This window comes from Pan paniscus, chromosome 2 (genome assembly GCF_029289425.2).
Source record: "Pan paniscus chromosome 2, NHGRI_mPanPan1-v2.0_pri, whole genome shotgun sequence".
In the NCBI taxonomy this organism is placed as follows: domain Eukaryota; kingdom Metazoa; phylum Chordata; class Mammalia; order Primates; family Hominidae; genus Pan; species Pan paniscus.
In genome coordinates, this window is record NC_085926.1 from 100,373,224 (window position 1) to 100,445,312 (window position 72,089).

The 72,089-nt window shown below is 36.2% G+C and overlaps 1 protein-coding gene across 1 annotated transcript; it reads left to right on the forward strand.

Moving 5' to 3' along the window:
• The first annotated feature begins 6,208 nt into the window (after positions 1 to 6,208).
• On the forward strand, positions 6,209 to 51,011 carry ZPLD1 (zona pellucida like domain containing 1). The gene is made up of 11 exons (XM_024928326.3): positions 6,209 to 6,248; positions 9,313 to 9,426; positions 23,731 to 23,951; positions 27,003 to 27,184; positions 28,587 to 28,659; positions 33,081 to 33,178; positions 34,974 to 35,054; positions 39,771 to 39,942; positions 41,201 to 41,309; positions 47,840 to 47,869; positions 48,271 to 51,011. Exons 1-11 carry the CDS (start codon positions 6,209 to 6,211, stop codon positions 48,444 to 48,446), a joined length of 1,296 nt encoding a protein of 431 aa, XP_024784094.1. The 3' UTR covers positions 48,447 to 51,011.
• Positions 51,012 to 72,089: the final 21,078 nt, after the last annotated feature.

Sequence of the window (72,089 nt, forward strand, 5' to 3'; positions counted from 1 at the left end):
ATTTACCTAATTGTTGATTATTTTAAACACGTGCTTATATATGCCTGGGCTTAAGTGATACTTATCCACTTGAAACACATTTGTCTTCTAAACTAACTGAAATTACTTATTAGTCAAAGGTTTTGGCTGGGACTATGGCTAGATTCTTATTTGCAGCCATCATGCAACATAATCCTATGTATAGTCTCTGTAAGGGCTTAATAAATTAGGGAAGTTCATGTCATTGTTGTTATAGCCCACACAACTCATCTAACTCATGTAATCTAAGTGTTTAACATCCCTTAGATGCAAATGACACATTACCCAATTCTCTCTGCAACCACGCAGCTTTTAAATTTGATTAAAACTTTGCATTTCTTGATTCTTAACATATTTGAATAACTTGTCATGCCACTTTATTTCTGATTTGACAGAATCTTGCATTTTCTCCCATTCTTCTGGTCTGGTAGGACCATGGAATTCTTACAGATTTAAAATGTTATCTGATGAGGGGGAATTTCTGTATTACAAGAGACTAATGGAATATAACAACCAAATGTAATACATCATCCTTTTCACTTAGTTGTATTATCTCCTTGGACTCTTTTTAGGGTTTACTGGATTGGGGGGGAAAGTTATGTAATAAATTTTTTGAATTGAGAAAGTTTGACTATGACTTGATATTGGATGCTCTTATGAATTAATTGTAACTTTCTTGCGATTGATAATGCCATTGCGGTTATGTGGAGAAGGCCCTTATTCTTATGAGATGTGTGCTGGAATATGGATCAAAATGTCTAAAACTAACTTCCAAATGACTCAGTATCCACCACCACCACAACAGATAGATGGATGGATAGATAGATAGATGTATATATGTTTGGATAAATACATAGATAAAAAAGATGAGAAATGCAATATCTAATTGGAATCTCCACATCTCAAGGCTGTATTAGACTCTGTTATAGTCCTAGTTTCTGAGAATGTAACTTGGGAGTCATTCTTGATTCCTTTTTCGTGCTCACTCGGCACCTAGAATGCAACAAGTCCTGTTATTTCCTTTTCAAAATAATATTTTAAATATGTTTACTTTAATGCACCCCTAGTATTATAACACTAGCACTCAATTCAAAGGTCTTCAATGATTTTCCATTCCACTTAGGAGAAAAGGTGTAGCCCGGCCCTGCTGCCTACAGGGAGACAACTTCTGGCCCTCTCCTCCTAGCTCAGGATGATGGACTTTCTTCCAAAAAAGTTTCACAAAGTATTGACTGTTTTGACATTTGAAGATCTGTGGTCATGCGATGAATGCTACCTAGTTCACCTTGCTCCAGCCTTCATCTGACTAACTTGGCTCAGTCCTTCAATACTTTTCAACTGTTGCATTTCTCAGAAAGTCTTTTCCTGACACCTGCCATCTAAATCAGGATCTACTGTGCTTTACTTTTCTTTCATAGCACTTTCCTAACACATTTTGCAAACATTTTTTAATGTGCTTGATTATTAATTTAATAACTCTCTCTGTCTATAGTCTATAAGCTCTGTGTGGGTAAAGCTTATGTTTGTTTTGCTTACTTCTGACTTCCCAAGACCTTGAGTCCAATGCTTAGAAACTGCTCACCAAAAATATGTGAAATAAATAAGTTAATTAATTAACAGAAATCTCAAAGAGAGGAGTACTATAGGAAAAAGAGCTGTTTTCTTCTTAGGAAAGGGTTGACAAAGATGTGAAATTATATTGCCATTATTCATTGTTGGTACCCATGAACATACATTTGAATATCGGGGAGTGGGTTTATATTCAGCCAAAAGATACTGGCATTGTGTCCCTTGTGATTGATTCCTGTGCTGTGCCTTCTCATAAATATTTTGCCTATCATCTCTATTGAGAAAGAAATATTTTTATTCTGATGTAATAATACCAATAGTCAAGTTTTCATTGGAGGGAAATGAGCAATTAAGATAACTAGTAAAATTATTATTTTATTATTAATTTGTTATGATTACACTTCATGAAAGGAGGAAGGAAGTCAATATGCTAGCATATCTTCAAAGCTGCTTCAGAAGAATAAAATGTGCAAATATCTTGAAAAGGAACCTGGTGAATTATTAAGGGAAAGCTTTTAAAGTGACTTAGTTCCACCTATCATTTCACTTACTCCCCCAAAACTCAGATTGTACAATAAATATTCTAAACTAAACACTGTAGATCATTTAAATGCTGTAGATTACTTGAGAAAACCCTCAACAGAAAGACAAATGGGGAAGGCAGGGAAAGGGAAATAAATGAACACTCACTTTGTGTCAGAGAAAATTGGAGTAGGTTTTTCTCTTAGGAGCAGCCTTTAGCATTCATATTTCCTTATGGTATACATCAGCATCTTAAGAGCCATAAAATTTCTGAATGTCTTCTTGATGGCTCAACATATTTCCTTCTTTGTTTGAGGCATTATTCTGAAAGTACATGGTGTGTTTTTTTCTTTATTTAGCAAGACAAGGACATTCTACATTAATGAATGTATATGTACATAATAATGAATATTTCCAATGAAGGTCATATATTTTCATTTTTCTTTTAATATATATGTTGACTCTAATGTGCAAGTGGAAGATAAAGATAAAGAATATAGAGCTTCAGTCTAGATACCCCATCAGAGAACATGTTTCTTTATTAAGGAGTTGTGATCCTTAGCACTTTAAAACTAATGATTTAGGGCCGGGCATGATGGCTCATGCCTGTAATCCCAGCACTTTGGGAGGCTGGGGTGTGTAGATCACCTGAAGTCAGGAGTTCGCAACCAGCCTGGCCAACATGGTGAAAGCCCGTCTCTATTCAAAATACAAAAATTAGCTGGACGTGGTGGCGGTTGCCTGTAATCCCAGCTACTCAGGAGGCTGAGGCAGGAGAATCACTTGAACCCAAGAGGCAGAGGCTGCAGTGAGCCCAGATTGTGCCACTGCACTCCAGCCTGGGTGACAAGAATGAAACTCTGTCTCACAAACAAACAAACAAACAAACAAACAACACTAATGATTTTGAAGGGTGAGTTAATATGTACTTTTCCTGAAGAGAAGACTGTGTAACATCATGATTCTTAGCTGGGCAATACAGTTGCCTACCTGTGTGGCTTTAGTGCCCGTTTACCGAGAATCTATTAGTTGTCCAATGCTGGAGTAGAGTTTCATCCTTTAACTTAAACTTTGATCTCTGTTAAAATACACACATTTTTTTCTCCTTTTTTCCTGAGAACTTTTAATGTTTCCAGTAATTTAAACCTGAATGAACTGTTGTGATCTTTTCTGCAGAGCAGGTTTGAGTGAGTGATGCAGAAGCACTGGGTATGAGGCCATGCCCCTGCAGGAACAGCAGCCTGTGGAGAGTAGCTGCTCAGTAAATGCAGTGGAGAGCCAAGAATTAGAGGACTGGGGCCTCACCGATGCCAAAGAACTCATTTCACATTTTTGTGAATCTGTATGATAAAAAATTAGCTTTAGTTTAGTGGGGAAAAGTGCATAAATCTCAGATTGATGTTTAACATTTGAAGAGATGATATTTAGTTTGAATTTTCTATTTTTCTTTCCAACTATAACAACAGATCAGCCTATATCAAGGCAATGAAATTAAGGAAATTTAAAAGTTTGATAAATTGTTGAGGTCATTTGTCTCTGCAAAAGTTATTTCTTGAGAGCAGATAAAGGCACTTTCGAACATGTTCACTTTTTTTTTCAGGTCACAGGGGTGCTATTTAATAAATTACTTTTCTCAGGCACTAACAGCCACCTTTATTCATCTGAAAAGGTTAATGCAGATTTTTTAAGCGTCCAAGTTATTCCCAAAGAGTAATTTGTGCACTAGGAAAGTCTATTTTATTTGAGAAGTACCTAAATGGCAAGAAAAAAAAAGCAAGTGAGGTATACATTATAGACACATAGATCTGGGTTGTTCATAATCAATATTCCCCCCAGCAAGCTTCATTTATATGGGTTAGTTATATATCTCTGACCACTTTATTTAAAACTTCAATATTTCTTCCTTCCACCTTAGAACTTCCTACTATTCTTCTTGCTTTATTCATCTCCATAGCAGTTATCACAAATACACTCTATATTTTACTTATAGATTTTGGTTCCTTCTGACTTAGAAGTTAGAATGTAAGTTCTATGCAGATATGCAATAAAAATTTTTCTGATTGCTGTATCTCAGCATCCCCCCACCCCCTGGAGAGTACCAGACACATATAAACATTCAATAATTATTTGATCAGTGTACACAAGAATAAATCAATACTGATCAAATTTACCAAGAAATTGCCAAATTTCCATTTGATTTAGAATTATATGCATCATTTTCTGGAAGGCGGTGCCACATAATAGTTGAGGGTTTTTTCTCTAGTCATTGTTCTGGGCGTGAATCCTGATTCTAACACTGGCTGTCTGCTTAGCATTGGGCAAATTACTTCAGATTACTGTGCCTTAGTTTTCTCATTCCCCAGTATAGGGAGAATAAATTGCCTGTCTCATAGTTAGAAAACACATATAAAAGTACTTAAAACACTTTGGTACACAGTCAGCTCTTAAAACTTATAAGTATTACATTAAATCAATTTTTGAAAAGAACAATATTCTTTTTCTTTTTCTTTTCTTTTTTTTTTTTTTTTTTAGATGGAGTCTCGCTCTGTCACCCAGGCTGGAGTGCAGTGGCGTGATCTCGGCTCACTGCAAGCTCTGCCTCCTGGGTTCACGGCATTCTTCTGACTCAGCCTCCCGAGTAGCTGGGACTACAGGCACCCGCCACCACGCCCAGCTAATTTTTTTGTATTTTTTTAGCAGAGACGTGGTTTCACCGTGTTAGCCAGGATGGTCTCGATCTCCTGACCTTGTGATACACCCGCCTCGGCCTCCCAAAGTGCTGAGATTATAGGCGTGAGCCACCGTGCCTGGCCAAGAACAATATTCTTTATGCACTCACTGCCTAATGAAATAGAGTCATGAAAATTATGTAGATATTAAAAAATATTGTCTCAATCATCTGAATTATTTAATTCAGAGCATATCTTAAGCATACATAATTAATATAATTTACTTTCTGAAAATTAGTAGGACATTAATTTTATTTATTTGAAAACCTCCAATCAAGTCAAACAGAGTAATGTAATAATTCCAAATGTCAAGCTCGTTTTTGAATTCTGCATTGCCATTTACTATGTCTATGACCCTGTGCGAGTCAATTAAAATATTTAAGCTTTGGTTTTCACATTTTTAACATGAGTAAAAATTAAATCTATGTAATTAGTTGAATGTTAAACATAGCACAGTGCCTGGTACATACAGTAACAGATCTCAATAAAAAGATTAAACAAAGATTATTTTATATTAAAATCTAAAGACCAATGTTTGTGACAGAACTATATCAATTGATATAAAATTGAGGAGGAATTAAAAGTGCATTATATTTTTCTGACTCCAAATTTAATTCTAAGCAAAGAAATTAGAGATTTACATGTTGGAAGAAGTCATTTTAAAAAGAAAATTTAGTATGAGAAATATTGACATATTTGACAGCAAATCACTTAGCATGACTTCCTTTTCTATTAGTAACAGTTTACGAGATGCAGGTGTCTCTTTTTTTACACCAACACTTCTGAATTTCTTAAAATTCAACATTTTACTTATAATCCTCCTTCTCCTCCCCATTCCCATCAATTTAAACTTATGAAGATTCTAAGTAAGAAACACATACAAAACTCTTTTGCACACGTATCTTCAAGGCCATTATCATCTCAGACTGTGGTATTAATATTTTGTATTATTGGATGTATTCGACAAGGCATTCTTGTAAACCACTATTAAAATCCAAGCAGAGACATTGGTTGCTGCACTTAGATGTGGTGGAGAAGGTGAAAAATGCTTCTGCTCAGATTCTCTGTCAAGAGTTTGCTGGAGCCACAGTGGGACAGCAAGCACCTTAGATTATTCCAGAGTAAACCACAGAATCAGGTTCTACATTCTGAAAAGAAACTCCATTAAACCTTTATAACCAGATCAGAGCTAAAATACACATGTCTGGAATTGCACCTGTCTAAGATCTAGGGAGCCTGAGCAGCCAGGATGATATGTTTTTGAGGAATGTAAAGGGTGTTAACATAATCCCCCAATCCCATACAATTCAATTTCAGAAAAGTATTTAGGGACTGTGCTAAAATAGCATCTCCAAGCTTGCTATGGCAAGATGATGCTCAGTTTTTCCATGTGCAGGGGAAATGATGAAGGTAAGGTTGAGGATGGGAAATTTGCAAGATAATAGTTCATCAGTTTGTTTTAACTTACAGTTGAACTATAAAGAAGGCTTGAAAATGTCGTAAGCCCTACCAAGAGTATAGAGATTCAAAATAGGGATACTGCCTTTATAAGAGATATGGGTGTCCTTTTAAAATTCCTTGCCTAATGTGCCTTAATATTAAAACACAGATCAGCACAAATATCATTGTAACTCAAATAGAGATTCAACCAGTTAGGGATGTCACTAGCCCATGAGACACTTTGTATTGTAGCTTAGCTCTAGAGTACATGGCTAGTCCAAAGAAGTTCAGACCTAGACATTGTTTTCCTGCATTAGATGCCCTTGTGGAGGGTATGACCTGCACATCAATATGTGGTGGCCTTGAAACTAAGTTTTCAATGCCTTCTGTATGTCCAAACTATACTATTCTTTATGCACTTATACTTTGTAAAGTCTATGATCATCATCTTGATTTTTTTTTTTTTTTTTTTCTGAGACAGAGTCTTGCTCTGTAGCCCAGGCTGGAGTGCAGTGGCGAGATCTCAGCTCACTGTAAGCTCCGCCTCCTGGGTTCACCCCATTCTCCTGCCTCAGCCTCCCGAGTAGCTGGGACTACAGGCTCCCGCCACCATGCCCGGCTAATTTTTTGTATTTTTACTAGAGACGGTGTTTCACCATATTAGCCAGGATGATCTCGATCTCCTGACCTCATGATCCGCCCGCCTCGGCCTCCCAGAGTGCTGGGATTACGGGCGTGAGCCACCACGCCTGGCCATTATCTTGATTTTTAAATGACAAATCTACAGAATGGCTGAGAAGGGATTTATCTGAATCTATACCTGCTGACATAAAAATCAATATATTTTCTGTTAAAGAAAGCTGCCTTCTACTTCCACCTCTTATTCATTAAAAAATGGTTAGGGTATTAATCACTATGAAAGTGCTGTAGGTTTTGTTAAAGAGAGTAGGACAGTGTCATGCCTTTTTGGGACAACCTGAGATGTGATTTAAAGCTTTAAGGCTAAGAGTTTACTACTTGTTCTCAGTGAGCTGTTTCAATTAACATGAGTTTTTCATTTATTTTTGGCCAACACAAATGTGTCTAGTTTAGTCAATAATAATTTTTTTGCTGTTTTCACAATGAGAAATAAACAATTCTCTGTCTCTTTTTTAAAAATAATTTTATTTCTCATAATGCCCCATTACAAAATATATCTATAAAGAAAATTGTATTAATTACATCAAAATTGTTTACTCATTATAAATGAACAGATCTATTAAAAGATACACAAAGTAAAAAGCTAAAGAAAACAGCTGATGGTAAATGGCAATAAAGAAAATCTTAAATTTAATAACAGATGAAATTTAGGTAGCTTGTTCAACAAACTTTACTATCAGAAAGACTTAGGGTTGAATTCTAGTTCCTCCACTTCATTTTCACGTCATTTAAACCTTCTGAGACTCATTCTTTTCTCTGTACATGCAGTAATAATTGTAACCTCACCCATCATTATAAAAAATATAAATGAGCAGCTATAGGAAAGTTATCTGGCACAAAGTGCCTTCTTTGTGCAAAGTGTACATTCAGTAAATGTTATTTTCTCCTGTGAAAAAAATATGTTAGCTAGAAAGCATTTCAGAACCACAAAATAACTCACCAAATGATGGCGCAGGTATGGCCAAGAGCTCCTAGGGTCTGGGTCAGCCACTGGTGTGAGCCTTTTGCTTATGGACTGTCACAGGCAATCAGAACTAACTAGGCATATGGCTGTTCTCTCCAAAGTCTTTAGATCTGTGCCTGAGTACTGTGTGATAGTGCCAAAGGAAGGAAGTTCCTGCTGAATTAATATTTTTTTCAGTCTATTTTTGAGAGTGAGCATGACTTTCTTTCCCACATCCTCACCAAAGTGACTTTATTCACTGTAAACTTGTTATTCTGAAATGATGATTCAAAAGCAAGATGTGTTTCCTTCCTTTTCCTAAAGACTTGATTAATTATCTAATGGTAGATCTTTAAGGACAGCTAAAACACCATTTTCCCTCCAAAACCCAAGCTTTTAAAATCCACTAAATTATTTGAGTAAACCACTTGCAATTTTATTTTCTTTTTGCTTTTTATGCGTAGACCAAGACCACCAACCCAAAAGATTCTTTTCAGTGTACAAACTATGCTCTGAGAATAAGTTAGGTATTCCTGAAAGATGTTTTAACTCTATCAGGCCAATGAATGGGCATCCAGGAAAAAGAATTATTAAACGCAAAACTGACCGGTGTTTAAGTAAAAGTCCATTTCTATTTAACTGTTCAACCCACACTGATACATTTAAAAAAATCTTCCATTACTTTATCCTAAGAATTCAACGTTTTCTTATGTCTGTATCAGTCCTTACTACCCACCAAGGAGCAGTTGTGGGAGGAACTGCAATGTTGTTCACACACAGAGTATTTTCCTGTTCTTCCTTTTGCTTTATCACTATGTTTCCTAAGAAAATGACACACAAACCATTGATTTTGAAAAGTTGCAGTAGTCTGGAATTCTTCTGTTGGGGGAGACTTTTTTCTGTTTTCTGTTAAGGGAAAGTTGTTATTTGGTCATTAAGATTATTGAGATTCCTCTTAGAATCAAGTATTCAACATTTAAATTCCTCTGACTTTATACTTGTTGGTATTGTAAAAAGTAGACTCATCTCCAAATTAGTTAGTCTGCCTAGTTATGCTATTCCAATCTGCTAGATACTTGGTTTGAGTTCTTCCTATGCATAATAAAGAATTTTCCTTTTGTAAACTTTATGATTTATACCTTAGCTCTTCTACTATGAAAATCTAGCTTTGTCACCCTTAGCCAACAGAAGGCAATGATGAAAACAATATTGAAATGTTGTAACCCAAATATCTGCCTTTACTACCGATAATCCTCAGTTATTTCGTGAGCTTTGGCTGCATGGATGTAAACTGCTTATCCAACAGTGAGCTGAGATCAGCCTCAGTTTTTCCAGTAAGTAGGAGTGAAGGAGTAAGTGGGAGTGCCCACATGATAGATATCTCTTTTCCAGGTTTTGCAATGGAACAAATATTGTTGCTGCTGCTTCTAACAATTAGAGTGCTTCCGGGGTCTGCTCAGTTCAACGGCTACAACTGTGATGCCAACCTCCACAGTAGATTTCCTGGTAAGTGTAAGCCTAATCTATTCTCTAATTGTTTCTGGAAGAGTGATTATATTTGAAGAGCAAGTCATTTAAATATATATGGAGAACGGGGGGCTATCTCTTTACATTAAGTGGATATTAACAAATGGCAAATGACAAGACATTTTTCTGGAGCTGTAATTTATATCCATATTAACATACAAAGTGTTCATCATAGTTAATATTATTATAATGGCTGCTCACAGATATGAAAAATATTGCCTACTGTGTAAAAAATTGGGAGAGACTAATTTCATTCAAAATTGTGTCTTTTTTTTCCCATAAATTAATTTAGACTTTAAAGAACTGCTCTTAAATGCTAATATATTTATTTAGGAATAATCTTAAGAAAATGATTGTGAAATATTGTACAATACAAAAAATGCTATTTCAATGAAATGATGATTACCACCAAAGTACACAGGTGAGCTTCAGAATGAATTTCACAGAAACCCATCAACGTTGTGACAAATACGAGATTTGGCAACATTGATGGGCATGTCCCACAGGTTTCTAAAACCTGCACCCAATGAGAAGTTACTCAAGGTTTTACCTAGGTATTCATCATTTTATATTAGCTAAAGTAATGGAACCACAGTTCAACATTTACAAAATAAATATTAGGTAATTGGAAACAATTTTCCAAGTCTGCCATGCAAATGGAATCTCTTTGGCCGTGGTTTACATTCTCAAAACCTGCCAGTCCTCCTGTGTTTGGAGCATGCTGTGAAACAGCAAACCTGCATAGAGCAATCAGTAGGTAGTTACATAGATAAAGTGCGATTTCTACAACAGAGCTCACATCAGAAATTGTCTGAATATCTTCATGAACTTAGACCTAGGATGTAAGTGCTTGGTTTGTTAGTAAAATATGAAGGTCGCGGTGGGAATGACCAAAGGAATTCAAGAAAAATTTGCTAAGGCAGAGTTGTTAATGGCTTTGAATATCAAAAATGAGCTTTTTTTACATTTATTATTATGGAAAACTTCAAACGTACAAAAGTAGAGGTTAGTAGAAAGAGCACTCATATTGATTATCTAGCGTTATCAACTATCAACATTTATAAATTTTGTTTGATCTTTGTCCTTACCACTCCCATCTCTGGCATATTTAAAATAAATGCATTATTCATGCTTTGGTGTTTATATGTGATGGAAAAGAACTTAAAAATCATTATCCTTTACGTATACGTCTAATAAGCCCAACAGTAATTTCTTAATATCATTAAATTCAGCCAAGTTGCTTCTAAAATCTTCACATAGAGTATTTGTTGATATATCTTTTATTTCATTTTGTTTTATAACAGTTCTCTTCTGTCCTTTGCTTTTACAAAATGCTGTTTATCTCTTTGAGCAGTTTGGTCATTTGTCTTGTAGAGTTCTGACACCGGATTTGGCCAACTGCAACTCTGAGGTGTCATTGAACAGGCTCCTCTTTCCTGTCTATCCTGTAAACCAATGAGAGCTAGAAGTTTAAGTAAATTCAAGTCAATTATTTTGGTGAGAACATGTGTTATGTAGTGTAATAAAAGTGTTTTCTCTTAATTTTGAATGCAATCAAGAGTCACTGAGTCTTTTTAAACATATCTTTTAAGAGGTTTGATGTGGTCACATTTTGTTTTAGGAAGAGACATTAGGACAAGTGTGTAAGATAGAATCAAGTTAGAATAGACTAGAGGCAGAGAGAAATATCCTGAAGGCAGTGGCAGTGGAAGCATTACAAGGGGACAGTTATTAAGAGATATTTTTGTGGTAGACTCAGCAGAAATGGAGAATTGATTTGGTTTGGGAGGTGAGAGAAAGAGAAGATTAAAGGATGTTTTTAACTGGAACAACTGGATGTTGATGCTGTTAACTGACAAAAAAAAAACATAGGACACTTGCATGTTTTAGAAAGGAAGTTCAAGTTTGGAAATGATGGGCTTGAGGCATTTTTAGAATATATAGTGGCAGTTTCTTTCTATTCAGTAGTAGGAAATACAGAGCTGGGTCTGAGAAGAAAGATCAAAACTGAAGATTGCTGTATGAGAGTTTATTCCCTGTGCAATGGATAAGCAATGAGTAGGGAGTAGGAAAATAAAAAGTATGAAAATAGACTACTATTTAGATAACTTTTGTGGTTGGGGAAAAAAAAAAAAAAGAAAGAAAGGAGCAACCTGAGCCAGGAATTGAAAGAAAAGAAAGGAGCAACCTGAGGCAGGAGTTGAAATCAATTCCTGGGGACTATAGAGGCCTGAGCATACATGAGTAAAGGGAGAGTATTAAAAAAATGGAAATTCAAATAAAGAATAATTGATGAAATGAGAAAAGAAAATACCGAAGCAATCAATAGTACAGATGAAGGAGTTAACCCTGGAAAAGTGTAGTTGTTTGTTTGATTTAAGTGAGAAGGAGAGATAAAGCCACAGTTGGAGAAGGTGAGAGATGCTAATTGTGTTCAGTCCCTCAGTGTAGTGGGAGGCAGTGGCTCTCATCAGAGTCACTGGCGGCCTGGGAAGGGTGATCAAGCCATGACCCTGTTATGGATGGATAAGAAGGCCAAGTAATAAAATGATTGCTCAACAGAGAAGATCTGACTGGTGTGGTAGTTATATACTTGTAAAGGTGAATAAGACATGTTAAAGAGCCATGAAATAACTATGACAGGAAAACGAAGTATTTATCATATGGTGAATTTTTAAAAAATCATGTTAAAAAGTCTGTTTACAATGGCATCTACTGACCACCTGTATCAAAATCATATGGGCTAGTTGTTAAAAGTGGGGACTCAACTTGTTTCACCTCAAATAAGTGATGTTAGAATCTCTGAATGTGGTCTTGGGAATCTGTATCTTAAACCCTGCAGATGAATCTAATGTACATTTATGGTTAAGAACAACTGATAGTGTATTCTATCATTTTCTTGAGCCAATTATTCCAATTAAAAGCACAATTATTTGTTGTGGAAATATAACTAAAAACAAAATCTTCTCCCAACCTAGAAATCCCCTCTGCCTAGGTAGTAGAGAAATAAAAACACTTTTATCATTAAATAAGCATTAAACCAGAATGTGATGCACATCACAGGTAATCAGTAAGAGGTTACAAAAACAGAAAGAAACCTCGCCCTTATATATAGCCAAGCAGAGACAACTCATTACATATGTTTTCAATATAGACAATAACTAGTCCTCAAGTAAGAGGACTTGACAGGACCATTTGTCACACATATGAATCCTCACTTTACCTGGTAAGTAGGGTGACCATCTGTGTTAGCTGATTTGTTTTATCCAGAGGAAAAAGTAACTTCTCATATCTTTATGACAGGAGGTAATATTGCAATTTGGAGCAAGGCTCACATCAAAATTAGGCTCCTACCCTAAGCGCAGAAACAGGGACATAAGGCTACCATCTCCCTTGATGTTTACATTTCAAAGAGATGGCTCTCAGATCCTTGAGAAAGACATTCCTGGGTCATAAAGCTTACAAGAATCCTATTTAGTTTTCAAAAGGATTAATACACACTTCAAAGAGAGGAGAAAGTACTTCTAATTACAAGTTTTCTAAAGTAAATGCTGTCAGAAAAAGAGAGGGAGAAGTCTCTTCCTCTATTTTCAATTATACTTGTGTTTTGTTTGTAATTTTTCTTACACACATTAGCACTTTAGGTACTATCTGGCTTAGGCAACAAACACCCAAACTTTCCAGACGTATATTCATAAACACATACACCCATAAACACACACACACACACACACACACACACACACACACAGTTACAATTTTAAAATTTGTATTTAAAAAACACTAAATTTGTATTTTAATAACACAAATGTTAATAAAATCCAAGTAACGCTGAAGTCCCAGGAGAGACTTTATATTTAGATGGGTATTATTTAACCCATTTTTTTGGAGGTTGTTTGCATAAAGAAGATCAGAGTGAGCAAATAAAGCCTAAAGATTAATTGCTTACTGCCCTCTTGACTCTCAGTATCTCTTCCACATCACGATCACCCTTGATGTCATCAGGAGCTCCACAAGCTGCTCAGAGGCTAAGCAATGGGATGGAATGAGAATGAGTCTGGCAAAGGAAAGGGGCTATCTAAATGCAAAGCAATGTTAATAATGATGAGAGTAATCATCTCACCCTATGTGACCTTTGCTGTTTCGTGACATTAGAACTATTTTCTTTAATTTCCATGGCATTTATCCTGGGGCCAAGAGACGCACCATGGTCTAATTCATTTAAATTTAAAGTAATGCCATTTAATTTTAGAGGTGGGTAACTCTTGGTTATCCAAGCTAATAGCAAAAAGCAGACTCATGAACCACTAAAATTACAGTTGTGATGATTCTAGAATAAAACTCAAAGTATAGTTGAATTTAGAGTACCAAGGAATTATTTGGTTAAAGTAAAACATACAGATGAATGTACTTGGCCTTTGTGACTAGTGTATATTTTCCGAAGCCAGGCCCGCTTCTTTGGAAGTATATGAGGATTAGGCTAAACTTTCTGGCCTCTAAAGAAATCTTTAATGATAAAGGCACATCCAAGGAGAAAAATGGCCTTATAGCACAATAAATTTTCTGGCTTGACACTGTCTTATGGTGAACTAAGTAGTCATGGGAAACTGAATATGAGTCAGTGTTTCATAACATGTGATTTCGTATTATGCTGTAAATAATACTAATAAGGAAACAAGCAATAAGTTCCATGTTTTGAGTACCAGGCACCTCACAGAATTCTTTCATTTCTTACAATAAACTTACAAAATCTTTTTAAATACCCCCTTTACAGTAGGAAAACTGAGGATATAAATTTGTTAAATATTGCAAATCTGCAAATTAATAGAGATTCTTTCCATCAAACAATGATGTCTAAAAATGAAATTTGAATAGTAAGTTTTAAAAATGATGTATGTATGGAGATTCTCAATGCAAATTGCCATGTCTAAGGATCTGAAAAGTCATGTGTTGGGGGAATTTGTTTAGTCTTTTCAAGACCTGCTTGACTAAGGAAATCTTTTATTCGGTAATATTTTTAATATTTTAATATTCAATGAACACAAGTGTTCCACAGGAGGTAAAATTGAGAATCAATTATTTAATCAATAGAATTCATGAGTGAGTTCAGTAAAATGAACTGTCTAATTTTGTGTTAGGCTTTGCTTAACCATGGCATTTTTCTGTGCCCAAAGACAAAGTAAGAGAGGTTAGTAGAATAGTTATCCCAGGGAATATGTTCTGGTTCTCTGTGTAGAAAGGAAAGGCCAATTCTCCTTTATTCCTACTTTTCAGTGGTAGTGCTTTGGTCTCCAAGTTGTCAAGAGGATGCCTGCTTTCCACTTTGCACCTGTGAAAGCAATTACTACAACAGATGAGGCAGAAGAACAGATCCAGGCAGCTATTGCTGATCACATTCTGATTAATTTACAGTGATAAAGTGCAGTGGAGAAGATAGCAATTAGCAAATTCAATGAGTAATTCAGGGTCCATATTCTCCCATATTTTAATAACAGTATTCTTTATTGCATGAATTTTCACTTTTTTTTTTTTTTTATAAATAAAACCCATTTGCTTTTTTTTCTGCCTGAAAAAGATGACCAAACTTTTCTGGTTCCAAAGAATGTGGAGCAGCAAGTGTGATTATAAGTCTGCAAAGTTTGCCTCAGACTGCTTATGAATTTCCTAGAGCACTGGAAACAACAGCTTGCATTTGCTAACGAGAAACAGATGTTGTGATGAAAGACTGAGGTGGCACAAAACCTGTTCAATATACAGAGGAAACTTGAATTCCTAATCCACTTTAAGTTCTTCATCAGCTGTTGGTATTTCTTGTAGATGAAATATCAATACCCCTTTAGGACTTCTAGCTCTTTTAGCACCAAAACCTCAATCTTATATAAAAACTTGGTAAGAGCAAATTTTAACTTTCAAAAATGAATTAAAACAACATATGTAGCATCTGTTCTCTAGGCAATTTGTAAGCCCATGTAGTGCCAAATATCACCACTCTTGTTTTAGAGATAAAAGCAGAACTGATATATAAATTATTATTATGGTTTACAAAGATGGTATAAATTAGTATTGGAATATTTATCGGAGCCCAGGAGGTAAATTATTTTCAGGTGAGATTTTCTACCATGCCACAAAGCACTCTGCAGCATACAGAAAAGTTTTCTCCCACTATATTGAACAGATTGCTGTTTATACTATCAGTTTTAAACCAATACTACTTTTAAGTATATGCAAACCAGTACATCAATACTAATGTGATGATATTCACAGGAATCTCTGCATCTGAACCGTACAGAGCCTCCTGCCTGCTCACTGTGGACTAGCCACTCTACCCCCGTCCTCTCCAGTTGCTTCTGATTCCCCAAGACTGCATGTCACACATGCTCAGGAAAGGTCCACTTAGGTTCTTTGCTCTGGACTCCTTGACCACAGTGCTACAGGCACCACCACTGCCTGAAATGCTTTTTTATGAAAACACTGCCCCGCTTGGTGTAGCTGCCTTTTGATGTAGACTGCTCTGCTTCCTCCGGGTATTAAACTGCTATGGTTTACAGAATGAGACAGAGATGGGGGTAAGAGAAGAGGCTGATCCTCTTCCCAATTTTGTTTCACACATTGCCACTGGAGCACTAAAGGAGGCTTACTTAGACTTAGCCTTACAGAGCATTTTATGAGCCTTCTTTCATTGAGATTCAAAACCAGTCAGTTCTTCAGATGAGAGAGGAAGTCAGATGCAGTTCTAACCCCTTCATGATTCTTGTCTCTCTCCCTCCCGTCCCTTTTACAAACTTTTCTCTCTTGTAAGCATATAAATCAGACAAATAGATATTTGGTAAGAGGCTTAAACTCACCAGGTGAAATCCACCTATGAGCTATCTTCTGTCCAGTCAAAATACAAAGCTGTGACTTAGCACCTGAATTGACTGAGAAGTTGTAACATCAGCATCACCTGGAGGCTTGTAAGAAATGCAGAAACTCAGGCCCCAGCTCAGATCCACTGAATCAGAATCTGTATTTTCATAAGATTCTTTGGTGATTCATCTGCACAGTAAAGTATAAGAAGTGCTGGTTAGAACATGGTACCCATGATGGTCTGCTAGCTTTATGTTGTTACAAAACCACATGGTATTTACACTAGCCCCAGCTGGCCATCATGCACTTGCTTGCTGTTAATAGTAATAGGTATCAACAAACCTATCACTGTTAAAAATTCATTTTTAATGGGGTAAGATAACTAGTCACCAAGGCTAATACACTTAAAGAGATAAAATACAAATAAACAAATTGCAATAATCTATTAATTTTATATTATTTAATGAGTTGCATTTTCTCAATTTGAACTTAGACATTAAGGATTTTGATGTTCATTGAAAACTCTGAAAACAGAGGCATCATCTCAGGCAGTTGGCAGAATACAGACAGATGAACATTCAAGATGAACCCATATCAACTGTATACATATTTTGTTTGTAAATGTTGGAACTTGATATTAAAGACTTACACACCATTGAAATAAATGTATTTTAATAAATATTTGCTGAGTATTTGTTATATACTCTAGGAAAACCCAGAACACTCTATTAGTTTATAATTTAACAGGAAAGTAAATATCCACTCTCCGATATAATGTAAGTGAGACAGTAGACCCACAGTTAAAGTGAGATAGGATAGAACATGAGGGGATGATTACACTCCATTGGGAAAATTACAGAAAGGCTCATCAAAGGTCAGCTTTGAAATTATTTTTCTGTTTTAAGTTTATTTCTCTTCTTATCTGAATACTCTCATTGGTAATTTCAGCTATTACTATTATTATTGATATACCGAGTATTTGGTGATTCTCAAATTTGTATTTCTTGTTTTCTGTCCCCAAATATTAGACTCATATTTCCAACTATCTGCTGTACATTTCTGCTTGAATGTCTCATATGTAACTCAGCCTCTCAAAGACTGAGCTTATCATCTTTCTCCCTGAATTTTTTTATCTTAGGGCATAATCCACCCACTCATCAAAGCTACAAACCTACACATCAGTGACACCCCTTTTTCTTCATGCAGTCTTCTAATCACTTCCTTATAGAATCTAACCAGTTGGAACTATTTTATTTCTTCCTAACAATTCCTTTCAAACACCTCTTTGCTACCAAGACAAAGTTGTTTATAATGTTGTTTACAAATCTCTAGTATATCATTACCAGGCTGTATTGTAATTGCTTACTTTTCTTCTGTCTTCTTTATTCAGTAAGCTCCTTGAAGAAACAGGGTCTTTTGTTAATGTTGTTATCTCAAAGTCTAGCACAGAGACTGGCACGTGATATGTACACAATAAATGCTTTCCTGAAACACGTTGTTGATATGAAGTAGCATGTAGTTTAGATCTTGAAAATAAATAAAACCAATTGCCTCTAGACTAGTAGAAAATTTATGGTACTGATTTTTCATGTTTGATTCTTGTGCATCTCATCTTTTTTTTTCCTTTGAGACAGAGTCTCACTCTGTCACCAGGCTGGAGTGAAGTGGCACACTCTCGGCTCACTGCAACCTCTGCCTCCTGGGTTCAAGCCATTCTCGTGCCTCAGCCTCCCAAGTAGCTGGGATTACAGACATGCGTGACCACACCCGGCTAATTTTTGTATTTTTAGTAGAAATGAGGTTTCACCATGTTGGCCAGGATGGTCTCGATCTCTTGACCTCGTGATCCACCCACTTCGGCCTTCCTAAGTGCTGGGATTACAAGCGTGAGCCACCACACCTGGCCTCCCCATCCTTTTTCTTTTACACTATACACTGACCTCCAGAATTTCGTTTCATACAGATGTTTACTTTTTCAGATCAATGATGAAGAAATATCTTGAGTCATTGCACTACAGTGCTGAGTACCAGCCTACAGCCAAATTTTGGAGTGTTGCCATCTTTGTATTGCAGAATACATATGTGCAAATTCTTTGAATAATTTATTAATCTGTACTCATTATTCTATAAAATAACTGGAAAATATTAAGCATTCTGATGCTGGTGAAGGGAAATGAAGGCTCCAACAGTACTGAGATGATCTGAAAATGATGCAGTCTATCAAAAGCCTCACCATGAGCCTCAATTGAATGCTGTTAGATTTAAGTAAGTTCAGTATAAAATTGTTAAAACAAGAACAAAGTTAGATGTATTATTAGATATGTAAATAATACAATGCAAATATATTTTCAGTAATTGTGTGTAAAGGAAAAGGTGTAATTAAATGTTCTAGGAATAGAACTTTATTGGGGGTAAAGAAGTTGAATGAATCCTTATTTATATATATAGAACTGGATCCATACCTTCTTTACTTCCATTTATATAGTAACCACATTCTATGAACCTCAAATCAGGACACATTTTATACACGGAGAGACAGATGGCTGACAATGTGACAGGATATTTAAAATTTGCAAAATTTTAGAAAATCTGAGATACATAAAACCATTTCCCGATAGATGGATGACAGGGTACAGAACATTATTTTTACCCTATTCAGTTCAATATTCAATTATTGTTAATTTCTATGAAAAGCTTAGCTTGATTAATATCAGGGGAAAAACATTGCTGTTTTGGCAATGTAACTGCACATAAACTCTGTCTGCAGGCCTGCCATTTGACATACTTGGTATCTTTAAACATAAAACTTTAAAAATCAAACCCCTAAAGATATCTACTCATTAGGTTGTTTAGTAGTCTTGAACATCATAGTTCAGGCCAGGGATTGGACAGTAAAAGGCTTAAAAAATGTAGCTGTTGAGAGCAACTGTTATTCAGTGACTGAAAAAAAACTCTCTCTCCTTTTGGCAGAAATTGCCCTTTGGCAACTTGAGGTATCCTTCTTTTTTCCTTCTCAAAGCCTCACAAATGGTAAAGTTGTGCTGAATGGATGTCTTTAGTACCTACAACCAGGAAAAGAATGTGTTTCTCTGAACACTAGTGAAAAGTCCTTAGAAAACTGGGTTAGGAAAGATTTGGACAGATCTCTTTTCTTACACTGCAGAAACCTTTAGTTTGTCATCATATCTTAAAGTGGGATAAGCCTGTAGCAAATTCAGTTTCATTGCAGGAGTTACAAATTGGTTATAGGAAAACAGAAAAGAGCACTACATCTGGTCACAGTAATCATTTGCCATTTGTTGAGATATTCTAAGCATTAATTAATCCCCTTAAACAGAGCTGAGGAAACTGGTCTTTAGTTGGTTTATGTTAAGAAGAATGGTACCTCTCTTTTGTGACATATTCATTAATAGGTATTCACTTTGGTATATTTATGGTATATCAAGGAGTGCAATGATACTTGTTCTATTTCACCAAGCATAAAGTGAAGTTGTAGTGAACTCTCTAACAGCTGAGGATTTGATTTGACATCCAGGTAGATGGTATCTTTGGCCATTTTATGTATAAAGGTTCCCTGCAATCTCACCTGTGCCTAACACATGTCCTCATTGCCTGCTATTTCCTCTTTTGCATTTTAATTACAAATGGATGGGAACTACCTGGCTCCCAGCCAGCCTGAGCATATTTCATTATTCACATTTGTCCCCTCTGTGTTATAAAATTTCCACTCCTCTATCTAGCTAACTCCTACTGATACTTCAAGACTGAGCTAATGCCATCTTCTCCAGGAAGCCATTCCTAACTAGCTGGTCTGGGCAAAGCCGGCCTTCTACGCTACTCCATAGCTCTCCCCACAATCTTTCTGTCAATGTGGGTCACGCTAATGTGTCTGTCTCCTCTAATGGACTGTAATACACAGGAGTTCCCTTTATCTGCAGTTTCATTTTCATAGTTTCAGTTAACTGCAATCAACTGTGTTCAGAAAATACTAAGTGGAAAATTCCATAAATAAACAATTCACACATTTTAAAGTGTATGCCATTATGAGTAGTGTAAAGAAATCTCACGCGATTCAGCTCCATCCTGCCCAGGATGTGAGTCATCCCTTTGTCCAGCTTATCCATGGTCCATTATCTACTAGTCACTTGGAGCCATCTTGGTTATCAGATTGACTGTCTCAGCATTGCATTGCTGTGTTCAAGTAATCCTGATTTTACTTAATAATACTTTACTCATAATAATTATTAGCATTATTGTTAATTTCTTACTGTGCCTAATTTAAAAAATCAACTTTATCATAGGCATGTATATATAGGAAAGAACATACTATATATGTTTCATTATAATCTGTGGTTTCAGGCACCCACTGGGAGTCCTGGAATGTATCCCTAGAAGACAAGAGAGGACTCCTGTGCTTGGGAATATGACCACTATGTTTTGAATCCTCAGTGCACTCTGTTGCTCCAGTACCTTATATGATTAATTAGCTAGTTACTCACTGGAGTACATTGGTTAATATAAAACCTTTCCTGCCTATGGGACTTATAGTTTATTAAGAAAAATATACAAATACATATATGATTCTAAGGCAATACAACAGCATAAAACAGAGTGGCATACCTTAGACTTGGGATCAGGTCAAGTATTTGGGTAAATAAAATTTGAAACCTGAAGAATGAGTAGGAGTTACTTAGGCAAAGCTTTGGGGTAGGCGGAGCATTCCAAACAGAAGAAAGAGCACTGATACATGTACTTTGTGTGTGTTCCTGTATTATGTTTTTAAAAATGCCGTACTGAGGAATAATTTACATATAATAAGATGTGCCAATCTTCAGGGTACTGCTTGAAATGTTAACACATGTACATACTTATATACCCTCCACCCAAATCAAGATAGAGAACATTTTTATCTTTCCCCCAATTGTTCTCGTGCTCCTATTGTAGGCAATTCCACCCCAGGAGGTAACTACTTTTCTGGTTTCTATCACTCAAGGTGATGCATTTAAAGACATGAAAAATGTTCAGATTCAAATTTAGGAAGCAAGATTCATAGAAGAGAGAGAGAGGGAGGAGCATGCAGAGGTAGGCAGGTAACAGATTATGGAGAGACTTGAGCACCTAGTTCAAGATTTGGTCTTTTGGCCTATGTCAAAAAGTAGCTGTTGAAAATCTGAGCATGAGGATGACACGACTGGATTAATATATTAACAGCTGTACTAATTGAAGGACATTAAGACTGGAAATAAAGGAACAAGTTAGGTTCCTGGACTAGTACAATAGTCCAGGGGAGAGATAATGATGGCATGAGCAAAGGAATAGCATGTAGATAGAGAAAAATCAGTAGATTTAAGATATAGTTCATAGATACTCATAAACATTTATTAAAATAAACTGTATTATTTTAGAAAAAAGTATCATTTAGAAATTATCTTTGCATTTAAATAGTTAATGTTGCCGAAGGCTATGAAGATAGCCCCTTGATTTTAAGTAGTGTTTATTATTTTCTAGGTTGGCAAAGTATACTTCATAATTAATTCATTATTTTTCCACCAACAAAGGAAATATTGCGTCGAATTTCCTATAACACCTAGCCATTTGCCTTTTGGCCATGAAAAAGATTTTTCATCTTTCTTTATAGGTAATTTTAATGAGTTTAAACTTATTACAAAACATAGACATTTCCATATTGCTTATTCACATTCCCCAAATATGACTCACTTTGCTAGGAAAAAAACCCAGTATGTATATAGAATAAACACTCTAAAGAGATAATGCTATTGAACATTTCTACTGTTAAATTAGGACTGAATTATTTAAGCAAATTAATTCTATGCTAAAAAACTTGAATGAAATTTACATACTACTTAGGTGAACATGCCATCATTCACCAAAAATATGTGTTATTTTGTTTGGTTTTCCTCTTTTGAACAATCAAGGTCATTTCCCCATTGAAAAGCATAATCAGTTTTTGTTTGTTTCTACATGTTGAAAACTTGAGTCTTGTTTCAGGCTTTTTATCTAATTGGTATAATAAGGTAATAAAAAATGGTAAAGTCACTCTCTTAGTTTTCTAGGGCTGCTGTAACAAAGTATCACAAATGATGTGATTTGAGACAACAGAAACTTGTGTCCTGGGGTGATTTAAAACACAGAAATTCATTGCCTCTCAGTTCTGGATGCCAGAAGTTCAAAATCCAGGCAGGGCCATGCTCCCTCTGAAAGTCTGGGAAGAATCCTTTCTTGTCTCTTCCTAGCTTCCAGTGGTTTGCCAGCAACCTTGGGTGTGCCTGGGCTTGTAGATGCATCACTCCAATCCTCTGCCTTCTCATGGTCTCTCCCTGTGTCTCTGTCTCTTCATTGGATGTTTCTTTTATAAGGACACCAGTCATATTGAATTACAGGTTCATTTTACCCCAGTATTACCTCATCTTACCTAATTTAATCTGCAACAACCTATTTCCAAATAAAGCCTAAGGTACTGAGGGTTAGGGCTTCAGCATATCTTTTTTTGGGGGGACATAATTCAACCTATAGCAATTACCAAAACTGATGAATGTAAAATAATCTACCACTAGGGAATTACCTACCAGCCACTCTCCCCATTTCCTTTATACATTTTCTACATTACATGTAGAAAAATAACTAAATAGAGATATGAAGACCGTGTGTGTGTGTGTGTGTGTGTGTGGTCACTTCTATAGACATGGACTAGACCCCGTCACAGTAACCCATGGAGTCATAGAGAACCATGCAAATTGTGTTTTACATTTCCATGTTTAGGTCATTTTTTTTTTTTTACTGAGGCATGCATAGTCATTGGCAAAATTTTCCTACAGTGAGCTGTGCATTTTTGTTCATAATATCAACACTATTTTTATTCCCTTTCTCTCTAGTGTTATTTAATTTAGGCAAAATAAAATTGAAATCTGATGGATGGCTTTTATTTATACAACCCATAAGATGGGTTACCAAATGCCAAAGTACTTGACAATTTGGTTTAGGGTGGATTTCAACTGCTTTCTCCTTATACTTGGGAAAATGCATCATTTGTAGTGATTTTCACTACTCTTGACAGGTGATCTGAATAATCCAGTTGCTCTAGGTCTGAATTTCCTCAGTAACCTGATTGGTTTCCATTCAATTCTCCAGTCATTTGGCAATACTTGATCAACACTTAATGTACATCCACTGGACATCAAGCACAAGGAAACAGAGGTGAACTGTAATCTCTACACTCAAAGATCTCTCCTTAAATAACTAAATAAAAGGCTATTTTTCTTGTCTACTTAATAGCTGGCACATTGGATTATGGTGTATCAAATATAAAAATGAGTTAAACAGACAAAGGAGATGAATAAATATATCAGTAGGATGTTAATGTTATTTATCTTTCTGCTTTTCTGACTTATGTTTGTTTTTTATATATTTTTATTTCAGCTGAAAGAGACATCAGTGTCTATTGTGGAGTGCAGGCCATTACAATGAAGATTAATTTTTGCACGGTACTTTTCTCGGGTTATTCGGAAACAGATCTGGCACTGAATGGAAGGCATGGGGACTCCCACTGCAGAGGGTTCATCAATAACAACACCTTTCCAGCAGTGGTCATTTTTATCATCAATCTCAGCACCTTGGAGGGCTGTGGAAACAACCTGGTGGTAAGATTAGTGTGACATTGTGTGCTAGGTCTGGGGTCATAAATAAAAATCTCCCCATTTCATGAAAGAATACGAAGCCCAATCTATCTCTTGGGAAAAAAAATAAAATTGAACAAATCACTTTCCTTTGCCTGTTTGAGGCATGCACTCCCAAATATACAATTCTATCTTCCAATAATGGTTATGTTTATAGTAGTGGGGCAGTCAAAGGGCCTGAGGTCAGCTGTGCCCCTCTAAGCAGCATTATTTTGTGTGAGTGACACTGACAGATCTGTCTCTACAGTTTAGCATTAGCCATATTCCTCAGGCTTTATAAGAAATATCTGACCATTCAAACAATATTTGTTCCAGTGAGTCTGGCAGTGAACCGCTTGGCCTGTTCTTTCAGTGACCTCATTTGGAAAGAAAGACGAAAGATAGAATGGGAAGCTTGTAATCTTCTTTCATGCTTACCATTGAATGATCAACACTAGTGCTTTGTAAAAAGGGGCTGTCAGTATTTCTGGTATAATATTCTTAAATGTGTGGGACTGTCCTTTGAATTTCAAAATGTTTGTCATATCCAGTCTTACCATGAAATCCCAGTAGCACACTCTCTCTAGTCATTGTGAAAATTGAAACATCTCTTCAAACATTTCCACCCTGAATTAGAAATACTAGTTTGTAGCATTCATTTGTTTATTAATGCATTGAACACCAAAAATAGAGTTGAATAAGGAATTGACTCTCCAGTGAATTAAAATTAATAGAAGTGAATATATTGTGATTTGACGGGAGTATTAGTTAAATAGTTATACTGAAATTCACTTAGTGCTATTTTTTATTTTGCTTATTTAAATATAATCTTATTGGTAAATTTGCAAATATAAAAAGGAAGTGCAATAAACATAACCACTTAGCCCAGGGAAGGAGATATTGACTTTTACTCTTCACAAATTATTATTTTGTATTAAGGAGAAAGGATTGATTATTCCAAGGCCAGGGTTTCTGAGACTTAGTGGGAGATGGAAGACAGAGAAAATAGATTTCTTTGAATCTTGTTCTTTATCTTTTCCCAGAGGGCAGTTAGAATATTGTGCCCGTGACCATTTCCAAGCCTGCAGCTTGAGTATTGTTGACTCTTTTTATTAAAAACGTTTATTCAACTCTCTGAGTTGTGTGTGGAGAGGTTATGAAGTGGACCTAAGGGAGAGTGATGCAGGTTGATTATTACAAGTCCCTGTTCTGTGTGGAAGGAAAGAGCCTATGTGGAGATGAGCAGCATTTCCCTGTCTCCCACCATGCCCTGAAGCCTTTCTTTCCCTTTCTTGTCTGGATGTGTCACCTTGCCCTGCTGCCTAGAAAATGATTCAGGAGAAAAGCCAGGAAAAGTGTGCAATGTGTGTGCTGTTTACCTTTTTAAAAAGCTGAATAAGTCCGCTATAAAAATTGCTAGGCTGGGCACAGTGGCTAACTCCTGTAATCCCAGCACTTTGTGGGGCCAAGGTGGGCAGATCACCTGAGGTCAGGAGTTCGAGACCAGCCTGGCCAACACGGTGAAACCCCACCTCTGCTAAAAATACAAAAATTAGCTGGGCATGGTGGCGTGTGCCTCTAATCCCAGCTACTTGGGAGGCTGAGGCAGGAGAATCATTTGAACTTAAGAGGTGGAGGTTGCAGTGAGCCGAGATTACACAACTGTACTCCAGCCTGGGTGACAGAGTGAGACTTTGTCTCAGAAAAAAAAAAAATTGCTATATATATGTATGTATGTATTTTATTTTCATAGACAGAATTGGTTGGTTTAGCTATCAAATCAAGCAAGTAGTGGGAGGAGGGGAAGATTTGCTTATCTTTCATTTTTGCCTTAGGTGCTATCAGATTTGGCAACTGCTCTAAGATCATTCCTTCATGGGAAAAAAATTAAGTTGGCTACTAAGTCTCTGGATTGGAATAATGATGTTTTAATTCATAAAGATTCTTGTCCCATTTATAAATTAACTAGATAATTGCCACAGCTTTGCCCATGTGCTGTTAGGTTCATGCATAAAGTTTACTCTATTGTTGAAAATTATCACAGGTCTTAGTAATATAGTGGTATCTGCTCAAATATTTATTGAGTGCCCTCCTGTATTTGACAAGGTCGAAGAAGCTAGAAGAACTCTCTGGTATTATGAAGGTCAAAAAATTATTGATTATTCCTAAAGTGGTGGATCTTAAATTTTAGTAAGACTGGAGAATTCAAGGAAAGCTAAGCAGACACTAGAAAATACACATGGACAACATTTTTACATAACTTCTGAAAGTTCTTGAACCCCCAAAACCCATCTATAAGCTATTGTCCTAGAAGTAGATAAGTATCTTTATGAACTAGAGAGGAAGACCCTGAGAAGATTAATCCTCAGAAAATTTATGATCTTCATTCATTTGTTTGAAAATCCTTTCTGGAGCCCAAGATGCTGATCGCTGTGCTATGCTGAGTTTGCAAAGGTGGACAAGATGGTCCCTGCCCACAGAGGGTGTTGATGATGGCTGAGGGAACTGCCCAGCGAGCAGGCTGCTCTTGCTCTGCCTACTAATATGATGGAGATAAACATTGCATATGGGGAGTCAGGGGAATTTCTTAGGGAAGGTGAGATCCTGGGGAGGAGTAGGATACATCATGGGAAAGTGGGGAGAGTGACAGCATTATCATCAAGAGTTGGAGCCTGGAGATATGAAGCTAAAGGGAAAAGGATCATATTAACAGGGTTTTTTTCAGCCATGCCAGAGAATTTTGGCTTCATCCATGAGTGTTTTCAAATTACTTGTTGTAACCCTTCGAACCTATAATCTCCTTTCTTTTTTATAAATTATGAGTAAAGTGTCTTTGGTAAATACGAAGTTTCATTTACTTACATGTCACTTATAAATTGCATTTCTCACTTATAAACTTGCAATTTCAAAACCTGCTCATTTTATAGTTGAACTAGACTCTAGAATAGATCTTGCTTAATGTTTTATTTTGCATATGAAGTGCCTAGATGTATATATAGCCATTTAATCATTAAACTGTATCTAACATTCTGACAGGTATCCACAATTCCTGGAGTCAGTGCTTATGGAAATGCAACTTCAGTGCAAATAGGAAATATTTCAGGATATATTGATACTCCAGACCCACCAACAATCATCAGCTATCTACCTGGGCTTCTTTACAAATTTAGTTGTAGTTATCCATTGGAATACCTGGTTAATAATACCCAGCTTGCTTCGTAAGTTTGCATTTTATTCCTGCTTTCTCATATTGCATTTTTGCTTCAGCCATTTCGTATCTTTCAGGGACTTAGAAAGATAGCAGGATTTATTAAAAATAGTTAAATTCAAACAATGTAATGGGAAGCATATTATGTCTAATATATTTACCTCTATCTGTTTATCTATTATATCTATCTATCTATCTATCTATCTATCTATCTATCTATCTATCTCTAATTGTTATGATCCATAACAGACCCAAACCAATTTTTCCCCCAAATTAAGCTGACTCAAACTAGCCAGTTGTCTGCCTTGGGTTCTCTTCACTCCCTTTGCCCAAGAGCCTTGGGTGTTTCATGGCCCTGAAGGCCCTGTGGTGTCTCCAGTGTGTATGACATTTGGTAACTACATTGCTGAATTTTGCTTGGCTTCCCTCTTGGCCATATGCTTTCACTGCTGGGCTGTGCTACCCCAGATTCCAGGATCTCCATTCCTCTGTTGAGCTGTCACCTGGAAGGGTGCTCATGATTCTCCCAGAAACATGGCATGGCCTTTAGGCAAGGAGCTCCAAATACGGACTGAGGGTGTAGCCTTCTGTTTATATTCATGTATGCATTATTTCCAAAGCACGTACTCCAGGAGAGGGCTATGCCCACATTAAAATATAATCACCTGGATTTGTTGAATATTTTTGACAAAATGGGATGATTAAGCGAACGCTTTCTCCAATTTTAGGATTTGCTATTATTAAGTCTTAGTTATTGCTTAATCGTAGTTATGAGGAAATGTGGAGGCCACATTCTACTTCATTGAAAAAATATTCATAGCTGGTTTTAATAGCACAGTAATGATAAGCACCTTGGTCAGAAGCAAGACGTTGACATGGAAAATGAGAAAGGAAAGGCCTCAAGTCAAAACAATATGGGTGTACAGGGAAGCATCTCTCACTCTGCCCCCAGTCCACACACTGAACACATTCTTGCGTTTCAATTCCATGGAAATTCATTGATTATTCAATTTATCACTTACCTACTATTTACCATCCAATGTTCTAGCAATGAACAAAGTAAACCAGATTCCCTGATCTCATGAAACTTCTATTCTAATGGAATTGATGAAAGTGTATTTGCATTAGATTCAAGCCCTTATCTGCCAAAAGTCTGTTAAAAGTAATGCAAAACAAACAAAAAAGATTGTTTTAAAAATAAAATGATCATAAAGAATAGCTTGTCTTTACTTGTTCCCTCTTGCTTTTTTAGTATTTTATCTGTTCAGAGATTTAAACAGTATAGCAACTCCAGGTATAATTAACAGTATGTCAGAATTATTCAGGAGTTTTAGTGCTTTAAGTCTAACACCTAGGTATCACTTTTACTTTAAAATCTCATCAGTGCTTTCCTTTTTCTAAATGTGTTTTAGGTCCTCAGCTGCTATTTCTGTGAGAGAGAACAATGGCACATTTGTCAGCACTTTGAACCTGCTCCTTTATAACGTAAGTTGATGGGTGAAGGATGTTATTTTCTCTTTCACTGTTGTGAGGAGTCATTTATGTGAATGGCTTTTATATAAAAATCTACTGAAAGCCACATTAACCCTGTTATGCCTTGGTAACATTTATCTATTTTTGCTACCATTTTCATATATCTTAGTGATAAAGGTATAATAATATCTCCATTAAATTTTCTAAAAGTTGATAAAAGATTTAAATTTTATATCATAAGTGTGATTTTAAATAATTACTTCAAATGTCTACCTACATTTACATGTATTTATTTGTTTATTTAGGTAGGGGTGTGTGAGTAGCTACAGTTAGCTTCAAGATTTAGGAAATTTTTTTTTTATGTGTGATACAAAGATTTTAACAGTACAAATGGTGTTTCCCTTAGAGGCATCCTTGGTGATGAATGTGTTAATATTTTCAATATGGGTTTTGGCTGATGACAATTCTGTCACATCTGAAATAATTTGGATTGACTACATAGCATTATCTAAATTTTTGTCATGTAAATATCGACATTGGCAGCAAAACGTGAAAAATACATGGATTTCTATTTATAACTCTAACATTAATCCTCCAAATGATATTTTGATGTTGATTAAAAATTTTTATTCATACATTTTAAATGCCTGATTTAAATATCAGTTTTTCAATCTATCAACCAACATTTCTGTAAATTATGAATCGGATTTTTGCATTATTATTCATGTCATCATGGCACTGAGTTATAATTCATGCAACTGATTTAAAAGTCAGTGCTTTATACTTTGAATATAATGAGCTATAAATATTGTAGTAGGACATTTTCCAAAGGCATTTAAAAAAATCATGTTTATAAGTTTGTAGTCTGACACCACAGAGTTCTAAACAACAAATTAAAATGTGTTAGAATCAAGATTGCCTTTCTGTCGTTTCTAAACTTTCTTCTGCAAAGAGAAGCTGTCGGCCGGGTGCTGCGGCTCACGCCTGTAATCCCAGCACTGTGGGAGTCCGAGGCGGGTGGATCACGAGGTCAGGAGATCGAGACCATCCTGGCTAACACGGTGAAACCCTGTCTCTACTAAAAAATACAAAAAATTAGCCGGGCGTGGTGGCGGGCACCTGTAGTCCCAGCTACTCGGGAGGCTGAGGCAGGAGAATGGCGTGAACCCGGGAGGCGGAGGTTGCAGTGAGCCGACATAGCGCCACTGCACTCCAGCCTGGGAGACAGAGCAAGACTCCGTCTCAAAAAAAAAAAAAAAAAAAAAAAAGGAAGCTGCCAAGATACTTGGTTCTACAATACTCAGCAAGCGTGTGCCAGTATTCACTTTTGATATGGTCAGATATTTACTATTGTTGTTAACAATATTTATATAACTTTAAACTGGAAAATTCCCATCTGTTAATTTATATGCATAAGCTCTTTGAGGTTGAGTTGAGATTACTAGTTGGATTTAATATTATTTGTTATAACTGAATGAGACAAAGATGAGAATTCCTGATTCTAAAAAACTGAAAAATATGATCCATATGACATGTAATGATACTATTATTTTCTGTGAAATTAAACTATTCTCTCACTGAAATAGCAGAAAATCAAAATTTAGAAGTGTGGATTTCAGGAAGGCTTTGTTATTAAGGTTTTTCTTTTATCATTAAGAGATGGTACTGTAGTTCTGTTGCTAATAAGGTATAATCCTTAAAAGAATCTCTGAAATTATAATGCTTAAAAAAGCCTATAATTAGATGATAACCTTAATATTTTAATTATACGATAACCAATTTTTTGATATTAGACTACAAGTGAAATAGATGGTGCCAAAATACTTCTCCTTTTAAATCAGTTATAGAGCAGTTTTAGTTTGACAGAAAAGTTGATTAGAAAGTACAGAGTTCCCACACATACCCCCTCCCCTTGCACATATTTTTTTCTATTATTTACATCTTGTGTTAGTGTGAAACATTTGTTACAATTAATAAACCAATATTGATACATTATTAACCAAAGTCCATAGTTGACATTTCTTTTATGTTTAGGTTACTCTTCCTCTTGTACATTCTATGGGTTTTGACAAATATAAAGTGGCATTTGCTCATCATTGCTGTATAATACAGAAGAGTTTCAATGCCTCAAACTAAAAATTTTTTAACACAGTGTCATCATAGTATTTTGCCATTTTACAGGATTTTTAAAAATTAGTAATTTACACTAGAAAAATTTTTGATATACTTTCATTAGTTGATCCAAAATCATACTTATTATTTTTTGAAATATTAACATGTAGCTAGCCAGATGTAATTTTATTGTAGCATTCCAAATAAAATATTATAATCTTTTGAAGCCATTAATTCCTATTTCACATGGAATGTTTTTTATTTCTAACCCTTGAGGATAATGAAATTTTATGTTACATCCCGACTACTTTCATTTTCTGATTTGTTATTTGGAGAGGAAAAGTTGTACTCAGTTCGATGTAGCACAATAGTTTATTTTTATGTGCTCTGGGATTCAGTAAGTATACTGAGGGGAAATTATATTTAGAAAACCAATGACTTCTATCAGCTATGTGATTTTCATATATGCAGATTACTAGTTGAACTGTGGCTTTATTTTGTGCAATATAAATATGTCAGTTTTTTTCATTGTGGAAATGGAAAGTAAGGATGCCTTTGTGTATTGGAATTCTACCTAAATGTTAGATTCTTCTGAGAGGGTGGAGAGTCAGCAAATATTAAATAAGGTTATTATAATTATGAACATTTTTTAAATGTTGGAGAAAAATTAAAATGGATATAATTGATTTTAGGGACAATATATTACTAATGAGTAAAAGCCACTATACAAATTAAAGTCAGAAAATTACCTCTTAGAAGCAATTTCAGTAGGAAAAAATTGATGATTCATAATTAAATCACAGCTGGATCATATGTCATTTGCAAAATGACTCAGCAATATAATGTTGTAAAGAAAGTAAGCATTCTTCTGCACAATATTGATGCAAATATAAGATGAAAGGGCTGTATAGTTAATGAAGTGTAGATTATTTGGAGAAGTTGGAAAAGGGAGCCTGAAAGATAATCACATAAAAATACTACCTATCAGACATGGTTAGAGGAGCTAATCATTTATCACCAAAATATAGAAAACAAAAGACTGAAGAGTATCAGTTTTTAAGTATATCTCTTATATATTTGGCTTTATTTGGCAACAAAATGTTTCGTATTAACATTTTTTTCAAAAATGAAGCATCCCAACTATTACTGTCTTAAATTATAAAGTTCAAAATATTTTGCTTTCTCCCAAGCCTTCTAAAGATATTACGGTTGATATGTTGTCTTTCCCAATGATTGTAAGATTTTATAATGAACATTAAAAACTTTTCTGCCAAACAGCAATGTATTCAGAATTACTAAGTTTAGGGAAACAATTGGCCTCTATGTTAAATGATGTGACTGCTTAAATTTGGAGGGTTTTTTTGGTTTGTTTTTTGCACTCTATTTTTTCTGGTTTTCCTCATTATCAAATTATACCGGCTACTTCTTAATTTCTAATCCAATGCTTTAATCTACTGTGGATTTGAGAATGATACAAATAAGCTCTCTAGAACTGGTCTAAAATAAGGGTAGAAAAGTAAAAATGAAGTCCTGAGATATCCTTCTATAAGTGACCTCTAAGGAATTTGTGCAGGAACCATATGGCATGTATTTTAGCAGCTTGGAGTCTGTGTTTGTCTCAAAAGCTGAATCTTGCCCTATAAAAAATGTAATGAGTAAATGTCTCATTTTGGTTTTCTGTGTATTATTATTTAAAGCTTGCATCTTGAAGATATTGATACATTCTAGAAATTTGGTTCTCCTGTAGTTTCTCCTATTCTCCCTAGAAGAAAATTTCTATTCTTCTGTGACTTTAAAATGATCTTACTTTGGTTTTCAATTAAACTTTAACAATTTCAATTTGCCAGGTAAGTGATTTTTGGTAAATAAAATATTATCAGAAGTATAAGAACTACAGTGCCTACAGTAAAGGGCTTAAATTTAAACAGATGTAATTTAAATAAACTCAATATTAGTCTCTAATATAATCAAATAAATGGAACATTAATTTAAGTAAACTAAATATTGACCATTGAATATTAACCAAACTGAATATCAACTAGTGACCACTGAATATAATTTAGATACAGTGAACATTAGCCACCATATATGGTAAACTATGGAAACAAAAAGATTCACACATGGAATCAATTTGTTACATGGATATGGCTTAATAACAGTTCTGCCAAGAAACCAGAGGGTCACGTAAATCCTTTTTGGATTGATTCTGTAGGTTTATGTTGATTTACTTTCTTTTTTCTCTCTCTAATATTGTTGTTTTAAGTAGTAAGTGTGCTGTTGTTGGGGAGGTAATAATAGATTTTTTATTGTTTCGTCATTAGGATTCAACCTACAACCAGCAGTTAATTATCCCCAGTATAGGATTACCTTTGAAAACCAAAGTATTTGCAGCTGTCCAAGCCACTAATCTGGATGGCAGGTAATTTCAAACTCTTGTCTTTTTTAGGTTAAAACTCTTTGACTGCCTAAACCCTCATGAGTCATAAAGTTGGGCCATTCATTTTTAAATTCAGTTTGAAAATATTATCATTGCCACACCATTTAGGCATGCTACTAAAAAGAAATAACAAATTACAAAGTTTAAGAGGTTACACTCATGTTCTGTCATTAATTGGAGAATAACAAGTCTTCCCATAAAGAAGGGGGGTGGTTCTTGGAACGGGGCATGGGAAGATCTGGGATGCCGAAATGTTGTATCTCTTCATCGGAAAGATGATTAACCAAATGTAGTCATTCTGTGAACACTTGATTTGCTTGCTTTTCCATATGTATGTTACTCTTCAATATGAATTTATTAAAGAATGAAAGGACTCTGCATAAGAGTGTGTCAAAATTACATAAAATGATCTCCAGAAACATCTCTATAAAAAAACTATTAAATTTCAGATGATACTTAAAAAAATTCAGAGCAATCAAACTGAAATGGAGCTCAAAAGCTGAAGCTCTAACCGTGCCCTATAAAAAAATGTAATGTGAAAATGGCCTGTTTTGGGTTGCTCAAGTATTATTATTTAAACTTTGCATCCTGAAGAGATTGGTATACTCTAGAAATTTAGTTCTTCTTTACCTTCTCCCTTCCTGTCCTGAAGAATATTTCTATTCTTATATGGGTCTTTAAAATTGTCCTTTAATAATGCAGGAGTTTTTTCCATTTCATTGGCATTCGCTTCCCATGGATTAGTATTTTTTTTATAACATCGGAGTTGGAATGGACTAATGTATAAATGTGAGCAAAATCTAACCTTGTGGAGGAAGGCTGTGGATATGTATGTGCCTCATGGCTTTCTTCACCCTAACACAGTGTCTATTGTGGACTCCACAATCGCCACTGATTCTGATATACAATTTATGCTCTAAACTCCTTTGCTGTATTTGGTATTATAACATTCTCTGATTCTGTTAGAGACAGTAATATCTAGAAACAAAAAGCTATTGTTTATAGTGAACATATAAGCATCTATGTAGCTCATTTTAAAGTTTACTTCTCAGACTTTGACCATTCAGTTGTCTTGTACACAATTATTTTATGGCATTAGACTTGACTCCCCTTAATGTGAAATTGACAATTTGGTGCAGATTTTTAAACACTTTGAGTTCAGGAGAAAGTTCTTACTTTTTAAAAACTTGTATGGGCACATAGTAGGTGTATATATTTATGGGGTACTTGAGATGTTTTGATACAGGCATGCATGTGAAATAAGCAGGATGGAATAAGAGAAAGTTTTAATGAACAATAAACTTCCACAAATAACAAGTAATAAACAATTATATTCCATGAGATAAGAAGTTTGTCAGGCAAGCGCGGTGGCTCACGCCTGTAATCCCAGCACTTTGGGAGGCCGAGGAGGGTGGATCACGAGGTCAAGAGATTGAGACCATCCTGGTTAACCCGGTGAAACCCCGTCTCTATTAAAAATACAAAAAATAAAAATAAATAAAAAAAAATAGCCGGGCTTGGTGGCGGGCGCCTGTAGTCCCAGCTACTTGGGAGGCTGAGGCAGGAGAATGTCGTGAACCTGGGAGGCGGAGCTTGCAGTGAGCCGAGATGGCGCCACTGCACTCCAGTCTGGGCAACGGAACAAGACTCCGTCTCAAAAAAAGAAAAGAAAGAAAGAAGGAAAAAGAAGTTTCTCAATATTTACTTCCCTTGTATTAGTAACTAATATCCAAAAGGAAATTCTGACTCTAGATTATGTTTGCTTACATTCTTTCAGATGGAATGTTTTAATGGATTATTGCTATACTACCCCATCAGGAAACCCAAATGATGACATTCGATATGATCTTTTCCTCAGGTAAGACTTAGCTGTCTAAGTATTATATTGATACCAATGACCCAGTTGTAGATAATTGAAATGGAATATCTAAGTCAGATAAATTATAAAGCACTATTATAGCTTTTGAATTTCAAGTTTTACATTTTGAACTTTGAGTCCTTATAAAGCTGAAAGTATAAAATTTGAGAGCAGTTTTCAACACAAAATGCCGATAAGGCTATTGTTGAATCAGAGTTGTAAGTAAGTTATGTCCACCAAAGATGTTTTATTCATGTTTAGGAGATATGGGAATATTTCACTGTCTTAGGAAACGCATAGTTAGGATATTATTCGCAGGAAAAGAAATGCAATAGAGGTTACTATTTATCTGCAACTAGACTGTCTCATATGTCAAAAGGAGAGTAAAATTAAAGTAATGGTCTGGATAATTTAGACCCCAAAATACTTTTGTTCATTTATCAGTATTTAGTATAAAACTATAATGTAACCTACCACTCCTTTTCTTATTAGAGCCAATAACTTCATCCTCCTTCCCCAATAGACAGTGATATAGAGTGAATGTAATATATATCTGGGAAAAAAGGACATTGATCATAAAACCATTCAATCATCTCAGTTCCTTTTCAGCATTTTTTTTATCTGACAGCTGAACAGACTTGAGAGTCAAGCAATGTCTTCTAATCATGCTTATAAATTGCAATTGGCTCAGCTCACTGCAGCTAATTGACACATGATGGAAGTAATATAATGGGAAACCAAAAGAATACACTTTATTGGCCAATCAAGGGCAAGATGATGTTCAGAGGGTATGGTCAAACTGTTATTCTTACATATCCTATTTCTGGAAATGTTAATTTGAGCAACATTTTTGGGAAAAATTGTCAGTATATATCAAAAGACTTAAAAATTTCATATTCTTTGATTCTAGCTTTACAAATTGGGAAATATAGTTTAAAATATTTATGATATTCTGGTCTATCAGTGATATTTAAAATAGTAAAACATGGGAACAAATTATACATTCAGCAATAAGGAAATAGCTAGGTGAATTATGGACAACCAGTAAGTTGAGAGTCCATACAGGCACTACAATCATATAAAGTTATGTATTAGATAGAAAAAAATGGTTGGCTTTCTCCTACCTTCTCCCTTTCTGTCCTATTGGTATTACTATCTTTGAAAATAATTGATTCTTTAACATTTAAAGGTATTAAAATATCAAGGAAAAGGATCATAATATATAATTGTGTATATAATGAACTTCATTTATATAACAGAAAAGACTGTAAAGAGAAACAGCAAAAGGCTCACAGTGGTTTTTTATGCTTGGTAAGGTTATGGATTTTTTTTGACATTTCTCTTATTTTCCCAAACTTCTATAATCCTCATATATTGATAATCTGGAATATGATAATCAGACTTCTAGTGTGAATATAGAAGCAGCTTAGTTCTGAATCTTTTCAGTTTTCGTATTGGAAACCATTCAGAGTGAAATGCATAACAAAGAAAAAAAATTTCCCAAATGTCCTTTTTTGTGAATCTAGGAGGAAAAGAAAACCTAGAAATTCTAAAGTAAACGCTAGTGTTGGTGAAAACAGTTAAGATCAAGAGAAAATGTTGTAAAAAGCAGTGTAGAAGAGGTGGTAAGGAAGGCAAGGAAGAAAAGTGGGTGCTGAGGGGTCTTAAGGGAGTCAGCTCCCAGAAGCAGCTGGAGAAATACACACCTAGAAGGAAAGGGCACTACTTTGAATGGAAACTGCTATCCCCAGGGCTGGGGAATCTGAAGAAAAAACAGTAGAGAATGCTCAGAGCCTCAGAAGTGGCAGATCTCATAAAGTACCAGGAAAAGTATACCTTCTAAAGGTAAAGGAATCACCTGGGAAGGCAGGGGCTCTGTCCTTGGTGACAAGGCTGGTGAATAAACCTCAGGAACCCAGGGCTGATGGTAGAACCCTGTGAATATCTTTTAAGTTCAGTCAGCTGCACAGTTCTGCTATATTCAAAGAAAATTGTTATTGAAAAACAGAGGAGGGAGCCCTTGAGTTGGGGAAACCCTTAAGGAAGGTATTTACCATTCCACATTGCCTTAGGGGTCCTAAAAATTTTAGGTTTAGGGAAATCCAACTCTTTCAAACTTGAATGATAAACAGATGCAGGTATTTCTTGCAGTGTTCCAATATTCTACAGGAAAAATATCGAAAATGGCAGAAAAGAAAATTTAAAGGTGAATTAAACTCACCAGAATAATGCTGCCATGGAATATATAATATATACATCCCCACATTAATTTTTAAACAGCAAAAAGCATCATGGTTATGAAGATAGAATTATGAGAACTTAGGTAAGTAAGGATAGGACAGTAAAAGCCATGGCTATGGAAATGTGTAAAGGAAATGGGATAAGTGAAAATAAATAGAAATACAAAAAAATGTGTGAGAGGAAGGGACATGTAATTAGAAGGCATTCAAAGGAGTGCAGATCACAGCAGAAACAGTGTGGGACATGGAAGATAAGTATAAGAAATACAAATAAAAATAAACAAATATGAAGGAAAATAAAAAGAGGATTAAGTAAGAAAGATAGAAATAAAAAGGTGAGAAAGGGAATTCGATATATGTATAATATGCATAATTAGAATTGTCCCCCAAAAGCCAAAATAATAGAACACATTGTTTAAAAATATAATCCAGGAACACTTTCCTAAATTAAAAAAAAAAATCTTACATTGATATAATGAAATGATGCCCTGGATGAAATTGAAGATTTCATTAAGTGGAAACCAGGGGAAATATAAAAAGACATAGAAATAAAATTAAAAAATTGGAATTTTACCTCTTACAAAACTTACTTCTGGTGGCCAACAAGTAAGTAAGGAAGTAAGGATACAGAAAATCTAAACGACGTAAGCAATAAGCTATATACAGAGAGACAGCAATTTATAACTATATCAAAAACCAGAAAGTCCTCACCACTTGGAAGTTGTAAAACCCATGAATAAGACTTGTATAAAAAATGAAAATATGAACCAGTGTTTTGGAAGAAGTTAAGAAAAAGTCGGTTCCTTGAAAAAATACATTAATAGAGAATCACAAGCTAATCACATCAAGAAAAAGAGGGATAAATGACAAATACAAAAAGATAAGCCGGGAATCAACATGGAAATGAGCAGAGTATGGTTCTATCAGATATCACAATCAATAAAATGTCTACAATTATTAAAGGAATGTGATATTATGCAAAGCTAGACACATAGACAAAAGTCACAGAACAGTAAACTGAGAAATAGATCCCCAAACATATGGGAATTTAGTGTAAGATAGAGTGTGGTACCACAAATCAGTGGGATAAGTAGATTTTTTAAAACAGTGTTGGACATGGATAACAGTAAGATAAAAAATAGTATTGGACCTGTACTTCACTCAATATACCATAATAAAACCTAAATAGATTATTAATTTAAAGGTAAAAGCTACAACTTTAAAACTGGTAGAATAAAACAAGAGAAATACCTTTAAAACTTTGGAGTAAGGAAACTGGCTTCAGCCTAAATACTAGAAGCCACAAAATAACATATTGAAAATTTAACTATGTAAGAATAAAACTGTACACACACACACACACACACACACACACACAAACACACACACGGAATGTCCAAAGCCAAATAACAAAGGGAAACAATTTGCAACTTATATAACAACCAGTAACCACTTTTCTTAATACATAAAACAACTCATAAGAATCAGAAAGAAAATGGCCAAGAACACAACAGAATTGATCAAAAGACACAAACCATTTTCAGATAAAGAAATGCAAATGACTATAAGGTATGTGAAGATACACAAACTCATTAATTATAAGAAAATACAAGTTAAAATTATAGGGTGATAGTTCATTTTTACTCTCAAATAGGGAATAATAAAAAATTTGATCCATACATTTCGCTGATGTAGCTCTGGAGAAGTAAGCATTGTTTTCATATATTGCTTGTGAAGTCCAAAATTGAACAATATTTATATAGGGCAATGTGACAATATCTATTAAATGATTATATGGATGCATTCTGTAGATAATCCTGTACATGTTCAACATGATATATTGTAAAGTTATTCATTATTAGTTTTTAAAAAGCAAAAGATTCAAAAACAATGCATGTACATAAATAGGAAACTGATTAAATAAACTCTGAAACATGTCCATGATGAAATACTATACAGCTGTGGAAAAAAATGAGGAAGCTCTCTAAATATTGATACGGAAAGATCTCTATCACTGCTAAATCTTTAAAAGGCGAGGTACCACATAGTGTAGACAATACGCTATCATTTGTTTAAGGAGGGAGGACAATAAGAATACATTGCTTCTGTTTCTATTTTCATATATCCTGGGAATGTTGTGAAAATAAATGAAAATAAATGAGAATGAAAATAAGTGAGATCACCTCTGGCAGATTTCTATATATTTTAAATTATTTGGATTTTTGAACTACATGAAAGTATAATTCTTCTAACTATTAATGCAATCAGAAACTGATCTGTTTAAATTTTGTGATCCAGGTTTTATTGTCATATCTGTTGAATTAGCTTATGCTATGATTAAATATCTGTAACGTGGCATGGTTCTGTTAGCTCTTAATGTAATGGCGGAGCCTTAATACGGTAGAAATTAATTTACAAGTCCCAGTAGGTTGGTATTTTCCAGTGATGTCCTGTTTTCACGTTCCCTAAAATTTAGCTGTGACAAGGACCCTCAGACCACCGTCATTGAGAATGGCCGAAGCCAGCGGGGCCGGTTTTCTTTTGAAGTGTTCCGATTTGTGAAACACAAGAATCAGAAAATGTCCACTGTCTTCTTGCACTGCGTTACCAAGCTCTGCAGAGCAGATGACTGCCCCTTCCTTATGCCGGTATGTTTTTAAGGAACTTCATTTTAAGTTGTTGAATTGATCTAAGCTGAAAGGTTATCAAATGTCAGAAACTAAGTTCTGCATAGAAAGTGGATATGTGTTAGATCAAATAGTTTGAAGTAGGATTTATTCATTTGTCTAGTAAAGATCTGCTAAATATCCTACTTTGTGCCAAACATTATACTGAGGATACAGAGATGAGGTGTGCACAAATTCTGAATTTAATTAGATTATTCTTTAGGATCATTAGCTAGTCACAGAAGAAATCAAGACAAAAATCTTATGGTGCAAAGGCAGACAAATATATGGGTTGTAGTAACAGGCAGTATTCACCATTGTGAGAGAGATGAAGCAGGAGAGGTTGACAGGATTGTTAGAGATGAACTCCCACTGTTACTTCGAAGAGGACTGAACCCCAGAGAACCAAAATCAAGAGTGTGAGAGACATTGCTGGCCAAACGATGGTCAAAGACAGAGACACATAAATTAGTGTGATCAGAGAGCTTCTAGTTCTTCAGTAGGGTTGTAGAGCAGAGTAGATATGATTGGAAAACCCAGGGAGCGGACTGGGCTGGTGCTGGAAAGGTAGATTGTGGCCAGATGGTCGGGAAATCACTGAGCTTAAAAGTTAAAAGCAATGAAAGGTGTGCATCTGAATTGCATACAGCCACCATTAAAATAAAGATCTATTTAAAGTAGTGAATAAAAAAAATTCTATTCTGACCGGCTCTCTAGGGCCACATCATTATTAACCTGAGAAAAATGCATGCCCTTTTTAAATTTGAAATACCATTAATATGTTTATATTTATGTTCAATTTATGCATAAATGGGAAGCTATTTCTTCATACTCATTGATCCCTTTGGACTAATAAGCTATGACAGATGGGGGTAAATGGAGAGTCCACATTACCTGGAGTCCATGCTGACCAACATTTCCGGGAAGGATTTATTAAAGGCTTGAGAGAAATAAAAGTAGAAAAGTTTGATAAACACAGCACTTTTTCAAGAGAGCTATTGAGCTATGTAAATTAATGAGGCAGTGCACAATTACAGCGGGAGGAAATAAGAAATGTGGCCCAAGCCAGGGTAAGAAACACTGTAGCAGTTACATGTAAAGTAATTAAATAAATGCACGGAAGGAAATGAATAAAATTAAACATGTGGTATCTCTTCCAAAAGAATCTGCTTTCCAAATGGCCATAAAGAAACAATTCTCCGCCGGTGTGGAATTTCATTTGTTTTCATTAACACCTCAGATTTGCAGCCACAGAGAAAGGAGAGATGCTGGGAGGAGGACGACTTGGAGACCCCAGAGCTCTTCTGGCAGCACGGTGCTCTCTGCTGGTCCCATCATTACTCGGAGTGGTAAGTGTGCTCCTCCTTCTGTATGTAGTAATAGACGGTTCCAAAATGCCTCGTTACTTGGCTTCTAACGAGAACTCAAAGTGGTTCCTAAACAGCACTAATTAACTGTGAGACAAGATAAACTACTAAGCAACTTTAATTTCACAGTAGTTTCCCTGTTTACTCAACTTTCACACAAAGGGCAATATTGTCTTTACTACGTTTCCTGTTTTCTCACACACACACACACACACACACACACACGCACACACAAGTATGCCATGCTGGACCTGTTTTTATTTATTTATTTATTTATTTATTTATTTGAGATGGAGTATCTCTCTGTTGTCCAGGCTGGGGTGCAGTGGTGTGATCTCGGCTCACTGCAACCTCCGCCTCCCGGGTTCAAGAGATTCTCCTGCCTCAGCCTCCAGGGTAGCTGAGATTACAGGCGCCTGCCACCACACCTGGCTAATTTTTGTATTTTTAGTAGAGATGGGGTTTCACCATGTTGCTTAGGCTGGTCTCGAACTCCTGACCTCGTAATCCGCCCACCTTGGCCTCCCAAAGTGCTGGGATTACAGGTGTGAGCCCAGCCCATGCTGGACGTGTGTATCCACTTGGATACCCTGTGGATCCGCTTCACTGTCATCTGCCCTGCTGTCGCCCATGACTACTAATTTGAGTGAGCTGCAGCCTCTAGCTCCTTTGCCCTCTAGTTTCTGGTTGGGCTTGACCAATAGGTGGTGCTGTAAGCAGATGGGAGGGCACAGAAATTGTGGAGTCCACACGGCTCCTCCCAGACAATTCTCTCCCTAGAACTACTCTGAAAACTCTCTCCTTATCCCTTAACTCTACTCTCTCTTGTGAATTCTCTACATCTTTATAAATAGCCTATTAAACACTCTGTACATGGCCCAGTTTGAGTACCATTTGTTTCCTTTCAGAATTCTGTATATTACATACTCTCATCTACTGCATTCATTTGTGCTCATGAATTCATATAATCTAATGGACACAACTATTTATAACTCTTTATAAACATATCCTCATGTATACAAATATATGTGCATACATGTACCTACACACATACACACACACACACACACATACACAACACACACAATGTAAAGGGATATAGATTTTGTAGATTTAAGTCAGTGTGAACCCAGAGACTTTCAGAGTCCATTGGATAAAACAGAGATGTGGCATAAAAAACTCTGAAACTAAAGCCGAAAAAACTGGTTCTAGGTTTAGCTTTTGTTCTAACATGCTATGCGACTAGAGGCTTTATTTCATTTCTTTGGGAAAATGTTTCTTCATTTTTAAAGTAAAAGTTTTTAACAAGTTTATAAAGTTTTAAAATATTTCTTCATTTTTAAAATAAAAGTTTTAAGATTTTTTCTAACACTGTAGTTCTAAATTTCCCCCCAAAAAAGACAATAATTCTGATTTGGACTATGTGCTAATAATGTTTTCTTCATTTTATATTAGCCTTAATGCTGTTATTATGTTTCAGTTTCATTTTCGGTACCTTTTCTCCATGCTGCCCATCCCACAGTCAAAAGAAAGTTTTGCCTGAAATAGGCAAATCAGCAAAAAGTGGTTTTGGCCCAAAAAGTTCAGACAATTGCTTTAATTACTTTCCTCCCTGTGTTTGTGTAGACCTAACATTATTTAAAAACAAACTAATAGGCCCTTTCAATAATGCAGAAATATATTAAATGTGAAATTTCAAACTTAGCCCATACTCCCTGAAGATTTTTGGTATGTGCTTTGACCGGTTTAAAAATGACTGGTTTGGCTGGGTGCGGTGGCTCACGCCTGTAATCCCAGCACTTTGGGAGGCTGAGGGGGGTGGATAACCTGAGGTCAGGAGTTCGAGACCAGCCTGGCCAACATGGTGAAAACCTGTCTCTACTAAAAATACAGAAATTAGCCAGGCGTGGTGGCATATGCCTGTAATCACAGCTACTTGGGAGGTTGAGGCAGGAGAATTGCTTGAGCCAGGGAGGCAGAGGTTGCAGTGAGCTGAGATTGTGCCACTGCACTCCAGAGCCTGGCTGACAGAGTGAGACTCTGTCTCAAAAAAAAAAAAAAAAAAAAAAAGACTGGTTTGTGGCTTGTAAAAGTTCCATTTTTGATCTCTATTTAGCTTTCAGAAATGGCTCATAGAATTACATTGAATGGAAACTCAGTTCTTGTTGCCAAATAATTAGGATTGCTTTTGGGTAGGCACAATAAAAGAGATTTTTATTTCCATGGAGCATATCTAGAGTCAGTTTGCTATAAGAAAAGAACTTTTAAAGTGACATTTCTTCTGTTCATCTTGGGTAGATGGCTTTTCCTCCTTAATTACCTTCTTACTTCCTTCTTGCCTACGCAAAACTAAGTATTACAAATTTTAAATAATTTGTTAGCTGTATTCCTCCATTCTAATGCTGCTAATAAAGACACACCTGAGACTGTGTAATTTATAAAGAAAAAGAGATTTAATGGACTCACAGTTTCACATGGGTAGGGAGGCCTCACAATCATGGCAGAAGGCAAAGGAAGAGCAAAGTCATATCTTAAATGGTGGCAGGCAAGAGGGCATGTGCAGAGGAATCACCCTTTATAAAACCATGAGATCTTGTGAGACTTATTCACTATTATGAGAACAGCATGGGAAAAACCCATCCCCATGATTCAATTACCTCCCACAACATGTGGGTATTATGGAAGCTATAATTCAAGATGAGATTTGGGTGGGGACACAAACCATATCATTAGTGTAAAATAATTTTTAAATATACAAAAAAAAATTCTAAGACCCCCGAAATCCCAGTAAAGATAAATAAGTAGAAGTCTAATTCTAACATAAGTAACCAGCTCTCCAGGTTTATAGGTTTCATCCATCCCACATCCAGTTGCCCAGAATATCTATGTTAACACCACAAAGAGCTATCACAATGCTTCTGATGTCATGCCTGGATTTCTTTCCAATTTTCAACCAGTTTCCACCTTAAGAATGTCACTTATTGCCCAACATGCTAGAGTTGTCTCAGGGTCACCTCAGGTTTCTCCACCAGCAGAGCCCCCAGAGGAGCACACTCATGCTTTCAGGGTCCCCTTGAATCCTCTCTTATTCTCTCTCGAATTATTTTTAAATAATTTTGATAAATAAAATTTTGGCGTGGTCTTCTTTGATCATCATGGTGGTCTCACTGCCTAAAGGAACATATATAAAGATGTTTACATTGTAATACTATGATATCCATGAAAAAATATATTTTTAAAAATTCCACATGAACACAGAACTCAGAATTCAAGCCATATCCATCCACATGCAAATCCAAACTTCATGTTCAACTTCATGACCAGAACTACCTTTTTTCCTTAGTTTCACTTTATTTTTACCTTAGGTCAGCTAGAATTTATCTCTTCAGGTCCTGTGGCCAATTTTATATAGACAAGTCCAATTTCAGGCTTGATTTGCTCTCTTCAAAGCTCTCTGATGCTTGGAAGTTTTGCTCTATTTGCTCATTGAACCACTCCTTTTCCCTAGACATCTAGCTTAGGTAGAGTTCAGTAAGTTGTTAAACCTGAGAACTCCTGTTTTGTTTTGCTTTTTAATGAAATCAAATCCATTCTGGATATTTTTTACCCAACATAGTTAATAGTTTTGTTACTTGACTTAGGAAAATCTTCACACCCTCATAATGCAACCCCTCAAGAAAAATTTCCTGAAGTGTTCTTATTTAAAACTTCAAAATGCTGAAAGTGCTTGGATAGGGAAATGCTTATCAAAGAGTACAGTTCTGGAAATCTAAAGGCACCAACACCAGAAAACAATACCTAATTGTTTTGTTTACTTAAATTCCTGTGGAGAAACCCAAGTCGTATTCTTGTTCAATTAGAATTGTTGAGTTTTATGAGTAGTTAATAATTCATTTGAGCATACTTGTTTGTCCCTTCATGGGACTGGCACTCTTCTAGGAACTGGGAGTATAATAGAGAACAGGCCACAGACTTTGTCCTCAGGGATCTTGGAGTTCAGAGGTAGAAACAGACTATTAACGAACGTAACACTGTGAAAAGTAAAAAGGTCGGTGCTTATTGAGATGTGTGGTCCATTTTACTACATAGGTTATTAAAGTTTAAAAAAAAAAAACTTTTCTAGTACTAAGAGAAAAAAATTATTCTGTATATATCTTTGGTGGTCATTTTTAAAATTATTATTTCAACTACTTACATGAGAAAGCAGAGAATGACAATTTGTCTGCCACTTCTGGCTTTCAAATGGCTGTGGCATTGCTGCTATCACCTTTCTCCTATAGGCTTTCAAATAGATAAATATACTCTTGGAGAGCCCCAAAAGTTTGGTATTCCAATCAGTTCTAATTCCAGAAGGCTTCAGGTGTTTCTTTTAGCATATATGTACATGTCAAGACCAAATGGGTTCAAGGGAAAAAAAAGTGTGGTGGGATAAAAGTCTCCTGAAAAAATGTCTACCTTCCCTTTCAAGGCTATACAGTGCTTTGATTTTTTGTTTGTTTGTTTTCTTTGCAATAATACAAAAATTAGAGGCTACCAGAAATAGCAACTAGATAAAGCAATTCTCTCTACCTTTATTCACTGTCAAATAGAATTCCAAATAGTATTCGAATATCACAGATTTCGATTTCAACCACCTGCCAAAGGTAGTTGCTTTCATTTTTTCAGAGTCCTGGAAACTGGATTTTGTCGTTCCAGTCTTATTTGGAAAAGGGTGTGTCTTTTCCCCACACACGGAGATTTTTGTCCACAGCAAAGTCCTCGTTAATCACAACTGAGATACTGTTTCTATGGAAGTGTTGGTGGTAATATGGGGAGTGCAGGGGACAGTCTGACTTTTGTTAACCTTAGGATGCAGAAAATAGCAGAAAGGGCATCTAGTCATAGCACTCTTGTCTTATTTGAAACGCTTATTAGAAAGGAACTTTCTATTTTTTAGTTGAAATATTTTAAAGCAATTAAGTGTGATTTCTAAAAAAAAGAATAGCTTTCAAAAATAAATTTTTAGCATTATGTATTCTCCTCCTATGTTCCAGTGAGGCAGCTCATCTTGGGAAAAGAGCACATGGATATTTTGGAAGAATTGATCATAGTCCATTCATCCCACCTGTTTCCATGAGAAGGGAGTGTTATTATAAAGTAGTGTTGGTTAGAGGTTAGGATTTTTCTGAATGTTGTATAATAAAAATGTGTGTTATTTTTCTTTTTGTCCTATAGCGATGCATTGCACCACTCTAAAGAATCCTATGAATGAGTGCTGTATTAATTTTGAGCATTGTACTTCAGAATCAGACAGCAGAACCATCGTTTCTGCCAAGATTCATGTGTCTGAAAAAAAATGGTGTCAGATATTTTATAAATATCTCACCAGGTTCTCCCATTACTTGCTTAAAATACTAATCCTAGAGATTCATAGCTTGAGATATTCATCTTCATAACCAGAAATATTTTTCATACTTGGTTAGTTTATATTATTTTAGAAAAAGGCCTCTGAAACTGAGCTTTGTTTTAAGCACATGTTTACTCTGTCATAAAGGCTGTGACAGATGGAAATTTCTTTATCTGTAAAATGGGGGTAGCAATAATATCCAAACCATATGGCTTCTGTGAGAATGAAATGTGATAATATATGAAACAGCAGTTTATGAACTATGTGGTTTTATACACATATTGATTGTAATAATATTTATATTCCAGAAATAAACAGTGAATTGCACGCATTATATGGTTCAAATAACAAACACAAATATTAAAACACAAATATGAAATTACTCTTATTTCAAATATGAAATATGAGCTCGTACAAGCTCCAGGGTTGATAGCAACATGATGACAAATTGGACAACAAAAATTGGGAAATCAAGTAATATGTTTATCGTATCTATTATTGTCTTTGGCAGGGAAAAGTCAAAAATCAACAGCTTCAATCTTTTACTTAACAGATGCAAATAAAACTACAACTCAGGCTCAGGAGTCATGTTTTCCTTTCATATAGTTATTAAGTGTAAATTTGTCTTCTTGGAACTTAAAATGATGTGTTTGCAGATTATGTTGGGCAAACTGGCAATACTTAAAATAGAGTGGCACTAAATAATGAATATTCCATATAACAGAATAACAAATAGCAGGTTATAGGGCCATAAAAAATGTAATAGCTGTTAACAATTACTGCCCCCACCAGCCTGACTGGAGAGCTAATGATGAAACAAAGTTGTCAGGCAAGAAAACAGCACACTGTATATTTTTTTCTATTACATTTGTATACCTAGGGCAGGGGTAGGATGTGGGCTTGGGGAATAGAAAGATGATGAAATCCAGGACATATGAAACAGGGCATGGAAAAGCAGAATGGTTTAGGAGGACTTTCGTTTTTGCCTTACTCAAGGAGATTATGGGTGGACGTAAGAGGAGATACAGGTAAAAATGTAGGTACAATGTAATTATTAATCAGAATAAACAAAGGTAAATATTTGGAGAGATGATGTCACTTCTCTTTTTCTGTTTTTTCCCCTCAGATGAGACTCCAACCAACAATTCGCAACTTGGTAAGATAATTAACATATTTTGCAATGTTTTTTACATTTTTGGTGATCAGTTACAAAGCTGTAATCATCTAAGTGTAATGAGCTTGAGTTTTCCAAGTTTGGTCCATTTTAGATAACAGTTCACTGAGGGTTTTCAAACTCATATGTGATCTATTGGTCAATTTTTATAGCATTTGATAGCTTTTTGGTATTTTTGATTTTGGCTGCCCATGGGCAGCCTCTAAACCATACAATCCTTTGGTATTGGGTTGAATTATAGTCAAATAGATTGTAACACAATTCAGTGCCATGCTGCTATTCTATGAGATGCTGATGAAAGATGTTTTGCAGGTAAAATTGGGTCAAGGTGAGATAAATATTATATGGGGCCTTTACAACCGGGTGTGTTTCATTATTTGCAGGTTCCCCAAGTGTGCCTCCCTTCCAGCTGAACGCCATCACCAGTGCACTGATATCAGGAATGGTCATTCTGGGAGTTACGAGCTTTTCTCTTCTTCTGTACTCACTGGCCCTTCTGCACAGGAAGGGACCCACCAGTTTAGTGTTGAATGGCATAAGAAACCCAGTCTTTGACTGACTATAACAGCTTCCTGCTCTCTGGAGAAGGCTTCACTGACTAAACTATGTGTGACTGCAGTCAGTGTTCCGTCTGAATTTCATGTCAGTCCACATTCAATATTTGTAGGTTTGATAAATTTCACAGCATAGCTTGTCAGCATAATGATAGTGAAAGAAGTTTATTATATTGCTATTGTCACTTATGTACGTGGCGAGCCGTATTTTTATGCCACCAGTGAATATATTGACAATAAGTGAAAAATATTCAGGACTTAGGGCTTACAGGATCAGTAATATTTCATTTTATTTCAGTTTTCTTTTGATTGTTGGTTAAAAGATAAAAGGTGGGAGTAGACAAAAAATGAAATGTGTTGCATTTCCCCCTTAAGCATTAATGGCATTTAGATTTGCACACGTGGTCCTAGAATAAATGTTGCTTTTTGTTTTAATCCAGATATTCCCAGCTTCAGGATGTGTTTTAATAGGACTGGCCAATTTGGATACCTGAGATTTAACTACTCATTCTATGACCTCCTGTGTTTTTGGCCGATTTTCATGTCTGACCATATTCATTTTAAAAGAAACTCTTGGGACATATCTCTTAACCTGGGGCACCCTTTTGTGTAGAAGATAGTGAAAATAGTTGTTAGCTTCCATGGCTAATACTAAGTGGCCCTAGATCATTATTCATTAGAATAGGAATGGCTGCGATCAGTTTTCTTCTTCTGGTTCAGGTGAGAACACCAGCACATGTTAACTCTCCTCCCAGGTAAACAGTTCAGCTGCTGTTGCAGCTGTGCTTCCAGCAGTGAGGTAACTATGCAAAGATTATTTTTAATTCAAGAATCATCACATGTGAAAACAAGCTGTAGTTGTGAAAAGAGAACATTATCATCAGCTCATAAGCATACTGTTCCTAGAAGGGTTTTTAACAATTTAGATTCCCTTTTTCCTAAAACAAAAAGGAAACTTAGGTTAAGTGTAGTTTGCAGAACATTGTTGGAATCTACATAAAAAGATATTCCTTCCCCCCATATTTTTGATGCCAGGCAATAATCAGGAGAGGGTTTCTTTTTAAGGTATCTTCTTGTAGGTGTCATAATTGCCATGAATAAACAATATTTTCCTGTAACAGTAAACTGCAAGAAGCTTTTGATCCTTTATCAGTTTTGCAAAAAAGCAAGTTTTAAGCAGCCCATGTTCTTACAAAAAAATCAACATTCTCTTTGTTTAAGCTACCTATGCGCTGAACAAACAAAACAATTTAATAGCCAACACCAAAACCCAGCATGTGAAGTTACTAGAAGTGCCATGTTAACTATAAGCAATTGCTGTAATCACTAATTTCTATTCAACATTTGTGACCCATTAGTCGGGACTTAATTTACTATACTGCATGCAAATCATCAAGCAATTGCTTCAAATGAAATGTCTACAATGTGAGTTAATAATTAAATCAATCCTCAAGTTGAAAAGCACTTTTTCTCCAATTTGCCTGAATATTTCAGGAGGAAGTGTTTCTATTATAATAATTAGCTATATAATTGCATCAACTTTTTATTTCAAGGTATAGTTGCCAAGTAAAGTGGGATCTGGAAAGTCTCTGGATAATTTCTTTACAAAAAAAGTTTAAATCCCATAAAAAGCCAATCTACTCTTCCCTGTGTTACTTCAAAATAACTTTGAAGTGACTATTCTGAGCTTTATCTGTGTTAACATGATTAACTGACCATACTACTAATGTGACCCTGTATGTACATGGATAGTATTGAAATATGCTGGTAAATCTATTTCAGATACTTTAAGTGAATTGCCATTGATTCTACGATTAAGTTCTGTGAATAGGACATTATATCATTTAAGCTGTCTTGTCAATTTGATTTTTATGCTTTTGGAACGGCCGCTGTTTCAGCTGTTGGCCTTTTCAATTCTATACTCCATTTTATAGAATTGAATAATGGACACATGTCACTTGGGAAGCAACTTAAGTATCACATTATTTTTTGCCACCCTTTCATCATAAATGGAAGAATCAGTTATAATGAGATAAACCAGGTCTGTTTTTTACAACTTTGTTCTTATAAATCTGCAGTTATATGGAGTATTTAGTTATACTGAATTTTACAGTTATTATAGTATGAAAAACCTTACAAAATATGTGCAAATGTTTCTTCAGTTTTAATACCTCAAACTGTTTTTTGCACTTCAGGGGTAAGGTCTGATGACATGTAAAAGATGATCATTTAATAAAATAATTGTTTAAAATGTTTACCTGTTTTGTTTTGTTTTTTAATTTTCTCCTTCTTGCTCTCAACATCCTATTCCTATTTTCACAAATACAGAGGGTCTCCAACTTATGATGGTTATATTTACAATTTTTGACTTTAAGATGGGTTTATCAGGCCATTAAATGCATTGTTGACCTGTGATTTTTTTTAATTTATGATGAGTTTTTTAAGACATAACACCATTGGAAATTGAGGAGCATCTGTATTGAGAAAGATTTAGTCTAAAATAAGCTGCCTAATGCAACAGGGAAGGTCAGTGATCTCTGTAAGTAGATGAAGTCTGCCCTCTCGATACTGAGCCCTGTGTTGGGAGACACATTCTTGATATCAGCTAAAGGTAAGGAAGTACATTTTTCTTTGAGCTTGAGCTCTAACTAAAATGGAACTTACAATTTTAAAAACTTTGGTAGGGACAGAAAAAAACTGGAAAGACAAGGAACTTGGCTTCTGCCCGGAATTTCACAGTCTCTCTTAAGTGCCAGCAGGATCTGGCTGTCCTCCTTTGTCTTGGGGGAGGGTTGGTAGGAAAGTGACACAGTGTTGAGGCAAAATCCTTTTCCTGACCCAGAGATAATCCAATCTCACAAAACTGGGCACTACCCTGAACCCTAAGTATTGACAATTAGCTTTGGGGGCATCACAAGACATGATGGTTCATGAGGGACATTGTCAGCTGTGGAAAATGTAAGGCCACTTTATGAAGCCTCACAGACAGTAAAGTTCCAGAAGTTAGAATAGAGCAGAATTTCATGGGAGACCCTTTTTTTTGTGAACACAGGTCATGAACATAGTATGAAGAATAGTTTGAAGAATAGTTTGAAGAATTGCAACAGGCTGGAGGGCCAGCACACATTTATTTTGATTTAATATTTATAAGAAAAAGAGAAAGCTGATTATAGAACAACTGCCTTTGGGAATGAGGTTCTTCAATTATTTACAAGTGGGGAAACATTTAAAATAAAATAATCTAAAGTCATAATTTAGAAAAAAAATTTAGAAAATACTTGGATAGTAAACAAAACAAATATCAGAGTGAGCTGGAGTTGGTGTCAGTCAGGGTTCCCCAGAGAAAAAGAATGCCACGTTTTGCTGAGATAGCCAGAAGAGGATTCATTTGGGGACTTCTGCTCACGTGGACTAGACATAATCTTTAGAAATCTCTGCTCAGTAATCTTCATTTATAAAATGCTTTATATTCTTGGCAAAGTGAAATTGAGAACTCAGATTGTTATCTGCTTGGTTTAAATCTCCAATTCCCCTTTGCCTCAAGTATCTGGATATTTCCTTTTTTACCTAAATTGCCAACGTAATTACTTCAATTTTCTCTTTCATTTTCAGCGTAAAAAGGAGCAGTGCTAATCATCACATGGAGCTTTAGTCAAAGGCAATGCGGCCCAGATTTCTAGGTTAGTTTTCATCAGGAGCATAGCTGTGTTAGCATTGCCCAGAGCAAAATCCATTACTGAATAATCCTGCTGGTTTGACTAATCAACTAACACTAGAAGATCTTGGGAGAGCTGTGGTTTGACAATTTCATGCAACCCTGACTCAAAGTTATATGGGTCCTGAAGCTATTTCTTCTCCTATATGTAGTTCTGTAACTTATTTATTTATTTTTCTAGTAGTGAACAATTGGCTAAACTGAAAAATTACTCTAGAGGAAATATGGTTGTGTTTAGCAATTATTTACAACTTGGAAATTAGAACTCATTTATTTAAAAGCTATTGTTTTGCTAATGTATATTTTGTGGCTGATAAAATAAGATGGCAGAAAATGATGTAGGGTTCTCATTGTAAAGAAAATGGAGCCCAATGATTTCTTTTGAATCCTGTAAAGATAAGACATGGGTGCTTCTTCGGTATCTCATCTCACTCTATAAATACAATGTGGAACAAAGGCAATTCACTAATGCTCACTAAAAACTTTAATGCAGGCTGGGTATGGTGGCTCATGCCTGTAATCCCAGCACTTTGGGAGGCCAAGGTGGGCAGATTGCTTGAGCCCAGGAGTTCAAGATCAGCCTGGGCAGCATAGTGAGACCCTGTGTCTATTTAAAAATTAAAAAAATTTAAAAATTAAGAAAAACTGTAATTCTTTCTACCTTGTCAATGGATATATACTGAGAGTTTCTCTTATTTCACAAATTAATCATCAACATGGATGATTCATGCCTCTAAGACTTGATCAGAAACTCTTTTGAAAGTTACCATGAATATTGTGATTAAACCAGTAGGAGCTATGGTAATTTTTACAAAGATATGCCAGGCTGAAGAAGTGTGCACACATTTGGCCTTGGATTCACAGCTGGATGTGTAAAGAACTTTGCCTGGTTACCATCGCAGTGGTTTCCAAATCCATGTGGCCTACTCCCCAAGGATGGTATTTCCACAGACCTATAGGAATTCTCCTCAAACTTGTCTTCCCTAATTTCCATAATTTTCTTCTTTTTTTGATTCCTGAAACTTTCAAACTTATAGAAAACTGCAGACAGCAATGTAACAACCACAGAAGTTTTACCATCTTGGATTGACACATATGCATTTTTTAAATTGTTTCAGATCTATAAAAAAATTTGCATGTAAGTTGAAGTCCATTTTGTCCTCCTCTCTACTCTAATTCTTTTAACTATGTGACCAGAGGAATCACTGTCAGTAAGTTGCATGCTTTCTTTCCATCCATTTAAAAAATAATTACTCCATGTGGATATTTTTCAAACAATAGAGTTTTAATGTTATCATATTTTATACTTCCTTATCACACTATATGTTTTCTTTTGCATGCTGATTTTTGAAGTCAACAGCATGTTACTGAAATCTCTTTATCTGGAGACAGATCAGTTTCATGACATCTTTACATTCCTGCCTTAATAACTTCTGGCTTGAATTATGCTCCAATAATTATTACTTTGTGTGTCTTATAAGAAAGTCCTTTTCTCTTCCTCTCTCCTCTTTGGCCTTCAAAATTGCCTTGGCTCTTTTTGCATCTTACTTTTATTCAAAGCTGATATCATGAGAAAAATTATGTTACATACTTTGATTGGATTTCATTGAAGTTGTAGATTAATGGGGAAAAATTGCCACATTTTTGATACTGAGGGATTTTTCCATCATCAATCTTGCTTTATTAATCCATTTATTCAAGTCTTCCTGTAATACCTTCAATCGAGTCTAGTACTTTCTCTATAAAAGTTCATAATATACAACTTTTGTTAAAGTTATTTGCAGGTATCATAGGTTTTGGCAGCTATGGTAAATGAAATCTTTTCTAGAAACTAAACTTTCTAATGACATATTGCCGTTGGATACAAATGTTAGTGATTTTGTTTTTATATTTTATTTACCACTATTGACAGAGTGTCAGGTTTGTATTATAACCCTTTGGCTGTGGATCCCCTCAGATCTGTTCAGGGCACCCAAAAGCCACAACGAGGCCCTGGAACCAAATGCTTTCATTCAAAGTACCCTTTATTTTTCTCAGCAACATCCTTGGAATTTTTTTTTTTTAACAGATTCTTGCTCTGTCACCCAGGCTGGAATGCAGTGGCATGATCTCAGCTCACTGCAACCTACACCTCCTGGGTTCAAGTGATTCTCATGCCTCAGCCTCCTGAATAGGTAGGATTACAGGCATGTGCCACCATGCCCAGCTAACTTTTTATTTTTAGTAGAGATGGGGTTTCACCATGTTGGTTAGGCTGGTCCCGAACTCCTGACTCAGGCAATCCACCCATCTCGGCCTCCCAAAGTGTGGGATTACAGGCCTGAGCCACTGCACCCAGCCCGAATTTTTTATTTAATCACATTTTATTATCTTTATCTCTTACATGAAGGTTTCTCCAAAGGGCTTTTTGGAGTGCTACTAAATAGTGTTGGTCACTCAGGAAAGTACTTTGTGTCATGGGGAACTTCTGGAAGTGTTATTAGCCCAAGGCTAGTTCTGAAAGTCAAACTCTGCCTGGCAGAAGTAGGTGAATGACAGCGATCAGAGGACATTGATTTTTGCCAGCTCTTACATGAGTCATAAATGTGATGATATTTGTGGATGCATTTGGTAAATACATATATGTTGATTGTTATTATGTTTTTCATCAAACTTATGTTTTAAAATTTGCTTTCAGAGGTGGGTATTAATATACCATGAGCCAATGAGGATGAGTTACATGCTGCAAATGTTGTCCCTTAGCACCCATCCCAAGCCAAGTGATGTTGACAGGGATGAGGAGTTCCATAGGGAAACAGTCCATGCACTTGGGTCACTTAAGGTACTAAGATTAGCCATCTGTCTCTTCTAACGGGGAAAGCAATGTTGGAATAGAGGGCAAGCACATATGGCCAGGGTCGGACTTCTCAGCCCACATTTGCTGAGGGAACAGATGAAGCAACAAAGCTGGGAAGCAACAGACTGGGCCTCTAGGTGCCCAGTAGTGATGCTGGTGAGTGCTTGACTCAGTGTGTAATGTTTTATTTGATGCCTACATGATGGTGACTCTTGTTCCCTCATTTTAATTTCTTCAGGTTGATAGGACATGGGCAAATACTAAAAGGCTGGTTGTCTTTATATACTTTTATCTAGAGGTAGTCACTTACAAATCACCCATTTTTTTCAGTTTGTAAGATAAATTTTACAAGTTGTTAAAACTGACATTGCCTTTCCCACAGATAGTCAAAGAACAGTTACGGTTACATTAAAGTTCCGAATTTCCTGACCTCCTTGAGAGATAAAGGAACTGTAAATAAATTACACCGAATTTCTCTTAAAAGCCTTATCTTAGGGGATTAGTAACAATATCACATTTTTCAGAAGCCTCGGGGCAATAAAATCTCCTTAGTGTAATTGAAATCTAAGTACTTATCTACTAGAGAATTATATATTTCAACAGCTTTTAAAAAATTATGTTCCGCTCTTAAAAGAAATCTGAATTTTAAAATTTACATTAAATCTTTTTATTCTAAGGCAAAGACAAAAGGCAAAATCTACATACAGTTTAATTTGATCTCATAATTTTTTTGCAAATTAGATTTTTTAAGAAAAATTATGAATTATAATTGAATCATCTAGCTTTTCCTATTATATAAGTGATATTTTAATCTATATGTAATAGGGGAAAACTAAGAAGAAGGGAATACTTACCATTGGTAGATACTTTTTATATCTAGTACGTATTGTAATAACCTCACAAAGTAGATGATATTTTCCTAATTTACTTAGAAAAATTTGAGTCATATTTTATTTGAATATATTGGAGGTGTAATATGCCTTCCAAGTTTTATTAATTAGTTAGTTAACATTTTGGAGTCATCGTTCTTTTAATGTTTTAATTGTTTCCCTTGACTAAGTTCTCATTAACCACTTGGGACGTGAGAGAAATGGAGGGAATAAAGAACTCTAGTTTACAGAGTTGATCAAAGTTCCTTGTATATTAATAGGTGTGGGTTAGTGTGTGTGAGTGAGAGATAAAAGTTGAAGAGCTGAACATTGATTACAGGGAAATTCATTAGCATTAATAGAGTTTTATAGATATTGTACCATTAATAGACAGCTGAGTAAACTAATAACAACTTGATTTAGCTGTTTAGTAAAATTTTAATTATTATAGATAAGATTAATTTGTGTTAGGTTACTTGATTGTTAGTTTCATGTCATTTTAAAGTACACATTTTTATATTGGTTAGAATTACAGTCCATTGCAAGTAAAAGAGATGCAAAGTAGCAATAACTTAAATAAAATAGAAGTTCCATGTAAATGTCTCAGGCAGACATGCATTTCTGCCCCATGAAGCCCTCAGTGACAAATGTTCCTTTAGGCTCATTGCTCTACCATCTCTGGCCTGTAGCCCTTGTGTTATGGTTCAAAATGTAGAAAGATCCACAACGAGTCAAAGGGTATATACCATTAATTGTTCAAGGAAGGTTCCTGGAAGCTGCCACAGGACATTTTCATATTGCACTTAGTGATATAGTCACCTTACTGGCAAGGATGTTTGGGAAATGTAGTCTTTATTGTGAGTGTCCTTGTGCCCAGATACCAACAAAGGCGCTGTTTTACACCTATGTTACTCACATAGTGTCATCATTTACTCACGGCTGTAAAATGTTATGCACATTGATTCAGGTACAAGGATGTTTATCGCTGTATGGTTTTTAATAACAAAGTATTAGATAACACATGTTCCCAAATATGGAATTCGTAGATAGATCAGGATTTTTTCTGTGATATAGTAATATGTAGACATTGAAAAATCAGTTATAAAAACTTTTAGCAAATAAGAAAATGTTTATGCTATAGTATGAAAAGAAAAAAGCAGGATAAACAACTTGATATGGTTTTGCTCTCTGTCCTCACATAAATCTCATCTTGAATTGTAATCCCCAGGTATTGAGGGAGGGACCTGGTGGGAGGTGATTGGATCATGGGGACAGTTTCCCCAGGCTGTTGTCATGATAGTGAGTGAGTTCTCATGAGAGCTGATGGCTTCAAAAGTATTTGGCAGTTGCCCCTTCTCTCTCTCTCTCTCTCTCTCTGTCCTGCCTCCTCGTGAAGAAGGTGTTTGATTCTCCTTCACCTTCCGGCATGATTGTAAGTTTCCTGAGGCCTCCCCAGCCATGCAGTGCTGTGAGTCAATTAAATCTCTTTTTTAAATAAATTACCCAGTCTCAGGTAGTATCTTTATAGCAGTATGAAAATGGACTAAGACAGAGAATTGGTACTGGGGATAGGGCACTGCTATAAAGAAAACCTGAAAATGTGGAAGCTACTTTGGAACTGGGTAACAGGCAGAGGTTGGAACAGTTTGGGGGGCTCAGAAGAAGATGTGGAAAAGCTCGGAACACTCTAGAAACTTGTTGAATGGTTTTGATCAAAATGCTGATAGTGACATGGACAATGAAGTCCAGGCTGAGGTTATCTCAGGTGGAGATGGGGAACTTATTGGGAACTAGAGTAAAGGTCACTTGTGCAATGCTTCAGCAAAGAGACTGGTAGCATTTTGCCCCTGTCCTAGAGATCTGTGGAACTTTGAAATTAAGAGAGATGATTTAGTGTATTTGAACATAAGAGATGATTTAGTGTATCTGGCAGCAGAAATTTCTAAGCAGCAAAGCATTCAAGAGGTAGCCTGGCTTATTCTGAAAGTGTCCAGTTATATGTGTTCACAAAGATGTGGTTTGAAATTGAAACTTATGTTTGAAAGGGAGGTAGATCATAAAGGTTTGGAAAATTTGCAGCCTGACTGTGGTAGAAAAAAAAACAATTTTTCGGAAAGGAATTCAAACTGACTGCATAAATTTGCATAAATGATCAGGAGTTGAATGTTAATAACCAAGACAATGGGGAAACTGTCTCCAGGGCATATCAGAGAACTTCGAGGCAGCCCCTCCCATCACAGGCCTGGAGGCCTAAGAGGGTAAAATGGCTTCTGGGCACAGACCAGGGCCCAGCTTCTCTGTGCAGTTTTGGGATTTGATGCCCTGCATCCCAGGTGCTCCAGCGCCAGTCGTGGCTAAAATGGGACAAGGCATATCTTCGGACCTTGCCTCAGAGGGTGAAAGCCTCAAGCCTTTGTGGATTCCATGTGGTGTCGGGCCTTTGGGAGTGCAGAAGACAAGAGTTGAGTTTTGGGGACCTCCACCTAGATTTCAGAGAATGTATGGAAACACCTGGATGTCCAAGCAGAAGACTGCTGCCATAGTGGAGCTGTGAGAGGAGGGCCACCATCCTCCAGACCTCATAATGGTAGCACTGTGCACCTCAGAATGGTAGCACCGTGCACCTCAGAATGGGAGCATCACCATCCTCCAGATCTCAGAATGGTAGCCACAGACACTCAATGCCAGCCTGTGAAAGCACTTATGGGGGCTGTACCCTGCAGAGATACAGGGGAAGAGATGCCCAAGGCCTTGGGAGCCCACCTCTTGCATTGGTGTGACCTGGATGTCAGACATGAAGTAAAAGGAGATTATTTTGGAGCTTTAAGATTTAATGACTGCCCTGCTGGGTTTTGGACTTGCATTGGGCCCGTGGTCCCTCTGTTTTGGCCAATTTCTCCCATTTGGAAGGGGAACACTTATCCAAAGCCTGTTCTCCCATTGTGTCTTGGAAGTAACTAACTTGCTTTTGATTTTACAGGTTCATAGGTGAAAGGATCTTACCTTGTCTCAGATGAGACTTTGGACTTGGATGTTTGGGTTAATACTAGAATAAGTTAAGACTTTGGAGGACTGTTGGGAAGGCATGATTGGTTTTGAAATGTGAGAAGGACATGAGATTTGGGAGGGGCCAGTGGCAGTATGTTATGGCTTGGCTTTGTATCCCCACCCGAATTTCATCTGGAATTGTAATCCCCAGGTATTGAGGGAGGGACCTGGTGGGAGGTGATTGGATCATGTGGACAGTTTCCCTATGCTGTTGTCATGATGGTGAGTGAGTTCTCATGAGAGCTGCTGGTTTTTAAAGTGTTTGGCAGTTCCCCTTTCTCTCTCTCTGTCTCTCCTGCCACCTTGTGAAGAAAGCGTTTGCTTCTCCTTCACCTTCCTCCATGATTGTAAGTTTCTTGAGGCATCCCCAGCCTTGTGGAACTGTGAGTCAATTAAACCCCTTTTGTTTCTTAAATTATCCAGTCTCAGGTAGTATCTTTAGAGCAGTGTGAAAGTTGACTAATACATAACTATATGTATAATATGAGTACACACAGAAAAAAGACAGGAAGGAAGTTGATAAAAATACAGACTATGAACAGTAAGGAAAAAGAACTGGTTTTAATACTAGTCCTCTTATGATACTATCTATAATGCTATCTTTTTATGAGAAAATATTTAGGTAATTTAAATCAGAACAGTTTTAGTTGTCTGATAATTGATAAGCAGAATAAAGTGTTTTATCTATACTGTTGAGATAATTACATCAATTTTCAACTTCATTTAGTTTTGCCTACTGAAAAAAATTATTTTTACCTAATCTAATGAGCACATACAGCAAGAAAATAAATTTCCAAATCTCTTTTGAGGTATAGTGAAAACACAATGGCTTTGTTTATTCCTAACCAGTTCTAACATTTTACTCAATGTGAAAATGGTCTGCAACAAGCTTCAGATTATACAATAGCAGCATATTAAGCAGATTTGGGGAGCTGTGGCTCCTACTGACAGCAATGAATGAGCTATCTGACTCATTGTTTTTCATTTGTGCATTTGTTTTTCCCACATCACTAGCATTTGTTATGGTCACACTGCCAAGCTCACACAGAAAATGAGTTTATGCTTTGGGAAATGGTTGAAAAGCAGCATCATCTTCATTATGTCAACAATGAAAATTATGTTTGTCCATGCTTTCTGGAGCTGATGGCTAGAATGTTTGAAAACAACATCCAGGCATTTTCTCACTCATCCAGAAAAAAAAATCCATGCCAGTGTTATTGTTTTTTATTTTACAAATAATTTGTTTTCCCCTTGCCCTTTAGAGCTGAGAAAAGCTGCATGTAATGAATGCTATTTGTACATAAAGGCAATTTCCAGAATGAGTACAACACCACTGCCTGACGATTTTTGAGAGAAATGGCATGTGGAAAAGATATAGCAACTCTTCAGATTGTCCCCTTCAGTTGAACACTACCCATTTTTTGGAAGTAAACGACGAACTCTTTTTTATGCATTTCCACCTTACCCCATCTCCCCATGAGAACAGTGATAATTGCTTTGTCGACTCTCAGATGTTTCCTTCATTACCTATTAAATATCTTAGAATGGGTGGCCATGACTCCATTATGAAAATATCTATAATATAACTGCATTGTAATATAACTGTAATTCCTGCATGTCGGGAGAAAGGCTACAGCAGCTTTCCTTCATTGACTCTATTCATGTCAGGGTTTTTCCTCAAAATGGCAACCAGTAAAAGTAATTTTATACATACCCAGGGGATTTAAAATAGTGCTTTGAAGACTGTGTGGTTTTCTGATGTCAACTCTACAGTTCAAAAGGGATCACATTTTTTTCTCAGCTTAAAATCAACATTATTTTTCTTCAGATGGGATTAACGAGTAACAGAGCCAAGGATAGCACATTAATGTGTTTATCCTTTGCTCTTTAATCAAAATCACTTCTCCCAATATGTAAACTCTGGGCTAACTCTAGATGGAAGGCAGGAAGCGCAGGATAATGCGCTGTTTTAAATGTAAATGGAAGATAAGATGTTTAGACTAAATTTTAAAAGCCACACCAAGCTATATTCATTCTACCCTCACATTTAAATAATTGTCACATTAAATAATTGTTCCAAAGGAACTGTCAGAATGAAACAGTCAGTCATAGCTTTTCCTAGCTGAATGTTGACAACTCTAAACATCCAAGGCTTGCTGTGAAGCTATGAAAACTATTTTTTAAAAATTTGCAAAACATGAGCAAAGTCTTATTTCTTTTTGATTATTGGCAGAAAAATCAACAAATTCTACAATATTGATTAGGTGAAGCTTTCTATATTATGTTTATTTTGCAGGGTTACCTCAAATAATCTAAAAATTATAGGACCTATGCACACACTGCATTTGTATGCATTATTATTTTTAACTTTTAGTTATCATCTATATCCATGCTTTTTAGCTTAGGGAAAATGTGGAACTCACTATGAAATGCATAAGCTCTGCAAATCAGTACTTCATCTCCTAGAGGCCTTGTTATACTTGAAGTCAAGGAATTCAGCACTTCGCTCAAAGAACATATTGCTCATTCCTAAAAGCTAATATTGTGTCATGGTGAATATGGGTCTGGGGTAAAGAGGAATAAATTGGAAACTTGTAATAACTCTAGAACCATAGTCTTCAGAGCATTGTCCCCTGACCAGTACAAGAAGTATTACTTGGGAACTTGCTGGAAATGCACTTCCTCAGGACCAAGTTCAGACCTTCTCAATCAGAAACGGGGGGTAGAACCCCATATTTTCTGTTTAACAAGCCCTCCACTTGATCCTAAAGTTTGAGAACCACTGTCCTAGAATAAAGTTGAAGTCAATTCCAGAAAGCTAAAAAGAGATCATCATAGATATGTGGCAGCATTTGTATATCCTCAAATACAAAGAAGTATACACACCATGCAATGTCTACAACTGTGTTTTTTCCTCATAGCTCCTTGTTCATTCTTGGGAGGCATTAATATATATGTTCCATTAAAAGGGGTGAACTTTTCAAACTGAGAAAGACTGTTCTTTGGTGAAAAATACACTTACCTGAATTCCTCTGCATATTACTTCCATAGATTATTATATATAATGAAAAAAACATGATCTGGTGTTGAATTGGACCTGATATGAACCACAATTCTGTCATTTGTTAGTTGAATGACCTTGAGGAAGTCATTTAGCCTCTGAGCTTCAGCTTCCTTATCTATGAAGTAAGATTCTCATAACAATTTTTAGGGTTAACTTGAGAACTAGGGATAATCTATGTAAAGCAGCTAGCTGAAGGCCAGGCACATGGTAGATATTAGACCTCCCGACTTGCCGGGCTTCCCCTTGCTATTCCAATGGCTGCTCTTTGCCATCGTTGTGACTTCTGACTTTTAAATTTGATTCTACCTGGAGTAGTGGGAGCTAAGAGCATGGGCTGTGGTGTCAGCCTATCTGAGTGTATTCCAGCTCTAAAACACAACCTGTGGTTTCCTCATGTGTATAATGTAAAAAATACTACTACCCACTTTCCTAAGTTCTTCTAAGGAATAAATTAGCATAAGATGCTTATCAAATGACTGACATATAGTAAGCATGTAATTAATGTTAACTGTGACTATCATCTTCATTCATCAGATTGGTATGACTTCACATCTCTACCTTACTCTCCTTATACCTTAAAACATAATACTTTAGTGGAAAAAAGTCATCCATTACTTCATTCATTTAGCAAATAAATATTTTCGAGAATCTACCACGTGAGAGTGTGTCTGAAATTGGTGGGTTCTTGGTCTCACTGACTTCAAAAATGAAGCCGCAGACCCTAGCGGTGAGTGTTACAGTTCTTAAAGATCGTGTGTCCAGAGTTTGTTCCTTCTGAGGTTGGGACGTATCCGGAGTTTCTTCCTTCTGGTGGGTTCATGGTTTTGCTGGCTTCAGGAGTGAAGCTGCAGACCTTCGAGGTGAGTGTTACAGCTCATAAAAGCAGGTGATGCACACCCAAAGAGGGAGCAACAGCAATATTTACTGCAAAGAGTGAAAGAACAAAGCTTCCACAACAGGGAAGGGGACCCCAGAGGGTTGCCACTGCTGGCTCCGGCAGCCTGCTTTTATTCCCTTATCTGACCCCACCCACATCCTGCTGATTGGTCCATTTTACAGAGAGCTGATTGGTCCATTTTGACAGAGTGATGATTGGTGCGTTTACAATCCCTGAGCTAGACACAGAGTCCTGATTGGTGTATTTACAATCCTCTAGCTAGAAGTAAAAGTTCTCCAAGTCCCCACTAGATTAACTAGACACAGAGCACTGACTGGTGTGTTTACAAACCTTGAGCTAGACACCGGGTGCTGATTGGTGCGTTTACAAACCTTGAGCTAGAAACAGGGTGCTGATTGGTGTATTTACAATCCTTTAGCTAGACATAAAGGTTCTCCAAGTCCCCACCAGATTAGCTAGATACAGGGTGCTTATTGGTGCATCCACAAACCCCGAGCTAGACAGAGTGCTGATTGGTGCATATACAATCTTCTGGCTAGACATAAAAGTTCTCCAAGTCCCCACCCAACTTCAGGAGCCCAGCTGGCTTCACCTAGTGGATCCTGAGCCAGGGCCACGGGCGGAGCTGCCTGCCAGTTCCACGCTGGGTGCCTGCACTCCTCAGCCCTTGGGCAGTTGATGGGACTGGGTGCCATGGAGCAGGGGGCGGCATCTGTTGGGGAGGCTTGGGCAGTGCGGGAGCCCACCTCTGGGGGCTCAGGCATGGTGGGCTGCAAGAGGACTTGAGCACAGACAGACCCTTTGCCTAATACTATTGAAGCACAGATTTGCATTTATTACTTTGTACTTCTTCAAGTTAGTTTCCTAATCTGTAAAATGGGGATAATAATAATTATCTTGGTATCTATGTTAGATCATTGTGAATAAAATGAGGTAATGAATGTGACTCCAAAAACTGAAATAAAAAGCTTCAAGGCCATGTGCAGATAATTGAACCGTCAACACCTCCCCAGATTATACAACATGAAGGCAGAGAAAGATAGCTAAAGCGGCTCATTTCAAATCAGATTTCTCAGTTTGCTATTTGCATTTTCTATTTTATTTTATTGTTTTATTTCAGATTCATGGCATACATGTGAAGATTTGTTACATGGCTATATTGCCTAATGCTGGAGTTTGGGCTTCTAGTGAACCCATTACCAAAATAATAAACACTGTACCCAACAGGCAATTTTTCAACCCTCATTCCCATTCTAGCTTCCCTCCTTTTGAAGTCCTCAGTGTCTATAATTTCCATCTTTATGTCCATATGTACCCATTGTTTAACTCTCACTTATAAGTGAGAACATGCTGTATTTGAGTATCTGTTTTTGACTTACTTCTTTAGGGTAATTTCTTCCAGTTCCAACTATTTTGATGCATATGACACAGTTTTATTCTTTTTCACAGCTGCATAGTATTCCATGGTGTATATGCACCACATTTTCTTTCTCCAATGGACACATTGTTGACACCATGACTTTGCTATTGTAAATAGTGCTCCAATAAACATACTTATGAACAGCAAAATAAACAATCAATAACGTAAGCAGACAACTTATTTGCATTTTTTTGGCAGCCTTGGTGGTCTTGGTAGAATGAGATGAGGGGGAAAAGCAAATGATTTGCTGCTGTAAATATGTTCTATATTACTAAGTTTATTTTTTGGAATGAGGATTTATATGCCACCAAGATTTCTATGATCTGAATGTTTGTGTCTCCCTCCCTCAAGTTTATGTGTTGAAACCTAATCTCCAAACTGATAGTATTAAGAGGTAGGGCTTTTAGGAGGTGATGGGGTCATTAGGGCAAAGCCCTCATGAATGGGATTAACGTCTTTATAAAAGAGGCTTAAGGGAGCTTTTTGCCCCTTCCACCAAGTGAAGAGACAGCCAGAAGGCATGGTCTATAAGCAAATGGGCCCTCACCAGACACTGAATCTGCAGGTGCCTTGTTCTTGGACTTTCTAGCCTGCAGAACTGTGAAAATAAATTTCTGTTATTTATAAGCCACCCAGTTTATGACATTTTTATTATAGACGTCTGAATGGACTAAAATAAAATAACATTCTTGTTCTGAAAATGAGAACTCAATTTTTGAGCATCAAGTGAGGGTCACTGGATGACATCTGAGCTTCTGTCTACTGGGGGAAGTGCTGATCAATGCCTACTCCAGGCCACTTAACTGCAGATTACTGAAGATCCAATTTTGGAGCCAATGAAGACAAACCTGACTGTGTGTTAGAGACCCTTCTTCCATCAGGGTTGATGATAGGGTCTTAAGTTTGTCTTGTTGCCTCTAAGATCCATTGTCATTAGATCTCTGGGAATTCTCTGGACATCTGTATATCTATCAAGTAGCACCCTTTTCTGTTATTGTCACCTCTCAAGACTAGACTTAGCTCTAATATTTGACTTATTCACTTTTCAGATAATCTCCATAGCCCTTTTCCCTGCCTCTGTCAGTTGCTCCCCAGCTGTATTTCCTGCTATATAGGGAGTCATGAGCTGCAGTGCTTCCTGACCAAAAGTATCACTAATGTTGCAAGATTTCTCTTTTGTGTCTCTTCCAGCACTTCCCCCTTTTGGAATTTTACACTAGCCCAAATCATGTCTAAATCTGTCTGAGGTCTGATTTTGAATTTTAGGTTGTTGGCCAATGCCAGAGGGTCCAGTGCCTGTGTCTTCTTATCCATGATTATTCTCAGCTTACTTCTCTTATGATATAGTCTGCTGAGCAGTCTCACCATCTCTTGCAGTCTGGATTGTGTGGGTTAAGACAGGGAACCTTTCAAAGAAAAGAAGTCATTTCAATCTTCCTTAGACAGCAACTTGAGATACCCCAGCCGTTCAAATCATAACATTTTTAAGAAGGCAAGCAAAAATATTGTTAATTAAATATTCAATCTGTATTATAGCTAGCATATTAATTTTAAGTAGTTTTAATTTATAGTATAGTATAATTTTATTTATGTGAAGCATGTATTCTTTATAGCATAGAGTGCCCTCTTGTATAATCAATGTGTATGGGATATTTATAATCATTTTATTGGGCTGTGAGCATAATTTTACTATTAAATATATGGAAGAATTTTATGGTTTTTTTATGACGTCGTTGGCCTAAGCTAGGCTTACTTTTATGCCAAATCTCCTGTCAAGAACAGAACTCTCAATTTTAACATTGTTTCTATGGGAAAATACATAAATATATTGTGTCTTTCATGAACATCTGCTTGTCTATAATTTCAATGAAGCTAATGGATGGAGAACCAGGTTTTCTTCTTGCTGTTAGAACTTTATTTCCTCCCTATGTTTCCCTTTTGAAATAATGATTTCACTTAAAATTACGTGGTTACTTTATGTAGTGGTGGAGTCTTTTACTATGAGTTAAGCACACATTTCCTTGAGATACAAAATTCTCAGTAAACTAAAGTTCTTAAAATGTGCCTGTATGCGCCTGTAGTCCCAGCTACTCGGGAGGCTGAGGTGAGAGAATGGCGTGAACCCCGGAGGCAGAGCTTGCAGTGATACGAGATTGTGCCGCTGCACTCCAGCCTGGGCGACAGAGCGAGACTCCGTCGCAACCTACTCATCTGACAAAGGGCTAATATCCAGAATCTACAATGAACTCAAACAAATTTACAAGAAAAAAACAAACAACCCCATCAAAAAGTGGGCGAAGGACATGAACAGACACTTCTCAAAAGAAGACATTTATGCAGCCAAAAAACACATGAAAAAATGCTCATCGTCACTGGCCATCAGAGAAATGCAAATCAAAACCACTATGAGATATCATCTCACACCAGTTAGAATGGCAATCATTCAAAAGTCAGGAAACAACAGGTGCTGGAGAGGATGTGGAGAAATAGGAACACTTTTACACTGTTGGAGGGACTGTAAACTAGTTCAACCATTGTGGAAGTCAGTGTGGCAACTCCTCAGGGATCTAGAACTAGAAATACCATTTGACCCAGCCATCCCATTACTGGGTATATACCCAAATGACTATAAATCATGCTACTATAAAGACACATGCACACGTATGTTTATTGCGGCATTATTCACAATAGCAAAGACTTGGAACCAACCCAAATGTCCAACAATGATAGACTGGATTAAGAAAATGTGGCACATATACACCATGGAATACTATGCAGCCATAAAAAAGGATGAGTTCATGTCCTTTGTAGGGACATGGATGAAATTGGAAATCATCATTCTCAGTAAACTATTGCAAGAACAAAAAACCAAACACCGCATATTCTCACTCATAGGTGGGAATTGAACAATGAGATCACATGGACACAGGAAGGGGACTATCACACTATGGGGACTGTGGTGGGGTGGGGGGAGGGGGGAGGGATAGCATAGGGAGATATACCTAATGCTAGATGACGAGTTAGTGGGTGCAGCGCACCAGCATGGCACATGTATACATATGTAACTAACCTGCACAATGTGCACATGTACCCTAAAACTTAAAGTATAAGAAAAAAAAAAATGTGCCTGTATGTGTGTTTGGGGGATGTATGAGAGAATTGTTCGTATAAATGTATTACAACCCCCCTCCCCAAATCCTTAATTAGAAAACAATTTTAATGAAGAATAAAGGTATTGAAACATAAAATAAAATTGACTTTACCTACATCTGTCTTTTATTGTTAGCACTTTAGCTATCCATTCTTCTATCAGTGTATTTCAATTCCTAGCCCTATTCAGAGATGTAGGTTTTATGTGGCCAATAAGACCTGAAATCGTTCTCCGTGGTCCTCTGATATAAGACGGAGTCTGAGAGATGTAGATGCAATGGATCATATCCTCAAAAACACTGGATATCTGGTGTTTGGTGCAGTATTAAGAGTAGTTGTACCCAGGGCCTTATATAATGTGCAAAATAGTAAGAATTGGTGGTATACTAGAAAAGTGGGAGCTAAATAATGAGAACACATGAACACATAGAGGGGAGCAACACATCGTGGGGCCTATTGGACTGTGGAGGGTGGGAGGGCGGGAGGAGGGAGAGGATCAGGAAAAATAGCAAATGGGTACCAGGATTAATACCTGAGTAATGAAATAATCTGTACTACAAGACTCCATGACACAAGTTTACCTATGAAACAAACCTGCACATGTAACCCTAAAGTTAAAATAATTTAAAAAAAAAGTGTTGAGCAAAAACTTGGAAGAACTATTCATTTTGGCAAATCATAATTTCTCTAAACTTCCATTAGTCTTTATTGTTGTGTTTTATCAATTCCTGTAAGACGTAAAATTAGCTTTACCTTGACTTCATGTGTCAAACCACTTTAATATATTAACATTTTAATAAAAATAGTAAAATTACATGTGGAAACATACTTATTGCAACTTTAAGTTTTCCACACTTGGGGAGAGAAAAACTGTTAGGCCTAACCGTGCAGCCTTGAGTTAAACCAGCAATAAATGTAATTTGATAATATAAAATTCTCATCTTCAGGTTTATAAAGTATATGTGCTAAAATAATAAGATTTCATAAACAACAAATACCTAATCATCTTTCGTTTGTTATTGAAAGCTTTTAATTTACTGCCAATTGTTCTTTGTCATGATATATTGTAAAATAAAAATGCTCACAACTCTCTTTTTATACTAATGAAAAGTCATATAAATGTAAAAACTATTTCGTTTCATCCATGCAATGTTAATTTCCATCCAGAGTAAGCAAAATATTTCATATGCACGCAGTGAATCTCGTATAGTCCCATTTTAAGGTTGTCAAATATTCTGATTTCAATCCTATTTGACCAATTTAAATTGCAATTTAAATGGTTAGATTCTACCATTAGATTTTAATTACCTTCAATTCTATCAGAGCAGGGTTCCACAGCTCTTTGTAGCAAATTCATTTCCTGCTTAACCAAAGAGACAATGCTCTTTAAATAGATTTTTCCCCTGCCAGTGCTTTCTCTGGAAAGAAATAGTTTTAATACAGCCTGTCGTTGTATTTTCTCCTGTACTTCAGGACAAATTTATGAATAAAATAAAGTAATGCACCATATAAGGGAAAGACAAGATAAGAAACATAATAATGGTTACTTTGTGAATAAATACTTATTATTTTAAAAAATATTTGTGACTAAATGGCCCTATCATTTGAACTAAGAACCCTACATTCTCATAATAGTGTGACTTTGCACCTTTAAACATTTCTTTCCACAGATCATTTCCAATACAACATCTCTGGAGAGTGAGTGTATAATTGTATAATTAAATGAAGTGCATAGAGGAAAAGAAATCTGTACTAGTTGTACTGTGATTTCAAGCACAGCATAGAAAGAAATCATAGAGAAACCATCAGATAGTGCACATTTACACTTACATGAAAATACATTGTAGAAGATGTAGCAATTGAGAGCCTCATTTGTATTCTTGATTTAAGCTATTACCATGCATTTCTGGACAACTCATTAATTGCTTCATGCCACCAAGGGCCCACTTAGCGCATTGAAGCAGTAACCTATTAAGTGATCCCAGGGGCCTGAAAGATTTAAGTTGGGCTCCAAAAGAAAACTACAATAGTTGATACAGGATTGCTAAAAGTGAGACATGTTGGAAATACATTTTGTGACTGCATAACAATAACTTTGAGAATGCAAATATTGTCATGTGTATGGGTGGTAAGAAGAAAATGAATTTTGTCACTTAAGCCTTGAGGATTTTTGATATAACAGTTTCTGAGAGTGAAGGTGACTCTATCATGATGCTGCAGCACCTTGGCAGAAAAGCTTCCCATTATTTGCACACCATCATGTTTAAAATCTAGTGTGGTAAGAGATTGCCAAATTTCTTTAAGTGGGATCTGTTGCCATTATAATCAAATATGACAGGCTTCTGGATAATAATTTAAAATAAAGTACTGTCTGTCTTGAATCAAATAATGAATAACTTAAAAAGTCAAATTAAAATTTTTTGTAAGACCTATATTTCTTGCACAAAATCAGGAAGATATAAACAAAGAGATTGTTTCTATACCCATCACTAACCAGTATTACAGAAGGCACTAAATGTTAAAGTGGTTGAAAGTTTCAAATTCAAACAAATCTTGATTCTGTCACTTACCAGTAATGTGATTTTGAACAGATTTCCTCATATTTTTTTAATGCCCAGTTTCCTCAACTCTAAGATGGGAGTGACTACATGCAGTTGTGAGAATTAAAGGCGATCATCTCAGAACGGGGCCTAACACTCAGAATGTCCTCAATATATTGTTGGTGGTGACGATGATAAGTAGCTCTCAGCTAAGACTGAAATCTTTTGATTGCTTTTGTATTGTCCACATTTAAACAGCAGACAGATACTTCAATTCAGCCTCTACAATATCTCTCACATCTGTGCTTTCTTTTGTCCCGCCCTTCTCCCCTAAATCAGGTACTATTCAAATGAGCAAACTTTGAATTTTGCTTTGTGTGAGCGCTTTGTAAATTACAACACACCATAGAATTTTAAACATTTTATTGAAACTTACCAGAACTATAGTAACTAATTAACTGATATTCTACCTACCAGTCATTACACATCCTAATCCATTCTTAATGGTGCTGGCAGAGATACCCTTTAAAGCCTATATTTTCAGATTACAACTTTACTCAAAACACTTCTATGGCCACCGGGATCAGCACAGTGGATAATGTTCTATTGAACGTGGCCATTGTCTTTTGTTATTACCTCATCTTCTAATATTTTCCTCAAATCTCTCCAGCATCTTATTCTCCAGTGTGCAAAAAGATGCCATTCCTTGAATTTGTTCTAATTTTTCTTGACTTATATAACTAGTCAACTCTTTAGTTAATTGGACAAATATTAATTGAGGAGTTTTTCATATGTCCCCTCTCTCTACCAAAAGGTTTCTCTATTCCACTATTTCTATCCCCCAAATTCCACCTTTATTTCTATTTATTTATGTTTGAGACAGGGTCTTACTCTGTCACCTAGGCTGGAGTCCAGTGGCATGATCATGTCTCACTACAGCCTCGACTTCCTGGGCTACGGTTATTCTCCCACCTCAGCCTCCTGACTGGCAGGGACTACAGGTATGTGCCACCATGCTCAGCTTGCTTTATATATTATATTTGTAGAGATAAGGTTTTGCCATGTTGCCCAGGCTGGTCTCCAACTCCTGGGCTCAATTGATCCACCTGCCTCAGCCTCCCAAAATGCTAGAATCACAAATTCCACCTTTAAATTTTCTTTAATTTAGCTTTCTCAGATCTCTTTGGTGGGAACCAATCTCTCCCTTGCCTGTTTTCCATTTTTTAGAATATATTCACATTCATCCTTCTACCTTAGTTTTTCATTCACAACATAATCTGAGAGGCCTGGGCAAGAATCAGGTTGCCATGTTCTCTACAATGCTGAGTAGAGCATCTTTCGCAAGATAGGTGCTAATTCATGAGAGGAAATATTGTCTTTTTCTCTATAGATGTATTTACTAATACTAAGCTGCAGTTAAAAAAATACAGGAATAAAAAATAGAGCAGCAGCTGGATTTCAAAAAAAATCCCCAAACCCATAGGGGACAGAGATTGGCTTTGATGCCTCCTTCTCTTTTTTTAAATGTATTTCTCTTAAGCTGTATATTCCTTTGATATTTATTTTAACCAGAATTCAGTAGGATAGAAGTGTTAGGTGAAGGTCATGGATAAAAGATGGAGGGAGAAACAAAGTTTCTCCCCAGGCCAAAAGCGTCACTGTGGACCAACATCTGAAATGTTTCACAAAGTACCATAACAAATCCCCACTGTCATTCAGCAACTGCAACAAAGTGCATACATAACTCACTGACTTTTTTTCCCCCTCTTTTTGTCATTTGATGGCAACCTGTACTAACCTGACCTGGCCAGTTTAATATTCAGAGTAAGGAGAAAAGTCATCACAGAACAAAATAAAATTTTATCAATGAACATTCTCATTTTCTGCATCCTAACTTTACCCCAATATTTTATGGTTCTCTCTAGACCTAACCTGCTTTTCCAGGTGAGATGTTGAAAATAGAAGGGCAGAGTTGTGAAATATTTTCTTGGCTTCCAACGCCAGAAATATGCAGGTTTATGAATGTCTACTATGTCTATCAAGCAGGTAACATTTTGAGGGCTACTTCAGGCTTTTCAAATGTTTTTTCATCCTTCATGTAAGTCACA

Bases quoted from the DNA above. Each gene is read 5' to 3' on its own strand.
- ZPLD1 (XM_024928326.3), top strand. From the start codon at position 6,209: ATGATGCTCAGTTTTTCCATGTGCAGGGGAAATGATGAAG. The intron at 35,055-39,770 runs GTAAGACTTAGC...CCTAAAATTTAG, and splicing joins CGATATGATCTTTTCCTCAG to CTGTGACAAGGACCCTCAGA. The intron at 41,310-47,839 runs GTAAGTGTGCTC...TTTTCCCCTCAG, and splicing joins TCCCATCATTACTCGGAGTG to ATGAGACTCCAACCAACAAT.